This window comes from Rhinoderma darwinii, chromosome 7, assembly GCF_050947455.1.
Source record: "Rhinoderma darwinii isolate aRhiDar2 chromosome 7, aRhiDar2.hap1, whole genome shotgun sequence".
Classification (NCBI taxonomy): Eukaryota; Metazoa; Chordata; class Amphibia; order Anura; family Rhinodermatidae; genus Rhinoderma; species Rhinoderma darwinii.
This window is the reverse complement of record NC_134693.1, coordinates 124,370,978-124,443,066: the sequence shown is the minus strand read 5'-3', so window position 1 is coordinate 124,443,066 and position 72,089 is coordinate 124,370,978. Positions and strand designations below refer to the sequence as shown.

The following is a 72,089-nucleotide window of genomic DNA, read 5'->3' as shown; positions in this document are numbered from 1 at the left end:
AAGCTCCACCCCATTAGCTAACTGCAACAAATTAGCATATAGGGAGCCAACATAAAGGTGAGCCATATTAATGGAATGGAGGGGTCAAGAAAAAAAAGAGAAAAACAGCGCTGGAATCAGGGAGACAGCGCTATTCAGGTCAGTTAACCAGTTCATCTTATATGACCTAGTGACAGGTTCTCTTTAAATGGATTGTCCCTCACATTTAAACTCTCATCTTCGGCTGTTTCTGGGGCTTTTTATTTTTAGTAAATAAGAACATTGGAAATAACTGAATTTAAGTGTTCATCTGTTACCAACTGTCCCATCTATTTCTCTGGAGAGTAACTGCACAAGTACACCCAACTTTCTGGTTGTTATGTGGACCTGGGGCCCCTTCTTTTTGGTAAGGGTCCTATAAAGTAAATTTATCAGTTTTAATCCTTCACGCAGTATATTTACATGCCGTCCATGGTGTCTTCCCCTTCATATAGTATACATCACCCATGTAAATCCTTTATAAAGCATATTTATCCCTAAGTCACTTCCCTCATACCTTACTATTTCAGCATGAGCTCTATGCTTGGATCTTCCCCTTCCTGTCCAGCTTGAATATCGGGAAGTCAATGCTTCCAATTGTTGCTTCCAACCATAACAAAGGAGTTGAATCAAACATTTCTGCTATTTCAATTAAAAAGTAACTAATGATTATGATTAAGCTGATGGTTTGTGAACCAGTGTGTGTTAAAATGAGCTCTGAGAAGAGATGAGCAAATTGATTCTATACGAATCAAATTCGGTCCGAATTTTTCAAATGTTTTGGTTTCTGCAAAATCTCAAACTTTCGGGCTTCGCAGTGCACGAATCGCGTCAAAATGGCGGCTGCTATTTTACAGATTAAAAAAAGTCACATAACCTTCTGTGTGCTTCCCAATAATGCCTTGCAGGCAGCCTTCCCAAAGTGCACTGCGGTTATTCCTCCCTCTGGAACAGCCAATCATGAGGCGTATAGGTGAATGGCATTACTAATGCTGGCCTAGTGTTAAAGAGTTTGGAAGTGGCAGGATACAGTCCTAGAAGACATCAGAGAGTCAGACATGAGTTTTCAGGGCAATTGGGGCACTTGCGATTTGGACCGAATTGAATCAAACTGTGAATTTAATCGAATGAGACCTGACATTAATTTTGTGGAATTCACTAATCTAGTTCTGAGTAGAGATCTAAAATTTTCTTACATTTCCATGTCAAGACTGTGAAATGAATGTCTCATATCTCACATCCCGACGTGACTGAGCTTATTGAATTATACAAATACTGTACTTCCATGGCAAAACTCATCAAGAAGAAAGTAGTCCTTGATACAGTCGATAATGTGCTAATAACTCAGGCTAGTACAAAGCTATGTGTGTACGGTCATCTAGTTATATAATATTCAGTCTACTCTGCGAACAGGATGAAAATGAACTCGGTGTTAAGAAAAATATAAATCTGTAGAAGCATGTACAGCAAATAGAAAAGCCTAACCTACTTTACAGCTTATATATGTTTCTGAGCTATTACAGCTTATACAATTTCTCATAGTCAACTGGATATTTCATCAAACAACTTCACTTTATTCAAACGTCTCGCTTGAAAGAGAGAAAACGATTATCATCGGTGGAACGGAAGTACAAGATTTCCTGCCATCTCTGTCATCTCTTGTAACTAGTTCCTAAATGGCTTTTGAGATGCACGAAAACAGTTGGAAAACAGTATGATTGCTAAAATGTCTAATCTCTTAAGCTTCATTGGAACAATGTATGGCAGAGAACAAAAGCCTAGTTTTGTAAAGAATGTATAAACCCTATCACAGGCAGGAATACATTATAAGCATTACAATACACAGAGTAACGATACCCATAAAAATGTAACAGTAAAGATATTATAGAATATATACAGGATGGATTTGGTCAAATGAGTTGGGGTGAATCACTTTAAGAAACATACTATTCGTTTTATTAGTCTTTATTCTTTCTAAATCATTCTTATCCTAAAAAGAATCTCAATTTAAAGGATCAGACTGTTACAATAATGGGCCCCATAGGTCCAGCAGAAGATAGCCCCATTTGGAGGTGACTTTGGAGCCAATGATTTTCCAATAGGGTTCATTTCTTATAGAATATTTCACAAATGACCTATTAGAGATTATTCATGATATGTCCTGTGTGTGCAATGATAACAACAAAGATTGCAAAACTTTTTTTTAAAAGGGGATATGCACATGTTCTGGCCCAAGGAACCCCAGTGTGACGCTAACAACATCAAACAATAAAAATAGAGGGTCTCATTGCCATAGAAATGTAGAAAACCTACAAATATTTAATTCAATAATTTTTTTGTCATCTCGTAGATAGAGCAACTCAAAACAACTTGAAACAAAAAATACAAATACAAACTCTTATAAGAATGGATAGAGTACTTGTTTTAATGTTAATTCTGTTTGATCCTCACGTGAGGTCGGGAAGGGATTTTTTTCCCTTTTAGAGCAAATTGACTTGTTCCATATGCTGTTTGTTTTCCCTTACTCTGGAATAATAGGGGACACCCATGGCCCCCTCCTTTCATCCATGTCGTCTCCCCTTCCTGAACTAGTTGGATATATGTATTTTTTCAACCAAACTATGTAGCTATGTATAATTACATTTTTTTTAATTGTTTTCAATAAAGTTAAAAAGCCCTAAACTCTTTGATGAAGAAGATGTATTTGGCAGTGGTGTGACCAGAAGCGATCGGGGCAAGATGAGGTTTCTCAGAGCTCAGCTCAGTTACGGAACATTTTTGCTTTAAACTTATATTTGTCACCCAAGAGGGCCATGGAGAATTGTGATACATCTATTATTATTATTTAAGGATTCCACCAAAAATTTCACCCAGAATCCATCTGGTAATAGTTGCTTTTCTTGAGTGGTTAGTTATGGAACGTAATTGATTCAATTCTGGGACCACGTGAGACAATGGGTTGTTAAAAACAAGGTCCACAAGGAAAAATTGGGTGATAATCCAACCTCAGCTTCAGTGTTGGTCGTCTGTAGACTGGTTAATATTATTTTTCCACTGTGAGAAAACTAATATCTTTTGCTGAATATAACATTTTCATCCAACATAAAATCCTATCATCTCTAATAAGTAAGGGTCAGGGTTAAAGTATCAGAAAGCGGCAATAGTCTTTTACAAAATGTTTTAGCGGATTCCTGAACTATTATAAATGTGAATGTAGCAAATAGGTTCATGACTAAAAACGTATCATGCAAGTTACATAAAAATATTAATCTAGTCTTGACTTCTTTATGTAGAATTTCATTATTTTTACAGAAATTCTTCCGTCTTCCTCTTCTTTGTACAACTTTTCCAAACATAATTCTGTTGCCCAATGAAATGGTTCTTTTCATAATTTTTTCAAAATGGTCAGTTTCGCTTTATCCCCAATATTAGTTTATTATTATTTTTATTATATTGTTTATTTTATTATTGAACATCACATTTTACCACTTTATTGAGCTTGAATCTGCCTTATGAAACAAAACACAATTTAGAGGGTTATGATTCACTGCTTTTACCACTGTGTTACCAGTATTGCTATTAAAGGGATATATTGTTTTATAATAAGTGTTTCCCTAAGGGGTGCCGCAGCACCCTGGGATGCCGTTACACTCCTCTAATCCACTGACCCACAAAGAAAAAAAAACGTCCTCCCTCTTGCAGCTACTTCCTATGCTTGTAACAGACGTGACGCACAGCCTGACGGAGAGAAGTGCGGGAGAGATTAATGCTGCGTTCCTGGGCAGCGTAAGTATGTGCCATTTCAATCACATCTCTATGATGTGATTGCAGCAGTGTTATAATGTGCTTACTGCGGGGGAAGGAATTCACTTCTGTCCGTGGACCGGGTGAAGCTCCAGGTGAAGCTCACAGGTGAGAAAAGCTTTTTACACCATGTGCTCTGAGGTGGCCATTTTACTGTGGGGGGCTTATGGTCATTTTACTGTAGGGAGGCTGATGGTCATTTTACTATAGGGAGGCTGATGGTCATTTTACTATAGGGAGGCTGATGGTCATTTTACTATAGGGAGGCTGATGGTCATTTTACTATAGGGAGGCTGATGGACATTTTACTGTGGGGAGTCTTATGGTCATTTTACTGTAGGGAGGCTTATGGTCATTTTACTGTGGGGATGCTGATGGTCATTTTACTGTGGGGGGCTGATGGTCATTTTACTGTGGGGGATTTGATGGCCATTTTACTGTGACGGGCTAATGATAATTTTACTGTGAAGGGAGGAATGATTTCCTTATTTCTGAAAGTTTTTTGTTTGGGGTGTTGGAACTCGCCCTAAGAGTGTACTGCTTGTTTTTAGCAGTTTTCTTTCTTTTTGCAAACAGTTTCTGGTAGCGGTGCCATAAGGAAATTTATTTATCCCAGGGGTTTCCTGAGCCTGAAAAGGTTGGAAAACTCTGATCTAAATCCTCAATGCCAGCTAGGTTTTTCCAGTAGTTTTACCATAATAAAACATCCTGTATGCTTTGTACTATTGTTAGTAAATACTTATTTTGCCATTACTTAGATGTACATGTATACCAGTTAAAACATATTAATCGTTCTCGTTATTCACTTTGTTTTTTCCTATTGTCACTCCTACTCCTACTCTGCACTTTTAAATATATGGCGCTGTCAAGCAGTTCAGAGTTGCAGTAAATATATGGCAAAATATATGGCAGGTTTTGTTTTTTCCTAAGATTTACTAGCCCAAAATCCTTGCACGCAGGAATACATTTTATCTCTAGATGATATATGTCTCTGCACCACAACAACTCAGCCCATCAAGGCTCCTCCGATCAAAGTATTGGACCATAACTGGTGTCTTTGGAAATATTTATGAGCCAGCTAGGAACTCAACCATGCAGCCATAGATTCATTAGTAATGTTACACATGCTATTTAGCACGGAGGACCACGCTTCTAAAACCACATCACAGATTGGACCGGAGAAGTTAGTAAAAGTAAAACTTTAACTTGAAAGCATCTACACTATCTTCTATTCTCCCAACACTAATGTTGAGATCTGAGCAGTAACTCGAAGCTCCTGGACATCAAAGTGAAATATGTAACAGGGCCCTATGACAACTATGATGCATCATTTATAGTAATGGCCTCATTTGAAATAAACTGACCATTTGAGCACCTTCAGCCTCCAAGGTCTGGTTACAACCTCTGCACTCCCTATAGCTATAAAACCGGTTGGGTTCCTTGTCAAAAAGTGATAATGCAGCTCATTGGGTATGGTACGTTATTTTCACAATTTTTGTTTAAGAAGATGTATCCACTGGACCCCTGGAAGCATTTAAATTACATCTTCTAAATTTTTAGATCTGCGATCAAAAGGTCAGTATTGGTAGGCTGTGCATCAACCTTTAAAAAGCAGCATCATTACATTTAACACCATCTTGGTTTTAGGTCCAAAATTCTGAGCTTATTAATGTTATCATTGGTCTTTATATTGGTCTGAATACTGCTTTTTTAATAGAATCAAAGTGTGATTTAAATTCCGATCCACCCCCTAGTGGTGGCTGCAGGTAGATATATTTTTCGCCTATTGTGGGTATGTGAGAGGGGCTCAGGGATATCTAGTTTTCTTTGGATATTTCAGTATTTTCATGTAAAACGTTGTTTAAATGCTGCCATGACCACAGAGAGTGATTGACAGCTGTCTCTGTATAGGAACTCATTCAGGAAGAGCTGTCAATCAGAATTTATGGGCAGGTGAAGCAGGACTCACAGGCTTTCTCCATGAGTCCTGACAACATTTAAACAGCTTTAACTTGAAAACTTTTAATAAAATCTGAGCCATTGGCTCTCTGCGCTGCCATTCTCAGGGGGACACGGCGCTAAGAATAAATTGGAGGGGCAGGGTGCCGTAAACTCCCTGCTTCACCATTTACCCTGTGAAACCTGCCGTGAGAAGCTTGGCACAGACAGGAGCAATGCAGTGACTTCATCTTGCTCGTCTGCCCTGCACCACACACAGCACAGACCGGAGGAGCCCTGAAGAGGGATCTCCACCATTCATTGTGGGATCGGAGATAGGTAGGTATTTATATTATTATTTTTAGGGGGCACTATTATGACATTATATACTGCGAGTGGGAGGTAACATAGCAGCATTATATACTGTATGTGGAAGGCACTATGCGGCCATTTTACTGCGTGGGGGCATTATATACTGTGTGTGGGGGCACTATAGGGCATTAAACTGTGTGGAAGCACTTTGGGTGCATAATACTGCGTGGGGAGGCACTATAGGGGTTTTATACTGTGTGGGGAGGCACTATGGGGGCATGATACTATGTGGGGAGACACTTTGGGAGCATTAAACTGTGTGGATGCATTATGGGGCATAATACTGTGTGTAGGGAGGCACTATGGGGGCATGATACTGTGTGAAGAGGCACCATGTGGGCAAATACACTGTGTGACAATGCACTATGGGGGCATAATACTGTGTGTGGGGAGGCTTTATGGGGCATTATACTGTGCGGGGAGGCACTATAGGGGCATGATAATGTGTGGGGTGGCACTATGTGGGCATTAAACTATGTGGAAGCACTATGTTTGCATAATACTCTGTGGAGAGGCACTATGTGGGCATTACACTATATGAGGATTCACTATGGGGGCATTATACTATATGGGGGCACTATGGCGGCATGATACTATGTGGGAAATATATGTGGGCATGATATTGTGTGGGAAGGCACTATGGGGGCATCAAACTGTGATAGGGCTGAATATTAGACCTGACCTGATGTGCTTTAATTTTATGGATCTGTTAAGTCAAGCATGGATTTTGGAGCTTTGCAAACAGAAAAATACATCTCTGATGACCCTAAAAAAATTATACTGTGAAATTCATTGGCACAGGGCTTTGGATACCAATTCTGGTGTCTCATTAACATATGTAGGGCAATAAAATAAGAAAAGTATAACATGCAGGTTAAGGCTCTGTTCACATCACATTATGTGAACATGCTTGATGTATGCACCAGGAAAGCTCCCGATGCATATGCTGAACGTAGCCATGGGCCCCTATTCACCCAACAGATGCCAAAAGAGTGTACTTTTGGCCTTTCATCGAGTTGGTATGAATCACAATACTATTTTTGTAGTGTATTGGAAAGTGCAGCTGACAGTGGGCAATCGCAAAAAAAAAAGTATACCGCATGTTTTGTTTTTTAAAATGGTGGTCAACGGATGACTCTTGCCACTGTATGGCCATAAAGTGACATACGTCTGAGCCTTACATCGGAGGTATATGTTGTGGTATACTCCAGATGTAAACCTACAACTTATTGCTCTGACGTGATGTGAACAGAGCCTTAATAGGATGATTCATGAATCCTAGTTTTACTTTGGGAATGTTTTGCAAAATGGCCTTTTCTTTTACAAATCAAGATTTATGTTACACATATTTTTAAAAAAATTTGGTAGCAATATATTTTTATTATTCCATGTTACTATATAGTTACATAGTTACATAGTTAGTACGGCTGAAAAAAGACACATGTCCATCAAGTTCAACCAAGGGACGGGAAAAGGGAAGGAAACATTTCTATACATAGGAGTTAATACTTTTTTGTTCTAGGAAATTATCTAAGCCTTTTTTAAAGCCATCTTCTGTCCCTGCTGTGACGGCTCCTGCGGTAGACTATTCCATAGATTCACAGTTCTCACTGTAAAGAAGCCTTGTCGCCTCTGCAGGTTGAACCTTTTTTTCTCCAGACGGTGGGAGTGCCCCCTTGTTTTTTGAGGGGGTTTTACATGGAACAGGATTTCACCATATTTTTTGTATGTTCCATTAATATATTTATATAAGTTAATCATGTCCCCCCTTAGTCGTCTTTTTTCAAGACTAAATAGGTTTAATTATTTTAATCTTTCCTCATAACTTAAATTCTCCATGCCCCTAATTAGCTTCGTTGCTCTTCTTTGTATTTTTTCCAACTCCAGGACTATCTATGATAACAATCCTGAAATATTGCAGTTTTAACATAGGCATTCCATTATCATCACAGGCAGGATTACAATGTAAGGTAACCCCTCTATTATAAAGCTGGATTCAGATAACACAGGATCCACCATTTACAAGAGTTGATGAGGACATCTCCCTTCCTTGCACAATAACCTCTGCACAGGTCACAGAGTATGCCCACAGCACTCTACCATAGATGTAAATGAATTTTTCTGACTCGGATTTCCTATGTTTATGTAGTTGCTGTAAAACAAATCTCTAGAACATGTAAAGAAAATAGAACAAAAAAGTAAATAAAATCAGAAAATAAAAACATAATAAAAGAAGAATATGTTTCAGTATGTTGTTTTAATTAGTTAAAGATGCAGTCCCAAAATTGTTTTTTTATTCTGTGGCCCATTGGAAAGATACATTATGTAAATTGTGGTGAAGGTTCTTACCGGTGACTGTATTTGTGAGTTATCCCCTCCCGTCTGGTCCTCAGCTGTGTCATGTGACCAGCAATAGGACTCTCCAAATGACACAGCATCTCATGTGTGGACAGGAAGTCAGTTTCTCCATTCATTCCTATAAGACTCACATCGAGCCTGTGATAGTAATGAATGGAGAAACTGACTTCCTGTCCACACATGAGACGCGGTGTCAGTTGGAGAGTCCTATTACTGGTCACATGACACAGCTGAGGACCAGAAGGGAGGGGATAACTCACAAATACAGTCACCGGTAAGAACCTCGACCACAATTTACATAATGTGCCTCTCTAATGGGCCAGAGAATAAAACATTTTGTGGGAGTGCTTCTTTAACCCCTAATACCGATGGTATTCTAAACCTTAATGACCGAGTAATAACTTCCTTATTTTTCCGTCGACAAAGCAGTATAAGGACTTTTTTTTTGCAGGACAATTTGTATTTTTTAATAGCACCAGTTTGGGGTACATATAATTTATTGATTAACTTTTTATTAACTTTTTTAGTGGGGTATTGGAAAAAACCCAGAAATTTGCCATTCTTTTTTGCGTCGTCATTTTATTCCATTTACCGTGTGGTATTAATAGCATAATAACTTTATTCTGCGGGTCGTTACGATTGCGGCGATGCCACATTTATATAGGTTTTTTGCGTTTTCCTACTTCTACACAGTAAAAACACCTTTTTTCAAAATTAATTGTTTTTGTGTCGCCATATTTTATAAGCCATAACTTTTTTATTTTTCGACCAATGCAGATGTATAAGGGCTTTTTTTTGCGGGATGACTTGTAGTTTTTATTGGTACCATTTTGGAATTTATGCGATTTTTGAAAACAGCAATTCAGGCATTATTTTCTACGGCGTTCATTGTGCGGGTTAAATAATGTTTATAGCTGGTTTGTTACGGACGTGGCGATACCAAATATGAGTAACTTTTTACTTTTTATAATAAAAAGTGGGTTTTTCATTTTTTTTTATTTGGAACTTTCATTTTATATTTTTAAACTTTATTTAACTTTTTAAAACTTTTTTTTTTAGTCCCACTAGGGGACTTTACTGTGCGATCTTTTGATCGCTATTATAATACACTGCAATCCTTCTGTACTTCTGTATTGCAGTGTATTACTACCTGTCAGTGTAAAACTGACAGGCATCCGTTAGGCCATGCCTCTGGCATGTCCTAACAGGCAATCACTAAAGGCAGACCTGGGGGACTTTGTTAGACTTTGTTAGCTCCCTCCCTCTAAAACTACTCAGATGCGGCGCTCGGGCATCAGGAGCACCCCGCACGGTGAGAGAAAATTTCTTCTGAAGTGCCAACGTGAAAAGGCGGCGCTTCAGAAGAACTACCCCAAAGGGCCGATGTAAAAAGGCTATACGATGGTCGTTAAGGGATTAATAAAAATATAGGTGATAATTTCCCTTTCAACAAGCCAGTGACCTGACATAAATGAATTTAATATGCACATGTTTTATTGAATTGTTCCTACTGTAATATTTGTATTCAGCATTTAGGAGGTGAACATTTTGGGTTATAGTAAAATATAAAAAAAATTGTAATTTTGTTTGCAATAGGAAATGGATTGACTTTAGTAATGAGAACAAAGTTAGGCCTTTGAGGACCTAGACATGGCCCTCTACAATTACCATTCATGAGCTGTTCTGGGATCATTAACCTCAAAAAATACAGAATGACATTTGGCTCCAATTAATGGAAAGCACTGATAAAAGAACGGACGGTCTGGAGGAAAAGAAAAGATGTTAAACTCACAAGCTGCATTATGCAGAGTTAATATATCTGTGAGTATGTGTGTGTGTCTGAGTGTGTCTTTTTTTGTGTGTTTACATAAATGGTTGAGTGTGTGTGTGTGTGTGTGTGTGTGTGTGTATGTGTGTGTGTGTGTGTGTGTGTGTGTGTGTGTGTATGGGTGTATGTATACAGTATTTGAGAATGACTGTATGTGTGTGAATGTTTGTGTATATATATGTATGTATGTATGTATGTATGTATGTACTGTATGTATGTATGTATGTATGTATGTATGTATGTGTGTGTACAATATATGTACGGGTGTGTATGTATGTGTGAGCATGTGTGTTTGTGTTTGTGTGAGTATTTGTGTGCAGAAGCATAATTTGAAGCTGCTGGGCCCCAATTCAAAATCAATAACAGGGCCCCCATCTACCATGTGCCATTTATAATACTGGTATCTTCTTATGTGACAGATGGGGCTTTGGGCCCCATCAGGCACCAGGGCCCAGGTGCAACTGCTACCTCTGCACCCCCTATAGCTACACGTGTGTGTGTGTGTGTGTGTGTGTGTGTGTGTATAGTATGTGTGTTTAGATGTGTGTGTATGTATGTGTATGTGTATATATATATGTGTGTGTGTATATATGTGAGAATGTGTGTATATTTGTATGTATGCAGGGGCGTAACTAGGAAAGACTGGGCCCCATAGCAAATTTTTGACTGGAGCCCACCAGGTGTGACAGGCAGCCCCTCTTAAAGACATTGCCCCCTGTAGATTGTGCCAAACAGCCCCTCTGTATACAGCCCCCCTGCAGACAGTGTCACATCCACTTGTATATAGAGCCCCCCACCTCCCCCTTGTAGATAGTGCCATACAGCCCCCTGTAGATAACGCCATAAAGCCCCCTGTATATAGCGCCACACAACCCCCCTCCCTTGTATATAGTGCCATGCAGCCCCCCTTAGTAGATAGGGCCACACAGCCCCCCCTTAATAGATAGTGCCACACACAGACCCCTGTGGATTGCACCACACACAGCCTCCTGTAGATAGCGCCACAGCCCTCCCCCTTGTAAATAGTGCCATACAGCCCCCCTAATAGGTAGTGCCACACAGCGCCCCCTTAGTAGTTCCACACAGGTCCTTGTATATAGTGCCACACAGCTCCCCCTTGTGTATAGTGCCACACAGCTTCACCTTGTGTATAGTGCCACACAGCCCCCCTAGTATATAGTGCAACCCTGCTTCCCCCCTTGTATGTAGTGCCACCCTGCTCCCCTTGTGTATAGTGCCACCCTGCCCCCCCCTTCTATATAGTATCAAAAAATCATATCAAAATCAAACCACCCATCAACTCATTGCAGGTCATACAGTGACTACATTACTGATTAGAGGCAGAATAAACACTTACATTACCGATGACATCTCAGATGCTAGTTCTTTTTCTTTTCTTCTATATCCGGTCCAGACCTCTATGATAACTTCTTCTGGCCACGACCCATTTCTGCAGTTCTCCACTCAGATATCTTCAGCTTCTCACTTTTAAATCAATTCTGCACCTATAAACGAAGATAAAATTCTCAACACCTCTAAACATAATAGCACCATACACTGCACCTCTAACTGTAGTAGCGCCATACACTGTGTCCATGATTATAATAGTTCCATACACTGTGTCCCACACACAAACATAGCCCCCCTGTAGATAGTGACCCCATAGAGCCTCTGTAGATAGTGCCCTACATAGAAGCCCCTGTAGATAGTGCCCCACAAACAGCCCTCTGTAGATAGTGCCCACATATGGACTCCAGAGCTGCAAGGTAATAGTGCTAACCACAGAGCCACCATGCTGCCCTACGTATAGCTTCCCCTATAGATAATGCTCCACATATAGCCCACCTCTGTATATAGTGTCCCACATATAGCCCACCCCTTTAGACAGTGCCCTACATATAGCTCCCCTGTAGATAGTGCCCCGCAGGTAATCCACTCCTGTATATAGTGTCCCACATATAGCCCAGCCCTATAGATAGTGCCATACAAATAGCTCCACTCCTGTATATAGTGTCCCTGATATAGCTGTCCCTGTATATAGTGCTCCACATCCCCACATTTAGACCCCCCTGTAGATAATGCCACTCACAGATTTATTATAAAATTAAAAAAAAACTTTACATACTCACATGATCCCGTTTCCGCGCCATCCGGTGACAATGCGGACCTGCTCTCTTCTGAGCAGGTCTGCTGGGGTTGAACGACGTAAGCGGTGCGATGACCTCATCGCGCCGCTTGCGTCCTTGAAAGGCGCTGATTGGCAGGGCAGAATGACTTGCCCCGTCAATCAGCGACTTTCAACTACAGAAGAGGCACGATGCCCCGTCAATCAGCGTAATTGTAAGGCGCGAACAAATGGAATCATCATCATCAACTGCCCATGATTCCCTGGACTATAAGAAGGGCCCTGCCCCTTTGCTCATTGCCTGAGCGTTGTTAGTTTTCCATGTCAGTCTTGCAATTGGTCCCTTAGTGTTATCCCGTTCCTGTTGTTACCCGTGCCCTGTTACCTGTATTCTGTATCCCATGCTGTGTTCTTGTTCCTGAGCCTCTTAGTGTTGGAGTCGAGTCCCACTGCATTTGCTGTCATCTGCCACTTCCAGTGTCATCTTCCACGTCCAGTGTGATCCACCACGTCTGGCACAAACTGCTGCACATGCTGTCATCCGCCATGTCTGGCGTAACCTGCTGCACCCACCTTCATCCATGCCAAAAACTCGGCCACTGTCTGGACTACTCAGGAATCCTAATGAGGGACTTTATATTGTTGGTGTGCTCTGTTGTTTGGCCAGCTGCCTCCCCGCTACGGCGGTGCGGCCTAGTGGGTCCTCATACCCACAGACTGTAACAGTATGTATCTGTATATTTAATGTACGTATGTGTGTGTGGGGGTGTATATGTATGTATGTATGTATGTATGTATGTATGTATGTATGTATGTATGTATGTGTGAGTATGTGCATCGGCGTAGCTAGATGCTCCTAAGCCCCAATGAAAAACTTGTGGCATAGCCGTTTCTACTATGTGCTATTTATAATACTGGTGTCTTCTTATGTGGCAGAGGGGCCTTTGGACCTCCCTAAGGCACCAAGGCCCAGGTGGGACTGCTATCTCTGCACCCCCCTATAGCTACATCCCCGAGTATGTGTATATATATGCGTATAAATGTGTGTAAATATGTGTGTGTATGTGTGAATGTGTGAATGTGTGAATGTGTGTGAGCATGTTTGTGTATTTGTAATGAAATACAGCTGCTTAGAGATGTACACAAGCACCATATAAGAAAATATATAGATGGAGATTTATTATGCCATTTGCGCCAGTATTCTGGTGGGAAAAAAAGTTGCACATTTTGGTGCACCCCTGTTTTATGAAAACATTTGACACTTTATTTTACTTTTACCTGCTCTTGCAACTTTTAAAAAAACAAGCGAAGCTTAGTGGGAAGAAGCAGTGTCTAATGGTTTAGAATTGACGGCAGAAGCATAGTTGCCAACATTTGATATTTTTTTTTCAGGGACACTTAGAGTGCGGAGTGGTTGGTTGGTGCGTCTTATGGGGGCATAGTTTATCTGGTTGGTGTGACTAATGGGCGTGGCTTTCTTTCCAGAATTTCTACATACAAATAAAAAAAACAAAATGTCTGTACTAGTTTGGCTAACAACTACTATAGTGGCCAGTATCTCTCTCTCTCTCTGGTTATCCGGTTGTTTACAGCCAGGTAATGTCTCATTTTATCACTACTGGCAGCGTAAAAACAAGCATCGACAGTGCCACACTGCCCCAGTAGATAGTGCCACACACTGCTCCCTGTAAATATTGCCACACACTGCTTCATGTACATATTGCCACACTGCCCCCTTAAGAAAGTGCCACACACTGCCCCAGTAGATATTGTCACACATGCTTCCTGTAGATAATGCCATGGTGCCCCCTGTAGATAGAGACACACAGCCCCCTGTAGATAGAGACACACAGCCCCCTGTAGATGATGCCACACAGCCTCCCTGTAGATTATGCCACACAGCCCCTGTAGATAGAGCCACACAGCTACAAGTAGATAGAGCAACACGGCCCCCCTGTAGATAGTGCCACACAGCCACCATGTAGATAAAGCCATACAGCCCCCCTGTAAATAGAGCCACACAGCCCCCCTGTAGATGATGCCACACAGCCCCCTGTAGATAGTGCCACATAGCCCCCCCCCAGTAGATGCCACACAGCCCCCTGTAGATAGTGCCACACAATCCCCTGTAGATAATGCCACACCACCCCCTGTAGATGATGCCACACAGCCCCCATGTAAAAAGCCACGAAGCCCCCTACAAGTATAGCCACCCAGCCTCCTGCAGATAATGCCAAGCAGCCCCACCTGTAGATGATGCCACACAGCCTTCCTGTAGATGATGCCAGACAGCCCCCGCATAGATGATGCCACACACACCTCCCTGTAGATGATGCCACACACACGTCCCTGTAGATAGTTCCACCCCCCCTACCCTGTAGATTGAGCCAATGTGGCTATCCCTAGGAGGGGAATCCCCAGCCAGACAATTGCAATCGCTCTGGTCGGGGATTCCACTGCAAGAGGTGCACCTGATGTCACTGCCCTTATATGGACAGTGAAGTTAGGGGCCCCCTCTTTGAGCAAAATCCTAGGCAAGAGCATCGGCAATGCTCTGGCCGGGAATTCCACTGCAGAAGGTACCCCTGACGTCACTGCCCTTATATGAGCAGTGAAGTCGAGGGCTCTGTTTATGAGTGCAATACCAGACCAGAGCGACGGCAACATTTGGCCGGGGATTCCGGCGCTCCAGGAGGAGTAAATGGCAGAGCAGGAAGCGGATAGTTTCCTGCTCTGCCATAGTATTCAATTGTATCTGCGTCCTGAGGATGCAGATACAATTGAATGTAGTAGTTGCCGGGATAAGTCTCGGGACAGTAATTTGCCGGGACTGTCTCTGTAAATTTGGGACAGTCCCGGCAAATTCGATACTCTTGGCAAGTATGCAGAAGTAGTCTCAGAAGGACTTTAAGGTCCTGTCGTAATTGCAATCTCTGAACTCCCTATAGCTACTCCCCTGGCACCAAGAACCAATCAATTCCCCTCTGCATGTCCATATACAGTATGCTGCCCTAGTTCTGAAGAGAGCCTAATATTTAAAACGTCAACACTATATGTCTCTTCAGTTTCCTCTCCTCTATACTACAAGTCTGAGAACGTGGGAGTTCATTTAGTTTTCTGAAAATTGCCTGAAGAGCCAATTCTTGAAACAGCAGTATCCTTTTACTGAACTTTTACTAATGCATTTTTAAGATGTGTGTATTTCTTTGAAGAAACGTTATTGCCCGTTTTCAGGTATTGCCAATCTAATTTGTTTCAACCCGAAAAATGTGTGGAGTGCAAGACCTCAATAAACACAGCTAACCTTGTGAAAAAGAATCAATTTCTAAAGACAAAAACATAAAAGTGAGTGGTCAAGCAGTAACATTCTGATTTCTGAAGGAAAAAAAAAAGCAAAATAAGTGAACCATGATAGTTAATACATGTAGCATGAAGAGATATAACATACATATCTAGAAAATTACATTTGGGGTAAATGTATACTGTTGCTATATATATATATATATATATATATATATATATATATATATATATATACATATACATATATATATATATATATATATATATATATATATATATATATATATTTATTTTAAATTTTTATTTTTTATATATATAGATTTATTTATTTATTTTGCAATCATATGTCTTCTTTGCGCAAATCCATCTGTGTAGCTCTCATTCATGTTCACCAGATTATCATCATAGCTGCTGCTCCATGCAGACTGTAAACATACCTTTTGCAGTCTACAGTTGACTGCGCTATTGAATCCATCAAAAATAACGGAACCCTGTCACAACGGTGACACATGGAATCCTTTAGCAACGTTTCTGTCACCATTGAGATCAATGGTGATGAAAACGGAAGCTAAGATTTCCATTTGCCTTTCTATTCAGGGGTTAACCCAATGGAACCCCTCAATGGAAGGTCAATGCTGATGTGAACACAGCCTTAAGAAGGTTTTACACAAGACAAGCGTACATATAACGCTCGTTGACGATAATCTGCTGGCATTTGCTGGCTGTATCGTTTTAAGAAAGTAAAATATTATCGTTGCCGGCAGCACATCTCATGTGTAAACAGGGAGACACGCTGCCTACATCATAATAATGTATGGGGACGAGCGATCCGAGTAACGACCGCTCGTCTCCATTCATTATTATCATGTCGGCAGCGCATCTCCATCCATAGCTCCATGTGACAGGAGCAAACGAGCGCCGATTAGCGATGCCTCGTTGATCGCCGCTCGCTGCTCCGGTTGCTAATCGTTCGGTGTACAAAGGCCCTTTAGAAAGCTGTTGGCTGAATTCTCGCTCAGCCGACAGCTGTTCCTTCCGATTCCACTATACATATGCAAGCTCATCTCGTTCATGTGTTCTAACAGAGTAAGGCACTGTTAGGCTCATCTTGCAGCGGCTTATCTAGTTACGAACAAAGAGATGTTCAAATTCAACATGCCCGACCCTTCATTTTCCCCAAAACCCCACTATTATCTATCTGTAATCTACGTTTAATTATCGGACCAGAACGGGCTCCCGGTTGAGGGGAAGTTGGCAGCAGCCTAAATTTTCGGTATCACATTACACTAAACTACTAATACTGGAGTTGTACCCTCAAGCACAACTCAGCAAGGTGAGCACAACTATCATCACCTTACCCCTTCTTCTATCCAAACATTTTTAAAAAGACAATATTGCCCAATGAAGCGCAGTCTCTCTCTTTTTGTCTCTATTTCCATGAAGAGACTTCTATACTTATAGAATAACACCTTGCTATGTGCCGTATGATGGGGCATGCAAATATAATACATGTGGTCCCCAGGGGAACTCCCCTGTATAACGTAAAACTGGATGACAGACAGGAGTTGGACCCAAAGTTATCAGAATTACTTCAGGGTACACACAAACTGAGTTAGGGTTGTCCAAGACAGACAACCCCTTTTAATCTTATTTGTCTGCATTTCTGCAATGGCCCTGTCAAATTTAATCCAGTCCCTTTTGCAATCCTAAGGCTCCGTTCACATCTGCATTGTGGCTTCCGTTCACAATAAAAGCTGTGACGCTATGCCAGATCCACTGAATGATATATTTGATTGACTTAGAATGGGTTCTGTTTGGGTTCGGTCGTGGTTTCCATCCTTTTCTTGGCAAGTAAATGCTGCATGCTTTTTCAAAACGGAGTCTTGAACGGAAGTGTGAGCATAACCTTAGTTGATATCTACTGTAACGCAATGACTGTTGCTTTGTAGCTCTCATAGCTTCAGGTCAGGGACCTTTTCATTTCTGCTCTGTGGACATGTCGGTTGGGAAGAAGTTAAAGGTTGTACGACGCTTTAGTCAAAAAACCTTGAAAATATGTAAAGCACAATGAGATCAAAGCATCTCCTAGATTAGCCTAGACTTCTCAGAGTTCTTATTAAAATGAAAGAAAAAAATAAACAAATATTTCAAAAGTTGAGGGAATATGCTAGAAAGTCCTTGACTTGAATTTGTTCTCTTTTTTTAATTTTTCAGCTTGAAAGCCAAAACTGCTACGAGACGATACAAATTATGCATGAATAAGACCTTAATTTAGAACTAAGCTGAACAAAACATGCATTTGGAGTTTAGCTTATTCATTCATAATGCACCTGTGTTTATACAACCAGTCGCCTGCAAATAACAAACTGGCATGACCTCCCACATGTGATACACTGCGCTAAGCTAAACTTTCTCGAATTAGACACAATTGATGTAGACAAAGGCCTAATAATTGATGTTCTAAATAAACTGATAATATCACAGTTCTATGGACTTGGAATTCAATAAATATATAAAAACATCCATTTCATGCAACGGCCTAAATTGAATGGAAGAGAACTATTATTTGTTTGATGTAGAAGCCTGATGAATATTGTCATTCAAAGATGGTTCAATAGCATATTCTTGTGTTCTTGCTGTTCGTGTTTATGGGTTCCTAGTGTGCCGGTTCTCTGTAAATTTCAAAAACCACTTTTGTCAGACACAGAGGAGAGGTTAGAGAGTCTAGGAAGGCATGAGTGGGAATACAATTTTTAACAGGTTCTGTACTGGGATGACAAAGATATACTGTACGTGCAGGGTGCCGAAAATTGTTCCTACTTTAAAAAGCAAATAATATAGTTACGATATTCCAAATATACTGTATATTAATTTTTATGTAACAGTAATGTCCTATACATTTTCCAAGATCTTTAGTACCAGAACCAAGCTCAGTATATAACTACAACACCAGAATAAAGATCAGTACATATTAAAAAAAAAAAAAAGGAGAGTGGATCAGCACTGTGGCAACAATACCAAAAAAGGTTCGTGCTAGGATTCAAAAAAGGAGTGACCCCATCTCATGTGATGCAAGATCAAAAAAGAACAGCAAAGCGGCACTTAAAGTGAAGTGGGTTTATTCACCAGACATCCTCTTCAACGTTTCACCTTCTCTATGAAGGCATTATCAAGCTTGATAATGCCTTAATTGAGAATGTGAAACATTGCAGACGATGTCTGGTGAATAAACCCACTTCACTTTAAGTGCTGCTTCGCTGTTCTTTTTTTAATCTAAGCTCAGTACATACTGTAGATACAGCACCAGAACCAAGCTCACTAGATAAATACAACACCAGAACCTCGCTCAGTACATATATACAGCACCAGAACTAAACTCAGTACATAAATACAACACCAGAACCAAACTCATAACATATTTACAGTGCTAGAGCCAAGCTCAGTACATAAATACAACACCAGAACAAAGCTCAGTACATACATACAGCACCAGAGCAGAGCTCAGTAAAAATATACAATATACATTACCAGAATCAAGCTCAGTACACATATACAGCACCAGAACCAGTGTATCTCTCTCTCTTTCTCTCTCTCTCTCTATATATATATATATATATATATATATACAGCACCCAAACTAAGTTAAGTAGATGAATACAACACCAGAACCTAGCTCAGTGCATAAGTGCAGCACCAGAACAGAGCTCAGTTCATATATACAGCACCAGAACAAAGCTCAGTACATAAATACAGCACTAGAACAAAGCTCAGTACCTAAATACAGCACCAGAACCAGGCTCAGTACACAATACGATACCAGAACAAAGCTCAATACATATATACAGCACCAGAACAAATATCAACACATATATACAGCATCAGAACAAAGCTCAGTACATATATACCGCTGCAGAACCAAGCTCAGTATAAGTATATATATATATATATATATATATATATATATATATATATATAGCACCACGTTAAGTAAATAAATACAACACCAGAACTAAGCTTAGAACACAAATACATCACTAGAACCAAGATCAGTGCATATACACAGCACCAGATCAAGCTCAACACACATATATACAGCACCAGAACCAAGCTCAGTAAATATATTTGCTGAACAATGGTAAGGGTATGAAGGGAGTTGTTGTTTCAAAAACCAGAATGTATTAGCGATCATCTCACTGCAGACCAAGTGAGTGGTTGCATTACATTACATAATGGCACTCAGTGACTCACATAGTGTCTTCTGTGATTAGAGTCATCAATTTTGTTTTTTTTCTAAGATCGGCATAAAGTACCTATACTGTATGTGTCTGAATGGTCACCAGATGATGTCACCATAGCTCAAAAGTAGTTATTTTTCATTTTTATTATGTTGTCTAGTTCTGTGCAGAGCTATTGTTTTCATTTTGCTGGGGCTAACTAACTGTGGGCAGGATGTAAAAGGACTGCAGTTCCCATGATTTATCTTCCCTCTCATAGACAAGATGTCTGCATGCCCCCTATTACAATGTTTAAGGTAGCACTGTAATTACTTACTTTCTGTTACTTTCTTCTGTATTGCTTATATACTGTGTACTCTGCTGCCCAGCATGTGAAACATGATCCCTCCAGAGACAGGGAGGCAAGAGAAGAGCAAGCAGCAGTGAAGATGAGACATGTGATGTGTGAGGTTCCGTACTACAGGGAGGGGTAGAGGGGGGATAACCACATGTTCAGTGTAAGGCTACATTCAGACGAACCTAGCCAACCTCGGACATGAAAAACTGCTGTTTTTCATGTTAGAGGTGCACCCGTGCAGGATGCGTTATGACGCATCCCCCATAGACTAGAGTGTATGGAGGGATGCGTGAAAAGCAAAAAAATAGGACATGTCCAATTTTTCATGGACCCTTCACATGCTCCGTTGAAACATTGGTCGTGTGAATGGCCCCATTGCAGTACATGAGTCCAGAGGATGGCCGTTGTTTTAACGACCATCATACGAACTACATATACGCTCATCTGAATGACCCCTAAGGAATGTGACACAGGCAGCAGATAAACACCGGGAGCATGGTCGTGTGACTGCATGTGAGGCATTTCAGCTGCAAACAGTACATTAATAAGTGACTAATCTTTTGGTAGTTAAACTATTTTCACAGAATCTTTAAAGATTGTAAAAGCGCATTTAAAATACAAATTCAGCTCTGCTACATCAGTGCATGTAGAATTTGGCACAACTCATCTTGATATTACAACAGGGCTGCAGGTAACCCTGCAAAGTTATTTTAAAGAGTACCTATCATTTAAAAAAAAAAAAACAGCTGACGATTTGAGTATTTTAGATTGGTGGGGGTCTGGATCCTGAGAACTTCACCAATCACTGAAACAAAGCTGCAGAAGCCTTCATATGAGTTTTATGCCCCTTCGGGCTGTGATTGGCTTTGCTTGCCATTCCTCAGAGATGTGAGCAGAGCAGTGTTCAGACTTGTAGTAAGTATAAGGGTATGCACACACGCTTAGCAAAAAACGTTTCAGAAGTTTTTGTAACAACTCACGATTTTCGCAGCATATTTTACGGCCGTTATTGGAGCTGTTTTTCAATAAAGTCAATAAAAAACGCCTCCAAAAACGTTCCAAGAAGTTCCTGCACTTCTTTTTGGCGGGCGTATTTTTACGCGCCGTATTTTGACAGTGACTCCTAAAATTAAGCCTCATGTGAACAGAACATCGTAAATCCCATTGCAAACAATGGGCAAATGTTTGGAGGCGTAATGGTGCCGTTTTTTCAGGCGTAATTTGAGGCGTAAACGGCCCGAATTACGTCTGAAACCACTGGGCATGAACATACCCTATCCAAGGAGAGCGGAGCAAAGCCAATCACAGTGGATGGAGCACAGACCTCGGATGTACACTTTTGCCCCTTCATTTCAGCTATCGGTGGGGGTCTCAGGATCCGCACCCCCACTGATCTAAACCTCTGACATGTCACTATGGCATGGTCAGATGTTGTATTTAGACTGTTTTGTTACTGTATCGTGATAACCTCAAGAACGAAAATTACTCTATGACAATATTTTATTACAGGTGGGATAATTATCGTCTCAATATGTTTTTCACTTGGAGCAGATTATACTGAAAATATGGCAAACTGGCGACAGCAGATGTGATCTTAGAAATCCCTAGTCTTGTAGCCAGATATGCACCTGTATATTCCACTGACCTCACTAAGGCAGTGACAGATATTCTGGATACACAGCGAGCATACATACAGCTTGTTTAGAGCAATGTTGTTTCTCATCTTGACACACTAAACGCTGCGGTTACAATAAGTAAGATGCAGTCAAGTCATTTAAATGTCTTGCCAGATGCGGCATATTGGAGAAGCTGATGTTTTACATGGGAAATAAATCCTGAAATATATTCAAGATGAGACACTTTTATTCCTCTGATCTCTTCATAAAAATAAAATGAGAGTTTACCAACCGGCTTATGGCACGCTCAGCAAGTATAAATGTAAATACAGATGACAGTCCTTATTATTAAGTGGATTAATATGAACAAACAGAAAAGATAACTCTGCCTTCTTCTGTATTTGTTGTTGGGGATAATGGGGCTGAATTTGTCATTGAATACAACTCAGTGATATCAACAAGTGGTTTTGCATAGGACTGCAGGTAAACCTACTGCGTTATCTTAAAGGGCATTCCAGCAAGAAGGTAAAGTATTCCATATGGAAGTCATTTTTCTTATGACCAGGGTGTGGGGCCCCTTGGTCCCCTGATACATAACCGTATAAAATGACAAATGGAAATGCAATGATAAATCTTACCTATTGTGCATGTATGTATTAATTATAGATATCACACTATTTAAATATTTCATTATCTTAATGTATAATATATAGATTCTATACGGTGTGATATCCTATATGGTGTTAGATATGTTATCACATACACAGAGTGATATTATATATGATAATAGGCAAAAAACTCCAGAATCTTTAAGTTATTGTACTTGTCATTGATTATTGTTAGGGACTGGCCAATAGAAGAAAGTGCATGTCGACCTTTTAACATCATGCCCTACTTAGGTTAATCATTTTGCTCTGATAAGTTAAGATATCTTTATAGCTGTCAAAGCACCTTTTTTTTCTTGAACAGAGCTCCCAATCCTCTACAGAAACATAAAATGAAATGACAGAACTCTGGCTACCTGCAGTCACCACTAGATGGTGCTTATGAGCTTAATGTATACAGTGTTGTTATTATTGAATACAATATATAAACAGTATGCAATAAGCTCATTATCTCCCCCTAGTGGTGACTACAGAGTTTTGTCATTTACCTTGTGTCTATACAAGGGATTTGGAACTCTGTATCAGAAAATGAAACATCACCCACTATAACGATATATTAAAAACTTAGTCAGCTCCAAATTTTTGACCTGCCTAGAACAGAGTAATAATAAAGGGGTTTTCCACTACAGGACAACTGATGACCTATCTATTGGATAGGTCTTCAGTATATGATCGGTGGCGGTCTGACACCAGGACTCTGCACCGATCAGCTGCTCTGCCTGCCTCCAGGCACCGGATGTCCATGTTGGAAGCAGTTGGCTCCGGCCACAGAATAGCGGCCGAGCTGTAGTACTGCAGCTCTGCAGCACGGCCGCTCTGCACTGTACAGAGCGAACTGCTTCCGGCTCCGTACGTTGCATACTGTGCAATGAAATCTGGTGCCCGCAGGCAGCCGGAGTAGCTGATCAGTGCGAGTCCGGGTGTCAGACACACACCGATCATATACTGATGACCTATTCGGAGGATAGGTCATCAGTTTTCCGCTAGTGGAAAATCCCTTTAACACTATATAATGTCTTATAAACCCCAATTTGGCAAAAATATTATAGCAGCATTAAATAAATAGACTGGTTAAATAAATTTAGTGCCTCAACCTACTTCACAACTATTTCTTATAATTTTGTGAAGGAATAAGATGACTTCCGTATCTTTATGGTCTGTTTTTATAATATCATAATGAATTCAGCAGCACATGTGATCATACCCTTGATCTCCAGGGAGGTGGACTCAGACACAGGTTCCAGCTAATAGATAGCGGCGTCTCATCAGTGCACCGTTCTAGCGCCGCTAATGTCGGCTAATTATTTAAGAGAATTAATAAATAATTAGTGTTGTGTCTATAATCAGTAAAGGTCTGGGATTTAAATTTGGTGTGAAGAGAACAAGTTCAGAAACAGCCACCCAACTCATCACCATGTGCCCCTATTTTAATGTCTATGCAATTTCATATCACCCAACTCAAATTTTAATTAGTAATTTCCTAAATTACTTTGGTAAAGTCGATGAATAGAGATTATTCAAGGTACAGATGTAGCAGCGCTGAGTTTTCAGATTAAGCAGACGGTATTTCTGATTTGGCAAAACTATTTATGACAGGTCGTATCTAGTAACATGGGACCCTTAGCAAAAGAATGCAATGGGGCTCCACTTCTTGATAACCAATATCAGCAAATGTGCTTAAAGAGTCTCTGTCACCACATTATAAGTGCCTATCTCCTGAATTAATCTGATTGGCGCTGTAATGTAGATAACAGCAGTGTTTTTTATTTTGAAAAACAATCATTTTTTTAGCAAGTTATGAGCAATTTTAGATTCATGCTAATTCGTTTCTTAATGTCCAACAGGGCGTTTTTTTTACTTTTGACCAAGTAGGTGTTGTAAACAGTAGTGTATGACGCTGCTAATCAGTGACCAATCAGCGTCATACACTTCCTTCCGTTCATGTCCATTTGTACTCAGCACAGCGTGATCTTGCGAGATCATTGTCACATACACCCACATTAACTTTACTGAAGTGTCTTGAGAGTAAATGGACGTTGCCTCCAGCCAGGACGCGATGTCTATTCAGACTCCCGACACTTCAGTAAAGTTTGTGTGGGACTTAATCACTGCACAGCGTTATCTCGCGAGATCACCCTGTGCTGTGTGAGTAAGTCCCACACAAACTTTACTGAAGTGTCAGGAGTGTGAATAGACATTGCATTATGGCTGGAGGTGATGTCTATACACTCTCAAGACACTTCAGTAAAGTTAATGTGGGTGTATGGGACAGCACAGCGTGATCTCGCGAGATCACGCTGTGCTGAGTACAAGTGGGCAAGAATGGAGAGAAGTGTATGATGCTGATTGGGTAGCGTCATACACTTCTCTTTACAACGCCCACTTGGTCAAAAGTTAAAAAACGCCCAGTTGGACATTAAGAAACTAATTAGCATAAATCTAAAATTGCTCATAACTTGCTCAAAAATGATAGTATTTCAAAATAAAAACCACTGTTATCTACATTATAGCACCAATCAGAGTATGTAGGAGATAGGCACTTATAATGTGGGGACAGAGCCTCTTTAAAGGGGTTTTCCTTGACCAAATAAACTGATCACCTATCCACAGGATAGTTCATCAGTATATAATCGGTGCGGGTCCGAAGGTTATGCTTATTATGGTCTTTACTCCCTATTCTGCCTTTTTATCGCCTCACTTGCTTTTCCTACACATTCAATTTCTTTTTTCCCCTTCATCATCCACAGTGGTCACTAAATGTCCCTCAGCAATGAAGACCCTTTTACATTGGAGGTGACGTTCACAACTTATGGACCCCATAAAAGCTGCTATGCCTGTCACCCTGGGAGTTATGGCCATAACATATGAGCTACTATGTTGTAATGATTAGCGGATCGTCCAATAAATACATAGATGCTGGTGGTGGAATCGAAAGCTGGGGATTTGTGAAGCCTCATGCAAGTGCTATTAAAATAATTATAGCAACACTAAGAAAAGTCACATGGACATAATAGACTGTGCACGTAATAAAACTGGCTCAAAGGCTAATAAGAATAATAGTAGGCAGAAACAAACTGTTCCAAATAATTATGTTATCTAGGCAGCTTTGGGTCTTCAAGGCTGGTGTCAGACCCGTGCCTCCTAAAATTGTATGTGTTCAATGATATTCAACTGGTATAAGGCCTCGTGCACACTCCCATCACCGTTTTTCACGGGTCCGTGTGTCCGTGATTGGATCAGTGTGCTTCCCGTGTGTACTCCGTGTATACTTCCAAGTTCCGTGTTTCAGTTTCCGAGAGGAAACTGTTCCCATTCACACTATGTACACGATATTGTGAGTGCCGCACATGGTATTCACTGTCCAGCGGTAGTCACTGTCCAGGGTGCTGAAAGAGTTACTGATGATCAGTGCAGCCCGAGGACAGAGACTACCGCTGGACAGTGAGTACCATGCGTGGCGCTCACAATATAGATTATTAACGTTTCATTAAAAAAAAAAAATGCAACATAAAAAAGTAACTACTTACCCGGAACTCCCTGTGGGAAGCAACTTTCCTTATTTGTGGCTCCTATCTATAGGAGGAACGATACAGAGGTCTCCACTGACAGGGATCCCTTACCTGGCTGCTGTACATATAACCCTCTGGATAAATATATTCTATTACACTCTTACCTAATGGGTCGACTTTTTTTATTGTCATACTTTGCAACCTCTGTTTGTGCAGTTTTTATGTATTTACATAATCTATTATATCTGTGCAATAGTTGTTTATGATTATTATACCATTCAAGCCAGTACTCCATCTCCAGTCCATGATATTGTTCTTAGCCCTTTGTCAGTGGTATTATGTTATTCATTATGCTACCGCTCTATTGTATAGAACTATATTGCTCACTATGATGTATACGCAGACGCATTAGGCGAACAATTTTTTCTGCATATGGTCCTCTTAGTAAGATTGTTCTTCATACTTGGTGAATCATATTACTATTTACCCGGCCGGGCTTGTGATGTCTGTTTGTTTTTTTGTTTGTTTGTCATTTATTCAAGATCGTAAATTTTAGTCGTACCATTTAATACATTTTGTATTGTCATAGCTAATTGAGTGCCTCTCTATACCAGGATTTGTCCCTTCCCCCCATTATTTTCCTTTCTTATACAATAATTGGCGGTACTATTTATTTATGCAAAGTTGGTTGAAATGACAACGTCCATTTAAATAACACATTCAGCATAAGGGTATGTTCACACGCAAACGCAAAATACGTCTGAAACTACGGAGCTGTTTTCAGGTGAGAACAGCTCCTGAATTTCAAACGTTTTTGCAAGTACTCGCGTTTTTCGCAGTATTTTTTACGGACGTAATTGGAGCTGGTTTTCATTGGAGTCAATGAAAAACGGCTCCAATAACGTCCCAAGAAGTGTCCTGCACTTCTTTGACGCGGGCGTATTTTTACGCGCCGTCTTTTGACAGCGACGCGTAAAATGACACCTCGTCTGAACAGAACATCGTAAAACCCATTGCAGGCAATGGGCAGATGTTTGCAGACGTAATGGAGCCGTCTTTTCATGCGTAATTCGAGGCGTTAAACGTCTCAATTATGTCTGCAAATAGGTCGTGTGCACATACCCTAAGAGTAATATGTGTATTTTGTTTTTTTACTGATATTTATTAAAGAATTTAAAAATAAAAAAATATACTGAAAGTAAAAAAATTAAGAAAAAACACTAATAAAGTAAAAAAAAACAAAAAACATTCAGTTCTCCCACATTTGTAGCATACTAGCCTTATAAGTCATTTCCATGTAAGACCTATAAAATACATGGTAATAAACACACCTAATGAAAATGAAATGTGTGCAGGTTTTGTTCATCCCTTTTCTCTGAGAATATTAGGAAAATTAATATTACATCAACTTGGTAGTAATGACTGTGCTAGAGAAGAAATCGCCTGGGAAGTGGAGTGTATAGGCTGCAGGACTTTTACTTTCCCCAATTAATCAGTCATTGCATTGATGAGGAAATCTAATTCACATATCATTACTTTTTAATTTATTCCATAATCATATTCCAAGCGAACAAGACTGGCTGAAAATGAAATTCAAGTTAAATATTTTCCGTATAAAAAATGCAGAAATCCATATGTATCAAGGCTAATAAAGATTTTTGGTTAATTAAGTGCAATGAAAAATTATATAAATATTTTTTCTTTAAATAAATGAAATCTGTACTCAGTCTTCTAATAGGTAAATACATCATGGTTATTTTATTAATACTATATTATTATTCCTTTTTAATTGTGCATACATTTTTTATTCTCACAGGACTAAAGTCTGGGTAAACGATATAAAAGGAACATTTTGAAGCCTATAAATTCTAATATTCATGGGATTTTGCTCATGAATCTGGTGATATTTAGTTTTTGTGCTTTTCCAGGTTTAAAGCTGTTGTATTTTTGAACTTGAAGCTCCTGTTGGAGATATAGATATACAGTGCTGTGGAAAAGTATTCGCTTCTCACCCATTTTTTTTTCAAATTTTTGCCAAATGGTCATTTAACATGGAAATGTTTCAGATTGTCAACACGAGTAAACACAAACAAGCATCTTATAAATGATCATTCAATTTATCGAGGATAAAAATGTATTCTAAACTTATATCACCCATGTGAAAAAGTAATTGCCCTCTTAAACCCAATAACTGGTTGTGCACCCTTGGCAGTAACAACTGCTTCTAAACGTTTAGGATAACTTCCGATGAGTGTTTTACATTGCAGTAGAGGAATTTTGGACTACCCTTCTTTGCAGAATTATTTTGATTCGGTCACTCTAAAACCTTAATTCGTTTATTTTGAGCCATTCAGAGGTTGACTTGCTTGTGTGTTTTCGGATCATTCTCCTGATGCATAACCCAACTGTATTTGAGCTTTTGTCACAAACTTATGGGCGGATAATCTCCTTCAGGATTTTCTGATAAAGAGCAGAATTCATGGCTCCATCAATTAAGACAAGTCGTTCAGGTCCTGCAGAAGTAAAGTAGCCCCAGACCATTACACTACCATCACCATGTTTGACTGTTGGTATGATGCTCTTAAGGCGTTATCTTCACCCCAAACTTCTTCCAAAAAGTTCCAGCTTTAACTCATCAGTCCACAAAATATTATCCCAAAAGTCTTGATGGTCATCTAGATGTTTTTTGTTAAATGCGAGACGAGCCTTTGGTTTTTTTTTGGTCAGCTGTTGTTTGTGCCTTGCAACTGTTCCATGAATGCCATGGTTGCACAGTGTTTGTTATTGTGGAATTGTGAACATAGACCTTAACTGAACCACATAAAGCCTGTAGTTCTTTAGAGGTATATCTGTTTTTTTTTGTGATCTCCTGGATGAGTCGTCGTTGCTCTTGGTGAAATTTTTGGTAGGCCGACCACTCGTGGGAAGGTTTATCACTGTTCTCCATTTGGGGATAATGGCCCTCACTGTCGTTCGCTGTAGTCGCAGAGCCTGAGCAATGGCTTTATAACCTTTCCCAGACTGGTAGATTTCAATGACTTTTTATGGCATCTGTATTTGAATCTCTTCAGAACGTTGCATCACGTGCTGCTTTTTGAGACCTTCTAAACATTGTCAGACAGGTTCTATATATATATATATATATATATATATATATATGATGTTTAGATTCAACAGGACTGGCAGTAATCATGCCCCCCTCAATTTTTTTCTATAAAAGTTTATTAACTATATGTACCCCAAAATGGTGCCTATAAAAACTACAACTTAGTTACAGTATGACTCTTTGAATGCGGCAATAAAAAAAATGGAAACATAAAAATAACTTGGTCCTTAAAGAGTAAGCTTTCCTGGTATGACTTTTAGTAAATAAAAAATAATTCCCATTAAATAACAATTCAGGAGTAATTCTGTCCAATCAGTGCTGACAGAGTAAGACTGTAGAAACATGCCTCTTTGACAAGGTGATGGTAACACCCAGATGTCAATTTATTCATTAATTTCTAAGTGGAATAAGAGAGGAATGGCGCAACACAGAGTTCTAAGAAAAAATTTACCATATGTAATGTCGGGGTAGGGAGACAGACAGGTGAGCCCTAATCTACCCGCCACTCAGTCCCTGCCTACTTGCACGGCCCGTCCTAGGCGACGGCGTACAACTGGGCGATGGTCCCTCCGCTCAATAAGTGCACGACAGACAAGCAGACAAGGGTACACAGAAGCTAAGGGAAATGGGGCAGTTGCCCATGGCAACACCGTGAGCAACAAGAGTAGTGAACGAGCCAAGTCAAACCAGGAGTGTACGAGGTACCAAACGCAGAGCAGGAGAGTAGTCAGTAAAGCCAGGGTCAATTTGAAGCAGATGTCAATAGTACTAGCAGGACCAGCAGAGCCAGGAAACCAGACAGAATCACAGGCAAAGGAAGAGCAGGAAATGAAGGTATAAATAGACAGAGGGCGGGAGCTAGCTCCGTCTGGCCAGGGTGTGATAGGTTCTCCCACTCCTCAGCCTACCAGCCTGAGTGGTAGCAGATCGAGTCACTCTATCAGACCTAGGAGCAGATGTAGACTGATTAACCACGGGCGTCGACACAGAAGCTGTGTCTGGCAGATCCTTTACACCAGAATTGTTATTTCACGGGGAATACAAGTGTTTACTAAAACAGACATGTCAGGAGAGGTGACAGATTATTTTTAAGGCCTAAAATAGGCCAGACCTAAAGGGGTTAATACGAGTCTCCAGAATAACAGAATGTTGATATTTGAAAATGTTTTACTTTTTGTGAAGACTTTATTTCCAGAATGTAGAAATTCTCTTGAGCCGATTGTTAGGGATCTGCCAGGTACTACGTCTAGGTATACTCCTGGGATTAATCAATCCACACCTGAGGCCAGACCTGTTCGACTGACACCATCTCCCACCAACCAGGGTGGCAGGCTCAGGAGTGGGAGAGCCTATCGCGGCCTGGTCAGTCGGAGTTAGCTCCGCCCCCTGTCCTTTATTACCTGCCGTGTTCTCTTCCTCAGTGCTTGTAATTCTTCTGGATTCCTGGCCTCACTGCTGCTTGCTCCAGCCTGCTTCTGCCGTGCTTCTGCCTTGCTGCAGTTCCGCTTAACCTGCTTTGCTTTGCCCCTGGCTTGCTTCCTTCTCCGTGCTCACTTTGGTATACTCCACTTCATCCTGGTCCTGACTACTCATTCACCGCTTTGTTTCCTCGCGGCGTTCCGTGGCTACTGCCCCTTCCCTTGCGTGTTCCCTGTTTGTTCTCCCGTGCACTTAGACAGCGTAGGGACCGCCGCCCAGTTGTACCCCGTCGCCTAGGGCGGGTCGTTGCAAGTAGGCAGGGACAGGGCGGTGGGTAGATTAGGGCTCACTTTCCCTTCACCTCCTTCCTGCCATTACACCGATAGTCATTTGGGACAATGGGACACATTTTTTTTTTATAAATAAGGTGCACTGTTGGGTGGTATTCAGTATGTAACTTGAATGCAACATGGACAATATTATACAACTTATCGCAGCTTACTGCCTCTTTTCCATGCAGAAAATTGAAAAGATTATTTGGATAAATAACTCAAAGTCCATACGACTTGGAAGCCACATTCCCTTTTGGTGGGGAGTCTGATAAATAATGGTGCAACTGAATTAATTAATATGCCACAATGTGTGTATTATTACTTGTGGCTTTCCATTGGTGATTGTACATAGGTAAACTTTAGGTAAACCTTCCGAATTATTATAATTCTTTGAGTTGTCACAGGGCACAAAAGCAAAGCAACAGAATCATAAAATTTAGGTATGCTACATACTAGTCCTTCCAAATTAATTAGAAAATCATCAAAACGTTAATTTATTTCAGTAATTCAATTAAAAAAGTGAAACTCATATATTATATAGATTCAATACACACAGTGTGATCTTTTTCCAGCATTTTTTTCTTTTATTGTTGATGATTATGGCTAACAGTCAATGAAAACCCCAAAAATGAAATAAAAAGTGATAAAAAAATCATATGTACCAAAAAATGGTGCCAATGTACAGCTCGTCCCGCAAAAAATAAGCCCTTACACCGCTCAATCGAAGTTATGGCTCTCAGGAGATGGTGAAACAGAACAAAATATTTTTAATCCCTTAATGACCAGGCCATTTTGCGCCTTAATGACCAAGGATTATTTTTTGTTTTTTCACGGTCGCATTCCAAGAGTCGTAACTTTTCTTTTATTCCCTCGACATAGCCGTATAAGGGCTTGTTTTTTGCGGGACGAGTTGTATTTTTCAATTGCACCATTTTTGGATGCATATAATATATCGATTAACTTTTATTAACTTTATTTTAGGAGAGAATTGAAAATAAGCAGCTATTCCAGCATTGATTTTCACATTCTAAATTTACGCTGTTTACTATGCAGCATAAATAACATGTTACCTTTATTCTATTGCCGCGATTACGAGGATACCAATTATATAAAGGTTTTATGTGTTTTCCTATGTTTGCACAATAAAATCCCTTTTAGAAAAAATGTATACGTATTTGCATTGCAAGAGCCGTAACTTTTTATTTTTCCGTCAATGTGGCCATATGTGGGCTTGATTTTTGTGGGACAATGTGTAGTTTTCATTAGTACTATTTTGGGGTACATAGGACTTATTGATTAACTTTTATTTTATTTTTTATGGGGGAATGGGAGAAAAAAAATAATTTTGTCGTTGTTTTTTGCTTTTTTTTTGGACGCCGTTCATCCGGCATTTTAATTAATGTGTTAATTTTATAGTTTGAGTCGTTACGATCGCGAGGATACCATATTTGTGTATGTGTTATTTGTTTTGACACTTTTACTAAATCAAACCACTTTTTGGTGTAAAAATTTTTACTGTAATCTTTTTTTTTTTTTTCATAAACTTTATTAAACTATTTTCATTTATTTTTTTGTCCCACTAGGGGACTTTACTTTTCGATCTTCTGATCGCTTATATAATGCTTTGATATACTTGGTATACCAAAATATTATTGCCTGTCAGTGTTAAAGGCAGTTGCTGAATGCAGACCTGGGGGCCTTTGTTGGGCCCCCGGTTGACATGGAAACATAACTGTGCCCCGTGATTTATTTGCGGGGGTGCTGATGGGGTGACAGAGGGAGCTAATGGGTTAAACTGCCGGAATGGGAGCTTTGTATAACAGCTGTACGCCTGCTGATGATCACGTGGGTGCACTGGCAGTACCCGCGCGATCAGAGGGCAGATATATCCATCCTTATGCAGGAACTAGCTCCTGCATAGGGCGGATATATCCGTCCTTCGTCGTGAAGGCGTTAACAAAAAGTTTTTTCTTTGTAAAAGTAGTAAAACTTGAAGTTTTTTTCCTATTTTCTGTTGTCTAAGACCTGGGTGCGTCTTATAGTCCGAAAAAAATGGTAGTATTTTTAAAAGTCAAATAATTCTACTAAATAACTTATAACCGATCCAAAAAAGCAACAGGAATCTACAAAACCAAATAGGGTATATCACACATGAAGTATATGTGTAGCTCTATAGGTTGATTCCAGGGTGTTACACCCAAACAGCATCACAATTAGATATGAGACCAAAAGAGAAAATAAATGCTGAGAAACAAGGAAGTAATGAAAATACAAAAATACTTTATTAACCCCTTAGTGACCACTAATACGCCTTTTTACGTGATTCACTACTGGGCTTTAGGCTAGGCTGACGCCTTTTCACGTCAGCCTAGTCTAAGTCCTGCACGGGTCTCCCGTGCAGGCAGGAGCCGGGGCTCTGCTGTCTGATGTCTGATGTCTGCTGTCTGATGTCAGCTGAGCTCCTGCTCCATGACTCCATTAATAAAGTTAATATGTAATTTAAACCGCAAAGTGAACACCGCAATTTTTTTCCATTGCCCCCCAAAAAAGTCATAATAAAAATGAATCAATAAGTCCCATGTACCCCAAAACAGTACCATTCAAAACTACGTCTTGTCCCGCAGAAAACAAGCCTAAAAAATCACTACATTGATGGAAAAATAAAAAAATTACGGCTCTTGGAATGCGACGATGCAAAAACAAATAATTTTAGTTCAAAAGTGTTTTTATTGTGCAAAAGTCGTAAAACATAAAAAAACCTCCACATATGTGGTATCGCCGTAATCGTACCGACCCATAGAATAAAGGTCACATGTTAATTACGTTGCACAGTGAACGGCGTCAATTTAAAAACGCATAGAACAATGGCGGAATTTCAGGGTTTTTTTATAATCCCCCGCAAAAAGGTTAATAAAAGTTAATATAAAAATTATATGTACCCAAAAATGGTGCCATTAAAAAGCACAACTAATCCCGCAAAAAACAAGTCCTCATACAGCTATGTAGACGAAAAAATAAAAACGTTATAGCTCTTTGAATGCGACTATAGAAAAACAAATAAAATAGCTTGGTCATTAAGGCCTAAAATGGGCTGGTCACTAAGGGGTTAACATATAATAAGACATGTAAAAAGAATCCATAAAGCCACAGTAAAAACACGGATCCTTGACTGGAGCTTTATCCAGACCATGTATCTATATATGGACAGTTAGTGAGACACATGTGCATCCCTTGATTGAAAGTAATATGACAAAAGTGTGTGAACGTCTTTGAAAGTATAATCTATTGAAGTAAATAGATCAACTATGTACATATGCGAATGCAAAGTACTGCAGACCGAATAAAATCACACCCTTTAGTCAACAAATAATTTAGCAATACTATGGTGCAATAAACGTAACAACACACATGTCGTTATAGATGCAATGGGATCGAACATGCAGAAATTCCATAATAAGGTAAGTAAAGTACATAGAGTAGATGAGGTCTCACATACCCATGATGAAGTGAACAGGAAGAATGCAGCCAAGGTCCACTTAGTTGACAAGAAACTTCTATTGTTTGAAAATACATATTTTATAAGTGAAGAATACTAGCTTTCATTTGTTACTTTCCAGCTAATATATTTTGATGAATATTTAGATGCACATTAGTATTTAACATCCAAACAACTAAAAAAGGCATTTGTAAAACTTCAGGTTTTTTTTTTTGCCTGTGACATTAACATTTGCAGACATTTTCAGTGTATTTGACCTTTACGTGAAATGCCAAGTGCGATCGTAGCCTTACTTCCGATGTTACAAGATAACAGAGTAGAGAGGAAAATTATTCCTCTCAGATTTTGGCATAAAGAATTTTTTTTCTGAATTAGCACTTAAAAAACAGCATATAAATAGAAAGGGGAGAAAAACACAATTTAAGCACCACATGGAAATCAGCCTTCATTCATTGGACTCCTCGGATCACTTTTGATTTTTAGAGAAAGAGAATGGAACGTAGTCACAATTTCAATGCCTCGACAAAGGAGAATGTTCTATATTTAGAGCTGACTTGCTTGTCCCATGGGGTTTAGCTGAATTGCTCTGTTCTGATGTACAATGGTTTCTTCACTACTACATATACTCAGCTCTTTAAACTCTTTCCTATTGTAGAGAACATTCTCACAGATGTGCTCTTTGTACGAACCATCACTGGAAGGCAGACAAAAATCTACTTTCAACCATTCGTATATGAAGTATCCAATCGTTAAGATGTTTGTTATTTGAAGAGCCCTGCTTAAAATTTCTCCTTTAAATGTCAAGATAAATTATAACAAAATATGGTTCCATTACAATTGAATAACAGGAAAGTATTGTAATTTATCGCTCCTTTACGGTTGCGGCTCAGTTGTTAGCACTTTTGCTTTGCAGTACTGGAGTCCTTGGATCAAATCCAACCAATCTTCCCGTGATTATGTGGGTTTCCTGCTGGTAATCCGGTTTCCTCCCACACCATTGTAAGCCCCTCTGGAGACAGCAAAAAAGAACAACTACTCTACAACGCTGATAAATATGTTGGTGCTATATGAGCAACATAAATAAATAAGTGCAATGACTGCAGGGCTGGATTTAGGTTTTTGTGGGCCCTTGGGCAACAGAGTCACAAAGCGCCCAATCTAATCTGGTATGTTTCAAAAATGTATATCTGATAAGTGTGCATATCTATGTTTCTACATTTTTATAGACTGCAATATACTGTGTATATAATTATTCTCCTTAACATTGAAATTTCAACACCAAAAAGGAAAAGTTTTGGAATTGTGGAAATCACACGTTCGATAGACATGTTAATTATATGCAAATGATCAAATAAATATATATATATATATATATATATATATATACACACTACCGTTCAAAAGCTTGGTGTCACCCAGACAGTTTTGTGTTTTCCATGAGAACTCACACTTATATTTATCAAATGAGTTGCAAAATGACTAGAAAATATAGTCAAGACATTGACAAGGTTAGAAATAATGATTTTTATTTGAAATAATAATTTTCTCCTTCAAACTTTGCTTTCGTCAAAGAATGCTCCATTTGCAGCAATTACAGCATTGCAGACCTTTGGCATTCTAGCTGTTAATTTGCTGATATAATCGGGAGAAATTTCACCCCATGCTTCCAGAAGGCCCTCCCACAAGTTGGATTGGCTTGATGGGCACTTCTTGCGTACCATACGGTCAAGCTGCTCCCACAACAGCTCTATGGGGTTGAGATCTGGTGACTGCGCTGGCCACTCCATTACTGATAGAATACCAGCTGCCTGCTTCTCCCCTAAATAGTTCTTGCATAATTTGGAGGTGTGCTTTGGGTCATTGTCCTGTTGTAGGATGAAATTGGCTCCAATCAAGCGCTGTCCACAGAGTATGGCATGGCGTTGCAAAATGGAGTGATAGCCTTCCTTATTCAAAATCCCTTTTACCTTGTACAAATCTCCCACTTTACCAGCACCAAAGCAACCCCAGACCATCACATTACCTCCACCATGCTTGACAGATGGCGTCAGGCACTCTTCCAGCATCTTTTTTGTTCTTCTGTGTGATCCAAACACCTCAAACTTCGATTCGTCTGTCCATAACACTTTTTTCCAATCTTCCTCTGTCCAATGTCTGTGTGCTTTTGCCCATATTAATCTTTTCCTTTTATTAGCCAGTCTCAGATATGGCTTTTTCTTTGCCACTCTGCCCTGAAGGCCAGCATCCCGGAGTCGCCTCTTCACTGTAGACGTTGACACTGGCGTTTTGCAGGTACTATTTAATGAAGCTGCCAGATGAGGACCTCTGAGGCGTCTATTTCTCAAACTAGAGACTCTAATGTACTTGTCTTGTTGCTCAGTTGTGCAGCGGGGACCCCCACTTCTCTTTCAACTCTGGTTAGAGCCTGTGTGTCCTGTCCTCTGAAGGGAGTAGTACACACCGTTGTAGGAAATCTTCAGCTTCTTGGCAATTTCTCGCATGGAATAGCCTTCATTTCTAAGAACAAGAATAGACTGTCGAGTTTTACATGAAAGCTCTCTTTTTCTAGTCATTTTGAGAGTTTAATCGAACCCACAAATGTAATGCTCCAGATTCTCAACTAGCTCAAAGGAAGGTCAGTTTTATAGCTCCTCTAAACAGCAAAACTGTTTACAGCGGTGCTAACATAATTGCACAAGGGTTTCAAGGGTTTTCTAATCATCCATTAGCCTTCTAACACAGTTAGCAAATGCAATGTACCATTAGAACACTGGAGTGATGGTTGCTGGAAATGGGCCTCTAAACACCTATGTAGATATTGCATTAAAAACCAGACATTTGCAGCTAGAATAGTCATTTAGCACATTAACAATGTATAGAGTGTATTTCTGATTAATTTAATGTTATCTTCATTGAAAAAAACTGTGCTTTTCTTTCAAAAATAAGGAAATTTCTAAGTGACCCTAAACTTTTGAACGGTAGTGTATATATATATATATATATATATATATATATATATATATATATACCTTCATATAGTGTACATATAAATTAAACCTTCATAACGAGTGTCCTGGTTGGTAAAATCAGACACCATAATGGGGTCTTGTTTGACTTTTAGTCTGGGGACCTCTCTCTTGAATATATGCCAATGGGCACTGATGCATATTCAATTGCTGTATATTGATTGATATTGTTGTACTCCAGGAGACGCCACTATATATTGTGTGAGCAATACAGTGGCCTAAACTATTTTAAGAGTGATATTGTTTACAAGGTGCCACCACAGTATAGGCAGTATGTGGCACTAGTGCAGGAAGGCTATATGTGCCCGACATTTTTACTGACTTAAATCTCGTTGTTTGGGTTTCTAAAATTAAACATTGCCAGGTATATCTAAGATGTAATGAATTATGTAAAATTTAATATGCTATTTGAATATCTAAGATGGTCAATGAGGTATTCAGTGCCCTAAAAGCTCATCTAATGCCTATGCAAATTAGATTTGTATGAGTCCCTGGCTAAAGGTAGTCCCAAATCTACTTGACATGTGCTGCTTGTGTAACAACAATAAACTAACAGCAAGAGGTACACTTTTTAATGTTTTTATGGCACACCAAATAATCTCAAGAACGGGGGTGGTTCATTCCCAATTCATACGATTTGGCGTGAGCATGGTCAATCTCTTTTATAGTCACTGGAAGAAAACGGAATAGCATGGGCAGCATGACTACATCCTCTAATAGTTTTATTTGCTATAGTGGTCTTGTAATGAAGTCATGTGTCCATGTAGGGAACACATTATATTTCTAGTACTTCTGACAATGTAGGGTATGGTCTGCCCAGGCTGATCCATGACTGCGATACTTATAGCCATGGACATGTAGGAGGGATAGCACTGATGATGCTGAATTTTAAATGGCAGAATTTTGTTATTTTGACAACCCCTGAGAATGTGATAACTTCTCTACACCCCTGCTTTCCCATTGGCGAGACTTCCAGCAGTCAGACACTCACCAATCCGACTTTTCTAGCAATTTTTAGTAGATATTTCATAAGAGCCTATCATAAAAAAAACTTTAAAAGAATTGTAGTCCTTGGACAATCGCTCTGTTTTTTTTGTTGTTTTTTTTTAGAAGGGTCAGATGATGATAAGCTGATCATGAAGTGCCCTACTACAGGGACCCAACAGCTCACCCACAAGGGAGTGAACTGATTCAGCATGAATGAAATTTGTTTCTAACTTCCCAAAAGTCTCAGGTTTGCCAAAATCAAAAGCTTTTGGGGTTCATTGTACACATATCGGCAAAATGGCGGACGCAGGTGAGCAACGAACGCATTTTGTATATTATAAAAAAATAGGGAAAAGCATAAATTAAAAATAAATAAACAAATAAAAAGAAGAAACATACTGACCACCTCCCTTCTACTGCAGCCAATCACAGGCGTCGCTACAGAATATCAAGAAACTGTGCCTTTGGTATTTTTTTAATTTATTTTTTCATTTTAGGGGTGGAATTGCAAGTGCGTCAAATGCCCTGTTTGACTCTCTGATGTCTTCTAGGACTGTATCCAACTTCAGAGAGTAAGACGAGGCGATCCGGGTACCTACGATTCGTGTTGAATTTATTTGGACCAATTTGAATTTCGAGGCCGATTTGATATTATCGCCCCCTGAAAAGAATTTCCGGAAATTTGCTCATCTTTAGGCATTACATTGAAATCAATGAGCTGTTCATGTAATGCATAGACATGATGGGTCCTCTCTCCAGAGAGAGCTTGAGACACTCTTTGTAGCCAAACTTCTTCTGCTAATAGGCTAATAGACGAGGGTCTTGAAGAGGGAACCCCCTGTATTAAAACAGAATTCCCTGAAAATGTATTTGAACAGGGTTTTCTGAACCAGACCATTTAAGTATATTCTTTTTCTAAGATCTTTCCTTATTTTAGTTTTATCAACTTGCTAATGTTTTAGAAACTTTACAGTACAGAGGAATTTAACTAGTATAAAAAGTTAGAAATTAAAGTATTTTTTATCTGTCAAATTCTTCCTACTTGCCTGCTCAAAAGATTTGCTGAATATTTTACTGAAAGCAAATGGTAGAGTCACCAGAGCGTTTTACTGCGTTATAATTTCACTGAATACCCATTTGTTGAATATTTTAGCGAGTTTTTGCCAACCGTCAAAAGTGTCTTTTGTGATCAATCGGCTTAACTTACATGTAATAAGAAAGTGTCTTTTCTTAAAGAATTGTAGCTACTGAAACACGGGATAATAAGATGAGATGGAAAATCAAGCCGTGTGATAGCATTCCACTTTAATACTTCAATTAAATAGCCCGAGGTTATCCAGGCTATTTACAAAATAACTCAGAAAACATCCACCTGACAGATCCCGAACTCTAAAGAATTTATCTTGTCTGCATAAACTGTATTTAAATGTAAATGTACATTCTGTAAGTGCTTGTGCCGTGGCTTAGTTATTGAGAGGAGTTCAGCACTTTACGTCTTAAATGTCCAGTTAATAAATGGTTAAAGGCTGAAATTAGACTAATTGAAAAAACAGGATTGTGCACTTACAGGGAATGTCCAGCCTTAAACACAACTTTATTTTTTTCATCTAAATAGGCCCAAAATCCTGTGATGATTTTTTTCCCCAAAATGTCTGTATTGCGGTAGCAGATCCGTTTTTCTTTTACAGAGATCCAAATAACCTGCATGGACATAGATGACATGATGGATGCCTGCAGCCGCCACTACAGTGAGAATAGCAGCTTACTGGTTACTGTTATAGATTAAATGCAAAAATAAACTAGTATGCAATAAGCTCGCGAGCGCCCCCTAGCGGTGTCTGCTGGCAGCCATAATGTTATCTTTAAATCTATGTATTTATTGGGGATTTTGAGCTCTGTCTGAAAAACAGAGCTCCAACCACTATGTTATGTGTATATATATATAATTTCAAATCTAAAAACCGCTTGACGATAAAAGGTGGTGAAGTGATTTACTTTAAGGCATTGCTTACACTTAAGATGGGTTACATTATGATTTGTTTTTTCTTATATGAAGAATAGTACAGGTTGTCTGTAGCGCTATTCTTTCCATCAAAAATATAACCCTGATTGACCCTTTTATTTCAATGAGATCTGTCAGGATTTGTGGGGATCTGTTGGAAACAGTTCTCTCATACACGTCATGGCTTTATTAAGAAAAGTAGCAGAAACGTAAACATCCCGATAATAGAACTTGCCCAACTGTACCCGGCCCATCTGTTTATTGACAAAATTACAAGCTTCATTTTACCTTTTCGTAAAAACTGTTAATGTGCTGGTGGATTAAGACAATATTTTGTTTGCATGCACCTGATTGGCTACTATAGGTTAACTGCTGATTGGTGTTTAAGATGGACAGGCAAGGCGCTTCATAGACGCGGCTATAATTCTCTTTAAGGGGTCAGCAAGCAAGGGGCTTAAAGTTGTTAATGGGCAATACTTACTCAAAAGGGCAGGTACACACACCACCTCCCAACAGGACGTATACAAAACACAATGCTACATAGAGGGAGATTACACAGGTGCAATATACTGATGAACAGACACTCTCACGACTAAGTGGATGTGAGTGGGTATTCATCAGTATATTTCACCTGTGTAATCTCCCTCTAAGTAGCATTGTGTTTTGTCTGCGTCCTTTTGGGAGGTGGTGTGTGTACCTGCCCTTATGAGCAAGTAAGGCCTGTTCAGTGATTTTAAATTAATATAGTTCTTTTCCAGTGATTTAAAGCTGTTAATGTCCACTATAAGGTGAAAGAACGTTTCATGTTTCCAATGATGATGATGTCATTAGATGATGTAATAGGTAATTGCATCATGATGGGTGCTAGATTTTGAGAATAAGTTTAATGGACAGTGTCAGCACGGCACGAGAATCTACATCTGCAAGTAAGGCTTAATGATGTAGATAGATAGATAGATAGATAGATAGATAGATAGATAGATAGATAGATAGATAGATAGATAGATAGATAGATAGATAGATAGATAGATAGATAGATAGATAGATAGATAGATAGATAGATAGATAGATAGACAGACAGATGATAGATAGATAGATAGATAGATAGATAGATAGATAGATAGATAGATAGATAGATAGATAGATAGATAGACAGACAGACAGATGATAGATAGATAGATAGATAGATAGATAGATAGATAGATAGATAGATAGATAGATAGATAGATAGATAGATAGATAGATAGATAGATAATAGATAGATAGTGAAAGTGGATTTTCAAACTTTGAAAATCATCTTGGTCCTAGTAATATCTATTACATAAAAGTAGGATATTGTTTCATATTTCATTTTTCTCATGTGTGTTCACAAGTTGACCTAAGCCATGAAACTCAAAGACTTTCTACTTAAAGACTTTGTAATAGTTTTTAAGTCTAAAAAAAAACCCTTTGTCATTGGTCTTTGCAGCATTTTATAATAAAAGGAAGCTTCAAATAATTAAGTTCTTTTATGATATAGGTACCAAAGGAAGTTTCAGCCTATAACTGCAATAATTTCTTCAGATCTGATCTCTACATAGTTTTATTTCAATTTGTTAGAAATTAATTGTAGTGATACTTATTAAGCTTCAGGGCCAGTCTTAGGGGGTGGCAAACTGGGCAATTGCCTAGGTCCCCTATTTCCTAGGAGGCTTCCCCAGGGACATTGCAGAATAATAGCTCTCCTGCTCCGCTTACCTCACATCCTAGCCCTGATGTCACAAGATATAAGCATCCAATCATGGGTCCCCTCAATCATGTCCCATTCGTGGTGCTATAACTGCAGCTGCCACAGTCTTGTGATGTGTCAGCCCTCTGAACTACACGTCATTATCAACGAGGCAAGTTGGAGGACCAGTTATTTATTTAAGCCAGGAAAGCCCCTTTAATTTATAATACGTAAACTACTAAAGACTCAGTTTTCAAAAATTTCTATATTCCAGGGAAGATTGAGGGATTATCTTTACTCTTCTCAGACTCATTGTGTCACTTGCTATAGTGCAGAACATGTGGTGGCCCATAATTATATCTAACATTGACCCTTCTGCCCCTGTATTTCCCAGGATGCTGATGATCATCATTTCCATGCCCTGCAGTGTAGACTATTAAGGTATTAGTTTATATATTTTTAAAATCACGGCTTTGGTAGAAGGGTGGGCTGGCAGGAGAGATATTATTAGAAACAAGGTAAAAAAAATAATTCAAAAATTCATGCACATATTTGCTCTTTCTTGAAAAGTTCTGCATTGAGTTAACTTTCAATGAAACAACCAAGGACACAATAAAATCATTATTTCCAATTTGTACCTTTACAGCCCTTGACCTATTTAAAGATACATTCCAGATTTGTAATGCAATAAAATCCATCCAGTAATGTAGATTATATTGTCAATTTTGTTTAACAATAAGTTCACATTTCAGATACATGTAATGGCTTTTCAAACTTAGGCCCAAAGGTTTTGCTGGGAAAAATATAATGAGAATACCCAGAAATACACAGCACATATTATTTTCATTATTTGTTGAGCTACTTAGAGATTCATGATTTGTTAAAGGACGGATTTGGCTGCTATTGTGCAGAAAGTGAACAATCAGCTTTGAGAAACTCATAATGACAGCAATTTAATATTCATTCTATTGCAGATTTGACTGTGTTCTGTTTCCTCCTTTTTATTGTCTGTCTAATGTCCATTATTTGCATATACTTTCTAATGATCCTAATGGCATCCGGAACTTTTGCAGATATTTGCTCTGTTGGAATAAAATGGGGGATCAGTAAACTTTAAAAAAAATGTAAAAAAAATTCACATATGTATATGTATTCACAATGTATATCATATTTTTCTTGCACATGGAATATACTATGTGTGATAAACATTGACATATTATGGCTTCAGAATTGATTCCTTATTCCTTATAGAGTATTTGGTTCTAGTCTGACCAGGGCAGCGTTTTTATGTTCTGGCAATACTTACAAGCTTCTTTACACTTTCTTCCTACCCCCTGAAAACATATATCACATCTTCCAAATAAAAAGAAAATCTAATTTATCTGCTCTGCACAAACAGAATTCAAAGCTTTATCATCTGTGACACAGACAGAGCCCATTCTTCTTAAAAAAAAAAAATGTTGATTACCCGGCTCTGAACATGCAGCATTCCAGTTTTTCCCATCTATGACATGGGCATAGCTTGTCTGTCAAATACAAGAAATTGTGCAATTTTGATGCTCTGTATACACAACATTGCTAACTTTTTCATCTGTGACATTGGTTGAACATACTGCCAAATGCATTTTTTAGTAGGCACCATGCTCTCCGCAGAGATCTGGTCTCACATGTATGTTATTGAGTTAGCTTATCAACCCCAGGGCATCCAATGTTGGTTAAGAGTATTTCTATTAAATGTATACATCCTTGGTGGTAAGCACTAAAGATATTTTTGCATTTTACCATCCATATACAATAATGTTCTGGCTGCTTCTGTACTTCACTGTTTAACCTTTGTGACAAACATAAGTTAATAGGCTACCAAAAAGAATTGGGATGATAAACCATGGAGCTCAAACCTACCCCAAACTAGATGTCCCTTAACCCCCATCTTATTGACACACTATATAAGGAGTTGATAGTTAAAAAAAACTTCCTTAAGACACTGTAGACAAACCAATAGGGCAAAAAGGCTATATACGTAGAAATTTGCATTACTGCTGCGTTTACTTTATTAACATTCTAATTAATATGATAATTTTTCAAATCAAATCAAACTGCCCAAACAGTCGGTGTTGTGAAACTTCAAAGGTTTGCTCTTCGTTACCCACAATCAATTTTAATTTTCTTCACTTAAATATATGTGATCATTTAATTCTGCAAATCAATAACCCATGTATAAGTAATAAAGTTATAAATAATAATGCAAATGACTAGGGATATTATTTTTGTGACACAGTGGTTTACTTTTATGCCTATTAAGAGGACAAAACAATTGCATGGAAAAAAAAAATTCCACCATACTGTATGTTTTCCTGTTTTGGGCACCTGTATCATGTCCTATGAAAGCCAAAATAGTCGGCACAGCTACACCCATTAAATGCTCCCCAAAATAACCAATCAAGAAGCCCTTCCAAGAAATAAGGCTCTTTCTTTTCCTTAGTAGTGGAGGCTACAGGAAAATAAGCCATGAATGGGTAGATGTGACAAGCTATATTCCCCTGGCACAGGGCGGCACCATTGGTCCTACTAGTAAGATTACTAACTTTAAAAAGGACCTGTCACCTCTACTGACATGTCTGCTTCAGTAAATAATTGTATTCCCATGAAAAAATAAAACAATTCTGGAGCATCTTTTCTTAGAACTCTACGTGGTGCTGTTCCTCTATTATTCCTCCTAGATATTTATATATAACAACAATTGACAGTTGGGTGCTACCAGTTGGGGGTATGTCCCTACACAATTCCCTATCCAATCCCCAGATCACCCTGCACTATAAAAAGGGAACTGCCCTTTCATTCCTTGCCTGAATGTTGTTGTTGTCTACCCATGTTCATATTTAGTTGTATCCTGCTCCCAGTGTTCCCATATCCTGTATCCTGTTGCTGTATTGTCTCCTGTACCTAAGCCTTTAGTTGGAGTTGTGTTTATCATCTGCCACGTCTGCTGTCATCGGCCACGTCTGCAGTCATCGGCCACGTCTGCAGTCATCGGCCACGTCTGCAGTCATCGGCCACATCTGCTGTTATCGGCCACGTCTGCTGTCAGCGGCCACGTCTGCAGTCATCGGCCACGTCTGCTGTTATCGGCCACGTCTGCTGTCAGCGGCCACGTCTGCAGTCATCGGCCACGTCTGCTGTCAGCGGCCACGTCTGCAGTCATCGGCCACGTCTGCTGTCAGCGGCCACGTCTGCTGTCAGAGGCCATGTCTGCTGTCATCTGCCATGTCAAGTTCTACCCGTGCCTAACCCTCTGCTACTGTCTGGACTCATACAGTTACTCTCGTGCTAAAGGACTTTTGCATAGACTGTGTAGGCTGTTATTTGGCCAGCTGCCACTCCGCTATGACGGAGCGGCCTAATGGGTCCACATACCCCTAGATCGTGACAGTACCAAGCATTAAATACATAATAAATTGGACGTACCATGTGCTCCAATTTTTTTTATTCAATTTCCAACAGAATTCTGGTTTAATAAATTTCCCCCATTCTGATGAAGCATGATTCAATGTTCATCTCATGAATAATTGTTGCCAACTTCTTAATATCAAAGGTTAAAACAAACCATAAAATGTGAAATGTATCAGGTAAGGGAAATAAGGAGCCTGGGAGTTCATGAATAACATAGTTGAGAACTACTATGTATGAATGAGCAGAGATGTAGATACGCTTTTCTTCACCCTGGGAAAAAATTCAGATCACTGCCCGAGTCTTGTATCTACATACCCTGGCCATGGAAGAGTTACATGATGGTGCCCTCCTCTGACAACCAGCACCAGGGACACATGCCCCACCATCTCTTTCCTAACTACGACCCTGGGAGTAAGGTGTGAGTTATTTGTGCCTACTGTAGGTGTTATGGTGCTGGGGCGAGGTGTATCTTTTTGGGTACTGGTTGAGGTACAGTCGTGTCTTCACTTCTGTTTCTGCTATGTTTCTTGGAGAAAGGACTTTTTTTTTCTAAGTTGCAGCTCTATATTCTTTTTACCAGTCTCAAATCAGCAGCTTGTCTCTCTGGTCGGTTACATCCTGACAATACTCTGTGCATTAACCTAACATTTTCCAATTACAATCCTTGCAATTTAATAGCACTATAACCTTGTTTGAGACGCTGAACCATGGTAATAATTCTTGCTCCGGGCTAACTGACCTCACAACTTGTACTATTATATTTTGTCAATGACACAGCAGCTCTAAAGGTGAAGGCAATGTTATACTCTCTTACTGTACACCACGATGATGGACATTTATGACACAGCCGCTCTTCACAATCTCATTGCACCCTGCCAGACACAGTTTTAACCCTACATATACTGGGAAAATTCACTTAGCCGATGTTTTAGACGGTAGACGATAGACTGTTTTCAAATACAGTACCATACCGTAGTTCAGGCATATTAGACAAGCGAGCCTGAAATGTTTAATACCGAGCCTTATATTTGCCTCTATTGTTTTATATAGGAGTAAAACATCTGCAAAGCAAACTTTTACAGATTCTCTCAACTCTAGTCATGGGATTGCATGTTCATGTAGTTATTGCGTAATAAAAATATACCAATAAAAATTAACATGGATTGAAGCATGTTGCTCTTGAATCTATATGTAGCCTGAGCCTAAAGTAATCATAGACTTTTCTGCTAGCTTGTGGATGAATTACCAACAGCTACCAGTCTTGATTCCTCCTAATAACACGCCAGTAGCGCTATTTATCATGTACACGAACATGGGTGTAACTACTAGAAAGAATTGTATTCGGCACACTCATGGAAAAGTAAAGTGAATTTATTTTGTCTTTTTTTCGTGAGAACAGTGCGGGTTAAATAATGGTATAGTGTAATTTTACAAACAGTTTTTTAGTTTTACTTTGTCGGGCACTGAGCCATACTGGGGACTGGTTTAGGTGGTGCAAGCCGCCATTCTTGATACAGCACTAGCCATATCGTTAAACCAGTCCTCAGTACGGCTCAGTGCCCGACAAAGGTCTGACGAGCGAAACGTTGCACATGTAGCCACTGGCATTACGAAAAAAAGTCAAACTAAATTCACTTTACTTTTCCAAGAGTGTGCCGAATACAATTCTTTCTATTTCTTCAACTGGGTTGGGACCCTACTTCGAGCACCTGAGAAAAACTAGTGCTATCTGAACAACACCACATGGCTGTAACTACAGCCACAGAAGCCATGGCATTTACTATGTTGTCGAAGGACTGGGGGGGACCCACTAAGGTGCAGGTACATTGTAGACAGATACTGTTTAGCTCTGCCGTCTTGGTTCTCCTTAGTGCAGTGATCTGATATGTTACGCTATTATCTTTGGTGGCTATTTAACCCCTTTCCGACATCCGCGGAGCAAGCCGGGAGAGAAAGTAAAGGTCGGGCTCACGGACTGAGCACACTCCATAAGATGCGGTTGTCAGCTGTTTGTTACAGCCTACACTACAGGGCAATGGGTGGTATCGTAGAATACTACGATCCAGCTCGTTTAACCCCTTAAATGCCACGATCAATAGCAACCGTGGCATCCAAGCCATTAGAAAGAGAGGGCGACCGTAGTCAACAGCCCATTGGCCCACCTGCAACACGATAGCGGGCTGCTAATTGTTGTCATGGCATTTTTAATGGCTAATGAAAGATCCCATGTCTGCCTTCTCTGTACTCCTTGTAAGCCCTGCCGGTAAAACACAATATACTGCAATAAATCAGTATTCTAAAATATTGTGAAAGCGATCCAACAATCACCAGTTCAAGTCCCCTAAGGGTACTAATAAAAAAGTAAAAAAGTAAAAAACAGTTTGTAATAATACACTATACCATTATTTAACCTGCACTGTTAACGCAGTAAAAAAAAACACAGTTTTTTGGTCCCCTCATCTCCCACAAAAATGTAATAAAAAGTGATCAAAAAGTCGTATGTACAAGAAACTGATACCAATAAAAACTACAGCTTGCCCAGCAAAAACCTTGCTTTTGCAATGCTGAATCGATGGAAAAAAATATAAGAATAAAAATGGCGACATAATTTTATTTTTATTTTTAACAATTAGTTTTTTCCTTGTAAAAGTAGTCAAATATAAAAAAAACAATATCAATTTGGTATCACCATAATACCATTAACGCGCAGAATGCAGTTAACATGTCGTTTATACCGAACGATAAATGGCGTAAAAATGAAACCCAATAAACAATGTAGGAATCAATGTTTTTTCCCATTCTACTACACAAATAAATGGTGAGGTGAAAAAGTACAACTCGTCCCACAAAAACAAGCCATCATACGCCTATATCAGCTGAAAACTTATTGCTTTTGGATGGTGGGGAAAAAAAAACTGAAATGAAAAATGGCTGGAAGGGGTTAAGTAAAAGTAGTTATGCTGCTGTTTGCATTTCTGCAGCTCAGTCAGAAACGTTTCTAAAGGTGGTGCAGAGGTAGCAATTGCACTTGGGCCCTGGTGTCTGATGGGACTCAGTGGCCTCTTAGCCACATAAGAGTATACCAGTGCTAAAAATGGGACATGATAGCTGGGGTCCATTTACATATTGACCCAGAAGCTTTAAAGGGTTTTTCCCACAAACACATGTATCCCCTATCTACAGTGTAGGGGATACATATGTGATCGCTGGGTGTCTGACTGCTTGGATCCCCAGCGATGAGAAGAACAGGGGGTCTGAAAGTCTTCCAAAGTGCTCCATGAGAATGTAGCGCTGGTGTGCATGCTCGACCAGCGCTCCATTCATTTCTATGAATGGAGCACTGGTCCTGGAAGTCCCATAGCCGTCCCAGAAGTCCCATAGAAATTAATCGACCGATGGTCGAGCATGTGCACCACCTCTTCATTCTCATGGAGCACTTCGGAGGACTTTCGAGCCCTTTTCATCATCCCTGGGGGTCTCAGCAGTCTGACCCCCAGCGATCACACATGTATATCCCCTCACCTGTAAATAGGGGATACATGTATTTTGTGAGGAAAACCCTTTAAGATATTCCTCTGAGTTCAGTAGTGGAGACCCATTCATGAGTTTTCTGTAGGGCATAATGAATTCTAGTTACATCCCTGTATACAAAGTAGTGCAGACAAAAAGTAAAACCATAACCAACGTGTTACTATGAGCAACTGCTCCATTTTTCTCTAAACTAGTTTTTATACGAGGCTTAATGTGCTTCCCTTGGATGTCAAGACGTTGTCTATTACATTATATGTCTACTTCGACAGTATATCATTTTACATTTACAATTCCAAAATGGAATAATATACTCTGCTGTGTTGTATTGATATCAGTTCACAATACATGGGTTGTTTTGCTATGAACAAAATTATAGGTCTCTGGAGAAGGCATATATTCTGAAGGATAAATCAACAGTTGCTCTTGGGAATTACTGACTTAAGGATTCAGTGTTTAAACATATTGCAGCTATGAATATTCATAAAATGATGTGTTACTATTTTGTAAATTTAAATAGGTAAACTGTGATATAATAGGAAAAATTTGGTTAATCTAGTTGTGTTGACAGTCAATAGTTACTCATAAAGTGAAAGGCTATGTACACCTTTGAAAATGTATTTTATATATATATATATATATATATATATATATAAAAATGTCTTTGGTGCAACTATCAAAATACTTTTTATTAAAAATTGTTTTTACTTTTTGAGATATAGCTTTGTATACTTTATACAGAGCAGCTGTACCTAGCACTGAAACCTGTGTCTGGCAGGTCAATGGCACTAAGGCTGGGTTCACACGACCTATTTTCAGGTGTAAACGAGGCGTATTATGCCTCTATTTACGCCTGAAAATAGGGCTACAATACGTCGGCAAACATCTGCCCATTCATTTGAATGGGTTTGCCGACGTATTGTGCAGACATCCTGTAATTTAAGCGTCGTCATTTGACAGCTGTCAAACGACGACGCGTAAATTGACTGCCTTGGCAAAGAAGTGCAGGGCACTTCTTTGCAACGTAATTTGAGCCATTCTTCATTGAAGTCAATGAAGAGCAGCTCAAGATTTTACGAGCGTCACAGACGCCTCGCATAATGCGAGGAGGAGCTTTTACGTCTGAAACGAGGCAGCTGTTTTCTCCTGAAAAGTCTGTCTTTTCAGACGTAAAAGACAGTTAACGTGTGCACATACCCAAAAGGGTTCAGTGACAGCGGGATTGACGGGTTCAGTGACAGCGGGATTGAGCTGCTATCGATCACATCTAACTTCATAACTCAGATATGATCGATTACAGGTGGATCCTGAGTGTCAGAGACACGCAGGACCAGCTTTCACTGAACCCGTCAGTCCCACGAACCTGAGAAATTCAGGTCTTAGGGCACGAAACAGCTGCTCAGTATACAGAATACAGAGCAGATGTATCTCTAAAAGTACAAATAATTTTTAATAAAAAGTATTTTGAAAGTTGCACAAATCACACAGATAGACGTTTTTATTATTAAAAATATAAAAATATTTCAAAGGTGCACATTTTTTTATTTGACATTGAGGGTAGTTCACTTGTCTGTTGTTTTACGACATTTTGCAGGTACCTGTGTTCAGACATATCTGATAGAGACCGGTTAGTTTCCCCTGAACTATTTTGACGTTACACTTATGATAGGTATTTTGAATGTTTCTTGAAGGGGTTGTCCCACCATTGAATATCATATTCATTGTATACATATTATCAAATAAACAATGTTTTCTATTTGCATGCAGGTAAAAAAAATGTGATGACATTTACTTACATAGTATGGTGCCATCTGGTGCTCAAAGTGTATAGCACTGTGGACGTCCACCTAATAAGCTGAGTGCTGGTGGACACGCATGCTAAGTCACTATCCCCACAGCCAGGTCTCTGCATAGCAATCCTCTGTTCACTGCAGAGCAGCCAATAGGAATAGCTTTCTGTCCTGCTTGTCAGGGAAGGGACAGAGACTGCAATAGCATGGTAGTATAGGTGAGAAGACTTCTTATGCAGGGTGGGTAAGAAGGGACTATATCAGCTGTCAGAGTGGAAAGGATACTAATTTTGCTCAAAACCCCTCCCCCAGCAGCACAGATTAGCAGCAGCACAAAGGGGGAAGCATGGCAGCAAAAAAGAATATAAAAAGGTATTTTGCTATGCTATAAATACTGGAACTTACTTAAAAGAACTGTTAAAAGCATTTCAGGCCTTTTGGTATGAAAAGGATTCATGGCATAACCCCTCTAAAACAAACAACCCCTTTTCATATATCCTAATAGTTTATATGCATGCAATACAGGGGGTCCCCCGCTCAGAACCCCATCTATTAGTCAGAAAAGATGAACTTGTCCATGCTATACATGTTGCTGTACATGAAATAAACATGTCATATTGTTTAAAGAGGACCTCTCCTGACATGTCTATTTGAGTAAATTGTTGTAATTCTGGAGCATTCTTTGAATTCAATGGGAAGGTAAAATCTGCAACAAATTGCAGTTGTTGCATTTTTGTTGAGGCGGATTAAAAAAAATCTTATACTTACACAGAAGTCTCTGTTCCTTCCTTTAGGTCGGCCTCCTGGGATGATGTTTCATCTCACGTTACCGCTGTAACCAATCACAGGCTGTAACGGCGGTCACATGGGATGAAACATACCAGGAGTCTGGTCTGGAGGACATCAGAGGGTTGGCCTCCTGGGATGACGTTTCATCCCATGCAACCGCCGCTGTAGCCAATCACAGGCTGCAGTGGTCTGCTGGGATCAGGAGCGTCGCTAGCACCTGGCCTTCAGGGCCCAAGCCCCAGATCTTTGGCCCGGTGCCCCCACATTCAGGTGTCACCTGGCCGCGGCCGCCTGCACCACATCTGTAAGGTTATTACAGTAACTGTGGCCTATGTAATAAATACACGGGCCCCTGTTACTATAGTAATGAGACATACTTACCCATCTTCCTTCCCGAGCGCAGCGGAAGTTCTGACATCTTCTTGCGTCACGACATCACGACGCTGTGTGCTGTATTTATACACACACACATACATATACACATACATATACACATACACACACACACACACACACACATACACACACATACATACATGCAAACACATACATATGCACATACACACACACACACACACACACACATATACATAAATACATACACACACACATACATACACACACACATACATACATACATACAATCACACAATTTTTTGGGTGGATAAACTTAAAGTTAGTACAAGGATACTTACTGCTGGGGTCCTGTATCTAAGTCTATCATGTGTTATACTGACTGCTGGGCGATGTATCTAAGCCTATAATGTGTGACACTGTCTGCTGGGGTCATGTATCTAAGCCAATCATGTGTGATACTGCCTGCTGGGGCCATGTATCTGAGCCTATCATGTGTGATACTGTCTGCTAAGACAATGCATCCAATTCTATCCAGCAGTGTAGATATAGGAGCCTTAGCCTTATAGATATGCTATTTCCGAGATATATGTAAAAAATATATATATTTTTCGGGTGCGGGGGCTAAATATATGTCTCGGGGCTTGTGCCCCATATCTTTTAAGACCCTAGCAACGCCCCTGCCAGGGATGAAACATCATGCTGCAGTTTTCCGCAGCTACATTCCGGGCAAAAACTGCACCACAGTTTGGTGCGTTTTTTTGCCCGGAATTCCCTGCGGCCACCAGGGCAGATAAGCAGTGTAACTTGTAACTTTATGCAGCGTAACTGCCCCATGTGAAGTCAAGGCATATCTATATTATACAGCTTACAGTACATAGACGGCACAGTATATTATGTTCTCACAATGTACAGGTTTGTAAATACACTTTAGTTTGGCACATCTGTTGTCGCTATTGGTGTTTTTTTTTTTTTTTAACATCTACAGCAGATGTCTGTCACCAAAGTTGTTAGACTTCTTCTCTAAATGCGCAAAATCAACTATCCATGCATTTGTCTTAAACCACAGATTTCTATGAAAGGGATTTAGCCTAAATGTAAATGACTGGATTTAGGGATTTGCGCATTAATCTTTTGTGTGTATTTGATGAAAAATATTGTTGTTTATATATCAAACAGATACAATGATCAATTCTGAATTAATTTTTGTGTATAAGATTTAAATGTGGAATGGCATCTTAAGTTAATCTTTCTTTTTCCTTGTCCTGATTGGTTCTTACCACCTTGTGTCTGTAATTTATCCTTGCAGTATTCTGTACAGCAACAATCTAATATAGCTGTTGTCTAATAAAACATGAATGCTAAAGATTCTAAACGCAACGCATCTAAGACTTTAGAGGTCCAAATTTGTAAGATTGTGCATACATGCATTTTCCCCCTGTTTTTATGGCACAAATACTCACAAAAACTCTTTAAATATATTTAACCAATATGGAAGACAACCTAAATACCCCTCTATAAAGAAGCTAAATAGATATCAGTAGGTCATATATAATATATTATATGGGGGGAGGGCATATATTAGAAAACGCCCATGACTACGGGTGACGTCAGCGGTGACTCATAACATAATCAGAATAAAAACCTAAAAATAGAGTCAAAACCATGCTTATACTGATAAAATATATAATTTTATTGGTACAAAATATAAAAAACACACACATTATGATCAAAGATGATTACCACAGTGTGAAGCAATTCAGGCCAAACAGTTGTCAATAGTTGGATAATAAATAAACATATATATGTGTTTTGGAAGTATCATGAGTAAGGCTTGGAGTAACTGCAACCATGAAAGCGCATTCAGTGCTCTACATAGTGTATGAAATATATAAACCCAGGAGACATGTAATGTGTTCAGTCCCAGGTCTGAGTAATCATTTGAAGGCAAAGATGCAGTAAGCACCAGACCCAAACAAATGGTTACATAAAAAGTATATGTGGATATATAGTATAAGCAACTTACCCATAGATTTGTGCTGTCTGGCGTCACACCCGACGTACGTTTCGTCTGAGAGCCTTCGTCTGGGGGTGGTGCCAGAGAGTCTGAGGGAGGTATTTATGTGACCAGCCACCAATCACAAGTGTGATCAGCTAACCAATTTCATCAGTCACATCTGATGAAAGGGATGTAACACATCCGGCAGGGGCGTAACTAGGAAAGACTGGGCCCCATAGCAAACTTTTGACTGGGGCCCCCCCTCCCCTGGGTGTCACACAACCCCCCCCCCCTTGTAGATAGTGCCTTTTTTACAGCCCCCCTGTAGATAACGCCATACAGCCCCCCCCTGTAGATAACGCCATACAGCGCCCCCTGTAGATAACGCCATACAGCCCCCCCTGTAGATAACGCCATACAGCCCCCCTGTAGACTGTGTGGCGTTATCTACAGGGGGGACTGTATGGTGTTATCTACAGAGGGGGACTGTATGGCGTTATCTACAGGAGGGACTGTGTGGCATTATCTACAGAGGGGGACTGTATTGCGTTATCTACAGGGGGGACTGTGGCGTTATCTACAGGGGGACTGTGTGGCGTTATCTACAGGGGGGACTGTGTGGCGTTATCTACAGGGGGGACTGTGTGGCGTTATCTACAGGGGGGACTGTGTGGCGTTATCTACAGGGGGGACTGTGTGGCGTTATCTACATTCGGGGGCTGTGTGCCGTTATCTACAGGGGGGACTGTGTGGCGTTATCTACAGAGGGGGACTGTAAGGCGTTATCTACAGGGGGGACTGTATGGCGTTATCTACAGAGGGGGCTGTATGGCACTAATACAGCCCCCACTGTAGAGAACGCCATACAGCCCCCACTGTAGAGAACGCCATACAGCCCCCCCTGTAGGGAACGCCATACACCCCCCCTGTAGGGAACGCCATACAGCGCCCCCCTGCAGGGAACGCCATACAGCGCTCCCCCCTGCAGGGAAAGCCATACAGCGCCCCCCCTTGCAGGGAAAGCCATACAGCGCCCCCCCCCACCCCTGCAGGGAACGCCATACAGCGCCCCCCCCCCAAAAAAAAATGCGACCTATAGTGTGTCCTACAAATAACATGCATCCCCTATCCACAGGATAGGGGATACATGCGTGATCGCTGGCAGCGATAGGGAGAACGGGGGACTGAAAGTCCCCTGAAGTTCTCCATGACTAACCTCTGACTTCCGGCGTCTGTGTCGGCAGCTCAATAAAAATGAAAGGAGCGCCGGTCACGCATGCGCACAAGCGCCCACCGGCGCTCCATTCATTTCTACGGAGCTACCGGCACAGACCCCGGAAGTCCGAGGTTCGTGATGAAGAACTTCAGGGGACTTTCAGTCCCCCGTTCTCCCTATCAATGCCAGCGATCACACATGTATCCCCTATCCTGTGGATAGGGGATACATGTCTTTTGTTTAATGGCAGAGCGGGGAGATAGCTCCCTGCTCTGCCATAGTCTTCAGTGGCGTCCCGCTGTAGCAGCCATAGCGGCTGCTAGCGGAGCCTCCGGCCATGGTGGGGGCCCGTGCCGGCGGGCGACACGGGCCCCCTCATGCCGCGGGCCCCGTAGCAGTCGCTACTGCTGCTACGGCGGTAGTTACGCCACTGACATCCGGAGCAAAACAAAAAGTAAGAGGCCGACAAAGAAACGCCCCAAGCATCATGCATATAACACACCACATTGCTCAAAAGCGTTCCTGTGGTGTTGCACATGTGCGAACACCACTCCAATACATGTGACCAGCATATATGTATATAGTTGATTCGTGGGAGTATTATAATATATTATATCACACCAAAAGTTGATTCAAAAATATACAGAGACAAGTATCGTAACACATCATGGAATATATATGCATCAGTACAATAATATCAAATGATAAGAGTAATCTTTCCCTATCCTTTCCTTATTCAATTACAATATATCGTTACATAATTTGCATAGAACATGTATTAGTCATACAATATGGGAAAAAATGTATATAAAATTTTACATGAAAAATGCACATAAAAAACACACATAACTAATAAAACTTTTTTGAATAAAAAAAATATAAAAATTATGATAATACATAATAGAAATAAATAATAAATAATGAAGGTTAGTATAAATATATATATGATATATATATATATATATATATGGCAAACATAGAATGGTGACAGCACCCTGCGACACTAATGCCACCTAAACCACTAAATATAAATAAATATGCACTAAAGCTAAATCTACTTACAAATAGGGAGGTTCTTAGTGCACATTTTGATCAAAAAGTGTTAGCCCACCTGCCACGACAAGGCGACCTCTGTAAGGTGGGAACCTACGCTGCACATACACCCAGAACTGGGACTAAGCCTACATATATACCTGGGGATGGTAGGATCCAGCATTGAACTGATTAAAATCACCCAGGGCAGAATGGGAGGAGTGCAAGAACAACAAGTGGAGGCAGTCACTAACCCCACATATATGGATCACATAAACACAACAAAAAGTTGAACAGCACATTCCAACTAAATGATACAAAATGTATGCAGGTGCAAGAACACCCATGACTGCAGATATACAGCAAACATAGAATGGTGACAGCACCCTGCGACACTAATGCCACCTAAACCACTAAATATAAATAAATATGCACTAAAGCTAAATCTACTTACAAATAGGGAGGTTCTTAGTGCACATTTTGATCAAAAAGTGTTAGCCCACCTGCCACGACAAGGCGACCTCTGTAAGGTGGGAACCTACGCTGCACATACACCCAGAACTGGGACTAAGCCTACATATATACCTGGGGATGGTAGGATCCAGCATTGAACTGATTAAAATCACCCAGGGCAGAATGGGAGGAGTGCAAGAACAACAAGTGGAGGCAGTCACTAACCCCACATATATGGATCACATAAACACAACAAAAAGTTGAACAGCACATTCCAACTAAATGATACAAAATGTATGCAGGTGCAAGAACACCCATGACTGCAGATATACAGCAAACATAGAATGGTGACAGCACCCTGCGACACTAATGCCACCTAAACCACTAAATATAAATAAATATGCACTAAAGCTAAATCTACTTACAAATAGGGAGGTTCTTAGTGCACATTTTGATCAAAAAGTGTTAGCCCACCTGCCACGACAAGGCGACCTCTGTAAGGTGGGAACCTACGCTGCACATACACCCAGAACTGGGACTAAGCCTACATATATACCTGGGGATGGTAGGATCCAGCATTGAACTGATTAAAATCACCCAGGGCAGAATGGGAGGAGTGCAAGAACAACAAGTGGAGGCAGTCACTAACCCCACATATATGGATCACATAAACACAACAAAAAGTTGAACAGCACATTCCAACTAAATGATACAAAATGTATGCAGGTGCAAGAACACCCATGACTGCAGATATACAGCAAACATAGAATGGTGACAGCACCCTGCGACACTAATGCCACCTAAACCACTAAATATAAATAAATATGCACTAAAGCTAAATCTACTTACAAATAGGGAGGTTCTTAGTGCACATTTTGATCAAAAAGTGTTAGCCCACCTGCCACGACAAGGCGACCTCTGTAAGGTGGGAACCTACGCTGCACATACACCCAGAACTGGGACTAAGCCTACATATATACCTGGGGATGGTAGGATCCAGCATTGAACTGATTAAAATCACCCAGGGCAGAATGGGAGGAGTGCAAGAACAACAAGTGGAGGCAGTCACTAACCCCACATATATGGATCACATAAACACAACAAAAAGTTGAACAGCACATTCCAACTAAATGATACAAAATGTATGCAGGTGCAAGAACACCCATGACTGCAGATATACAGCAAACATAGAATGGTGACAGCACCCTGCGACACTAATGCCACCTAAACCACTAAATATAAATAAATATGCACTAAAGCTAAATCTACTTACAAATAGGGAGGTTCTTCACTTTTTGTTGTGTTTATGTGATCCATATATGTGGGGTTAGTGACTGCCTCCACTTGTTGTTCTTGCACTCCTCCCATTCTGCCCTGGGTGATTTTAATCAGTTCAATGCTGGATCCTACCATCCCCAGGTATATATGTAGGCTTAGTCCCAGTTCTGGGTGTATGTGCAGCGTAGGTTCCCACCTTACAGAGGTCGCCTTGTCGTGGCAGGTGGGCTAACACTTTTTGATCAAAATGTGCACTAAGAACCTCCCTATTTGTAAGTAGATTTAGCTTTAGTGCATATTTATTTATATTTAGTGGTTTAGGTGGCATTAGTGTCGCAGGGTGCTGTCACCATTCTATGTTTGCTGTATATCTGCAGTCATGGGTGTTCTTGCACCTGCATACATTTTGTATCATTTAGTTGGAATGTGCTGTTCAACTTTTTGTTGTGTTTATGTGATCCATATATGTGGGGTTAGTGACTGCCTCCACTTGTTGTTCTTGCACTCCTCCCATTCTGCCCTGGGTGATTTTAATCAGTTCAATGCTGGATCCTACCATCCCCAGGTATATATGTAGGCTTAGTCCCAGTTCTGGGTGTATGTGCAGCGTAGGTTCCCACCTTACAGAGGTCGCCTTGTCGTGGCAGGTGGGCTAACACTTTTTGATCAAAATGTGCACTAAGAACCTCCCTATTTGTAAGTAGATTTAGCTTTAGTGCATATTTATTTATATTTAGTGGTTTAGGTGGCATTAGTGTCGCAGGGTGCTGTCACCATTCTATGTTTGCTGTATATCTGCAGTCATGGGTGTTCTTGCACCTGCATACATTTTGTATCATTTAGTTGGAATGTGCTGTTCAACTTTTTGTTGTGTTTATGTGATCCATATATGTGGGGTTAGTGACTGCCTCCACTTGTTGTTCTTGCACTCCTCCCATTCTGCCCTGGGTGATTTTAATCAGTTCAATGCTGGATCCTACCATCCCCAGGTATATATGTAGGCTTAGTCCCAGTTCTGGGTGTATGTGCAGCGTAGGTTCCCACCTTACAGAGGTCGCCTTGTCGTGGCAGGTGGGCTAACACTTTTTGATCAAAATGTGCACTAAGAACCTCCCTATTTGTAAGTAGATTTAGCTTTAGTGCATATTTATTTATATTTAGTGGTTTAGGTGGCATTAGTGTCGCAGGGTGCTGTCACCATTCTATGTTTGCTGTATATCTGCAGTCATGGGTGTTCTTGCACCTGCATACATTTTGTATCATTTAGTTGGAATGTGCTGTTCAACTTTTTGTTGTGTTTATGTGATCCATATATGTGGGGTTAGTGACTGCCTCCACTTGTTGTTCTTGCACTCCTCCCATTCTGCCCTGGGTGATTTTAATCAGTTCAATGCTGGATCCTACCATCCCCAGGTATATATGTAGGCTTAGTCCCAGTTCTGGGTGTATGTGCAGCGTAGGTTCCCACCTTACAGAGGTCGCCTTGTCGTGGCAGGTGGGCTAACACTTTTTGATCAAAATGTGCACTAAGAACCTCCCTATTTGTAAGTAGATTTAGCTTTAGTGCATATTTATTTATATTTAGTGGTTTAGGTGGCATTAGTGTCGCAGGGTGCTGTCACCATTCTATGTTTGCTGTATATCTGCAGTCATGGGTGTTCTTGCACCTGCATACATTTTGTATCATTTAGTTGGAATGTGCTGTTCAACTTTTTGTTGTGTTTATGTGATCCATATATGTGGGGTTAGTGACTGCCTCCACTTGTTGTTCTTGCACTCCTCCCATTCTGCCCTGGGTGATTTTAATCAGTTCAATGCTGGATCCTACCATCCCCAGGTATATATGTAGGCTTAGTCCCAGTTCTGGGTGTATGTGCAGCGTAGGTTCCCACCTTACAGAGGTCGCCTTGTCGTGGCAGGTGGGCTAACACTTTTTGATCAAAATGTGCACTAAGAACCTCCCTATTTGTAAGTAGATTTAGCTTTAGTGCATATTTATTTATATTTAGTGGTTTAGGTGGCATTAGTGTCGCAGGGTGCTGTCACCATTCTATGTTTGCTGTATATCTGCAGTCATGGGTGTTCTTGCACCTGCATACATTTTGTATCATTTAGTTGGAATGTGCTGTTCAACTTTTTGTTGTGTTTATGTGATCCATATATGTGGGGTTAGTGACTGCCTCCACTTGTTGTTCTTGCACTCCTCCCATTCTGCCCTGGGTGATTTTAATCAGTTCAATGCTGGATCCTACCATCCCCAGGTATATATGTAGGCTTAGTCCCAGTTCTGGGTGTATGTGCAGCGTAGGTTCCCACCTTACAGAGGTCGCCTTGTCGTGGCAGGTGGGCTAACACTTTTTGATCAAAATGTGCACTAAGAACCTCCCTATTTGTAAGTAGATTTAGCTTTAGTGCATATTTATTTATATTTAGTGGTTTAGGTGGCATTAGTGTCGCAGGGTGCTGTCACCATTCTATGTTTGCTGTATATCTGCAGTCATGGGTGTTCTTGCACCTGCATACATTTTGTATCATTTAGTTGGAATGTGCTGTTCAACTTTTTGTTGTGTTTATGTGATCTATATATATATATGTATATATAAATATATATATATATATAATTTTTTTCATTGTGTTAGATAGTGGACACAACACAATGATAAATCAAATATATATGAGAGAACCGTAAGGCTCTATAAAAGAAAGAGAGGAGAACATATAATGTCCTTGCCCTTCTTTCATGACTATGTGTGCATATAATAATAATAATAATAATAATGTGAACCAAATGTGACAAAAATAGTGAAAAAGTGTATGCAAACCAATACAAATATAAATGTGAAAAAATAAATATGAAAAAAATATAAAAAATGTATCCACAGAAATGGTACATAAAATCAATAAAATGATAATGATCTAACGTGACACATAACAATAGAGTGTAAGTGCAATTTACCTCATATAATTAATATGCCATACACATATATACCAATTTAAACACATAAATGATGGAAAATATTGTGTAAATAAAACAATAAATAATGAGTAAATACTACCAGATAATAAATATGAAAAATATACAACAAATATATATGTGTATATATAAATATGTGTGTGAAAAATATATACGTATCTAAACATGTAAATAGACGAAAAAATAAAAATATAGAATAAAAATGTGAAGTACATGAAGTGATAAATAAACAAAAGATATAGAAATGTATGTGAATTTGTAAATATTCACTGAATAAATGAATATAAATATTAAATAAAAAATAAAAAAATGATGAAAAATAAATAAAAAATGATTACAAAGGAGGAAAAGGGTTGTGGTATCCGCCAAGTACGACGTTCATCTACCCATCTGAAATAAAGTACTGGAGCAAATATTCATACTGGACACACGAAAACCTCTAGACAGACTCATGGATCATCAGATGGACCTACAAATACTGTGTATTAAGAAGAAAAAGAATCTATATAATTAAAACCATCATGTCATCATAGCACACCTAAAAACACCACACGGGAGATCCGGACACAAGTTATAGAAATGTCGCAAAACCCATATTCTCATTAAGGCCCATTGGACGTATAGTTTTTAGTTTCCAAATCCAGCGGGCCTCTAACCGTAACAATCTCTTCATCAAAGATCCACCCCTTAGGCCCATTTCTACATGATCAATACCCATAATGTGTAGACCTTTTGAATCACATCCATGGTGTAGGAAAAAGGGTCTGGGTAAAGCTTTAAGTAGCTCTACCATTTCAGGCTTGGTTCCTCTAGTGGCCTCGATACTGTTTACGTGTTCTCTTTTTATCACCTTGAGTTCCCTTGTGGTCAATCCAATGTAAATCCTAGAGCACAGGCACTGTGCATAATAGATCACCCCTTTGGTGTTGCATGTAATCGGCCAGATTCTGTATTTGATCTTCCTTGTTGAGTCCCAGAATTCTTCACTTTCAGTAATATTCGGACAAGCTATACACCGACCACATGGACGACAGCCCCAGCGTGGTTTGCCTGCACCAAAAATAGGTTTAACTTTGGGTGGATTGTGATGGCTGTGAACCAAAGTGTTGCGGAGGTTCCTTGCTCGTCTCGAGGCAACAGCGGGTCTCAAAGGTAACAGTTCTGATAATACAGGGTCCGTTCTCAGTATAGGTGTAAAGGATCTGCCAGGCACAGCTTCTGGGTTAACGCCCATAGATAATCAGTCTGCACCTGCTTCTATGTCTGTGAGACTGACTCCATCTTCCACCACTCAGGGTGGCAGGCTTAGGAGTGGGAGAACCTATCACAGCCTGGCCAGACGGAGCTAGCTCCCGTCCTCTGTCTATTTATACCTGCCTTTCCTGTTCCTCCTTTGCTTGTGATTCTTCTCGTTTGGTTTCCTGGCCCTGCTGCAGCTTCTTGTACCATTGTCCTTGCTTCATATTGACCCCGGCTTGCTGACTACTCTCCTGCTCTGCGTTTGGTACCTCGTACACTCCTGGTTTGACTCGGCTTGTTTACTACTCTTCTGCTCTGCGTTTGGCACCTTGTACTCTCCTGGTTAGACTCGGCTTGTTCACTTCTCTTGTTGCTCACGGTGTTGCCGTGGGCAACTGCCCCTTTCTCCCCCTAGCTCTGTGTACCCTTGTCTGTTTGTCTGTCGTGCACTTATTGAGCATAGGGACCGTCACCCAGTTGTACCCCGTCGCCTAGGGCGGGTCGTTGCAAGTAGGCAGGGACTGAGTGGTGGATAGATTAGGGCTCACTTGTCTGTCTCCCCCCTTCGTCATTACAATAGGTCAATATTTCGATAAACATTGTACCATTTCCCCCCCTCTATCATGGTAGGTCGTTACATACCTAGTTTGTACAGGTAGAGACTTCTTGATCGTATGTTGGAGTAATTTGGATCGGGTAGTCTTACGAGCCCTTTGGTACGCTTTCCATATGTTCTTTCCATTATATCCTCTGTCCAAAAACCGCTGCCTCAAAATAGTTGCCGGATTGTCGCCTTTACTATTTGGTGTCAACTCATGCTGGTGTCCTAGACTTTTTCCACAATCATGACTCTAAATTCTGGGTCCGTTTAGCCCAACAGCTGTGTACTCGTACACTTTCTACTTTGCTTTGGACCCTGTCTGGGAATAGACCGACTTCCGCGTCCTTTGTAGTTTTCCATACCCTCTTGGCACTGCGGTCCTCTGGGAGGTTGGGCTCACTAGTTGACCCATTGGGTCCTTTGACCCCCGTCACTAACAACCTTTCCGGCCGGGGAGGCGCGTCTCTCCTTCCTGGGTACGTCTTCCACCAACCCAATGTATTTCAATCAGGTTCTCTCTGATGTATCTCTGCTCCCACTGGCCACGATCTGCCCAGTTGATACACCGTTGCCACGTCACATATTTGCATACTCCCAGTTAAAGCATTTTTATAGTGTCACTAAGCGTCGGGCTCATCTTCACCATCCGCTTACTGATTTTGAGCGGTTATGTGTTTCCACCCGGTCCCCTGCGCACGCCAGCTCCACACTCTATAAACTACTCCTATCCCCTCATCTCCCATCCTTCTGCAAGGCCTGGGAGACAGAATTGGACGCGACCTTCTCTGACGCTCAATGGAGACGGTGTTTCTACCTTTCCCAGAAGGCCTCAATAGCCGTCCTAGCTACAAAATTATTTCTAGTTGGTATGGAGTTCCTGCTGCCCTGTACAAATGGTACCCGTCTGTACCAAATGAGTGTTGGCGGTGTGGGGCGTCGGGGGCTTCCATGTCTCACATTTGGTGGAGTTGCCCTAATTTGCAGAGTTTTTGGGAGGCGATTCTTAAAATTATAGTGGAAGTGACTGGGGTTTCGGTCCCTAATTTTCCTGAGGTGGTCCTTTTATTGATGTTCCCTATGCCGCTACCCATTTACAAATGTTCTTTAATTACACATCTTCTCCAAGCCATCAAATCGGTTATCCTTCGTAAGTGGAAAACGGCAGTCCCTACGCTGCTGGATGAGTGGTTCCAGGAGGTCGCTTTGATACAGTGAATGGAATACCTTCTGGCTCATTCCCCGGCCACTTCTATACGGTACAAGGATACCTGGTCTCACTGGCTTACGTTCCTCTCTTCTTCCACCTACCGCAATACAGTGACCTGAGAAAATCATCCTTTCCCATGAGACTTCGTCAATGTAGGGACTACAGGCTGGTGTATTAGGGTTTGTTTGTGCTAACCTCATCTCTGACAGGCGCATGGCTGCTTCTCATTTTCTCTAGGATGTTCAGGTGCTGGAGTCCAGGTTCGCCCCGACCTCCCTTTCTTTTCCTTTGCCCGTGTTTGTTTCCCATTCTATCTTTTCCTTCCCTCATTGTGTCTATTGTGAGTGGTCTTTGCTTCCTGTGTTTGCGCATACATTCTCTTACCATTGCATTTTAGGAGGTCTGGGGGCTGGATTGGTGTATTTTCTTTTCTTTTTGTTACTATGCTCATTTCCTTTCAGCTTCCTCAGACTGCTGTGATTGTTTTTTGCGCTTGTTATGGCTTGTGATCTTCACTCTCCTGTTTGGGCTGTGCCCTTCTTGTCATGTTCTTTTTATTATGGGAACACATTTTTCCCGATTGTGTATGTAATTGTTTGTATTAAAATCAATAAAAATTTTGAATATGAAAAAAAATTAATCTTGAAGTGAACAAAAAATTTGAAGACTAATGATGATAGATACCTGAGCAATATACTTCAAAGTCTTGAAGATGTATTTATCATGCAGAATATCATTTATTCGACCACTCCGTTTTTTTTGTTTTGTTTATCCCTCCAATTCTGGGCTGATGCCAGGGTCCCGAGTTCTGCGAGGATCCACTAATGTAAATTATAGTAAAAAGTCAAATGTTTCATCACAGTGATCAGTAAGTGGTTTTTGAAGTAACATATGTGTTGTATCTAGAAACCTGTTTCATGACATAATATGCAATCATTGTGAGTCTTGTTGTTGCAGTTCCCACATGAAAAAAATTACAGTAATGTCACGTATTATCTTAGCACCACTGCTCCCTCCTGACTATAGGCTGGTTTACACGGGCAGATTTCTAACCATAACGAACGCCCATCAACGATAGAACAAGTCAATAGGCGCTCGTTAACAGGTCCTTTTACATAGGCCGAGGCTGTACTAAGGGGACGAACAAGCATTAATATGATCGTTCGGTACCCATCAGTTTCCATCATTGTTGGCAGCATATCCCTTGTTTACGTGAGATGTGCTGCCGACAATGATAATTTTTTTAGGTTGCACAAATGCTGTGATCAACCAACAAATTATCTTACTGTTGCCCTGTGTACACATGTCAATAATAGGGCACGACTGTTCGTAAAAACGCTCATTCAGCTGATTATGGGCCCGTGTAAATTGGCCTTAAGTGATGAGTAAAGCGCAGAGTAAACTGCTGTTGTCCAATATCAAATAAGCTTTAATTGAATACTATTTTTTGATCCTGACAACTTGGGATCCCATACTTATATTATTGACAGATGGAGCTCTGGGAAAGGTGGACTAAACTTGGTGTAAAATCCATTTATTTTAACAATAGAGCTTCGCACTTCTTTAAATTCCAGAAGACATGGACTAACGGCACAAGTTACTGTATGGATGATCTTAGTGAGTGACCCATACCTGTTGTTTTTGGATTCTGAATCCTAAAGCAAAATAAAAAATCCCCGATGCTGAGGTGGTCCCTGCCGTGCTTTATTTAATTTCTTGCAGTCATGACATGCCGTACATTAACGTGGCCACTGCAGCCAATCACCTATCATGTGTCTTTTATAATGCTGGTGTCTCCTTATGGGGCAGAGGGACCTTCGGGTACTTTCAGTCAGCAGGTCCAAGGTGCGACTGCTAACACTGCACCCCATATAACTACCCCTATGCTCAACAGCTAATTTGTCAAGAGCGAGGTGCTCATATAAAAAATCCTCTCTTTTGGCTCTCTATCAAATACTTCATCATGTGTCAATATCTCTGGTGGATCCCAGTCAATCCGTATTTATGAGCAATAGGACACATTAACAAAATCTCTTTCGTGTACTCTAGAGAAAAGTACAAGGCCATGTTATTTTCTTTTTAAAGTGGTAGCGGGTCCCTTTGCCCACAGGGAGCCTATGCAGTGGCACAGGTTCCAAATCTAGCATGTCTGCCTCAGGATCATGGCACATGACCAACCATATTCTTGATCACTAGGTCAGTTGGCACTTTCTTTTGGTTACGCTTTTTGTTAAAAGTTTTGTCTTAGCCCTGACTGTAGGCATTACATGATCCTGCAAAATAGAAAGAACAGAACCGGTTCTGTTTTACTTAAATGGGGGACCATGACTAAATTTTAAAAACAGTGCTTGCCCCTATTGGACGCCCCAGGTTTGCCCAGTACTTGTCTGGATCATGTACTGCAAGTATAAATGAGACATCTATTTTGACTAAATTATTAGAATGGCACTGGGTGAGACCAACTCTGTATCTGGTGCCGCTTCTTTATGAATTTCAGGTACTATTTACTATAATACATAATGGTTATTACTTTTCTGCTTTCTCTGATTAACATACTGTAAAATTAACTTTTCTTCCCTGCTCAAGTGTATTTAAGTCTCTTTAAATGGCGACTATGCTCTTGAGATTTTCATCTATTAACTCTTTCATAGAGTTAGGAGGGGTGGGAAGAGTTGTTCAGGGATTTTTGTAGTATGTTTGGTGTAAAAAGCTTAGTAAAAAATTATCTGAATCAAAAAAAAAAAAAAAAAAAATGGAACCTGTTCTAGTTACTGGAGTCACAGAATATCCCCTTTTTGCTTGGTTCCTAATAAGAAAATATAATTTAATAACTTGCCTCTTCCCCTTTCATGCCTATTTAGTCTATCGGCAATTAGAATTTTACAAAAAGTGTTACTATTTTGCTATTTTGTTTTACTATGAAAATAACTCCATGTGCAAAGAAAGTGATGAACGGTTTCTAAAGTGTCTTTATCTTCATATAATACATACATTTAAATGAATTACATCTGAACATAGTGGAAGAGTACAGCAAATAGGCATGATTATCTTCGAAAATTGCACTTAGAGAGAATGAACTGAGAACATTGTAGCTCTGTAAGACCCGCAATGTCTTCTTTTATAAACTTTTCCATATCTTCCGGCAGCGTCTTCTGGTGAGTTTCTGTTTGACCTCTGTTGTCAAGGAGATGAATTCATATTTAATGCTTTAGCTTTTCTCTTCTCTTTAATAACACAAGAAAATGGTAGAGTATGGAAGAATCTAAGTAAATGGAGTGAAAACGCTATTAGAAACTCACCTTTTTCATAGTGTGGCAAATATGAACCATTAAAGTGGAATGTAAGTTTAAAATGTAAGTTACACAATAGCCATTTTTCCTTGTATCGTGGTCATACAGACCTAACGGAGAGTCAGTAACCAGGCAACAGTTGTAATGACATGTCTAGATGTTCCAAGCTACTGTGTGTCGACATGTCGTTCTCTTATTATGATAAAAAAATACAGCTCGGACCGTGCTGCTGCCATTCATATATTAGCTATAAAAATTGCAATAGGATTTAATCCAATATATAATATACATTATATCAATTTGGCCAGCTTTACTGTCTTTATAACATGATGTTTGTAGAATGGACGCCATTATAAGGGGATAAGTTTGCTTTATTCTTCTATTGATAATTAATCTGTATAAAAAGATGAGTAACTTTGGAAATACATTAGGACATATGTATCAATGCAATTGTGCTCGTTTTCTGAGACAATTGCATTGAAAAAAATTGGCATTTAGCCCGAATGCCATATTTGTCGAGGCCACCACAGCACGATACATTTGCTATGATTTAGCGCAAACCTACTCTAGCTCATAGCTGGAGCAGATTTGATTTTTGTGGCGCATGGACAGCCAGACATGCACCTAATTAATTAAGAGGCGTGTACCTCTTAATTAATTAGGCGAATCTTACACCAAATTTCTTTAGATTAAGACTGGCGTAGAAAACGCCAGTCTTAATAAATTGCCCCTATGTCCACAAAAGGGGGATTGACTTCAAAGTTGCTTGAAAAAAAAAGGCACTTTTCCACGAAGGGCAGTGACTGGTAAGACCTGTGGTACCAGTGACTGGTACCGGTGACTGGTAAGACCTGCAGTAACTCCAGAGCTGCACAGTATTTTGTATACATGCTACTGCTTGATGCACAGATATCAGTAATCATACCACAATTGTACTGAGCTACACTCTGTATCATAGTTGAGAAACCCAATTGAAGTTCTGCTGATTGTCATTGAACTGGATCTTAGTTAACATATACACTTTACATGCACAGGCAGTAATGTTTTGGAATCTACAGAAACTCTAATACACAAAAGTCAAAAATCAAAAGTTAAAGTCAAAATACATTTATTTTAAACAAAATTAAATCAATGAAAGTAAAATAAATATATATTCACATATAAATAATTAGTTCAGTTATTTCTGTCCCCCTTTGCATAATATTCAGAGATTCTCTAGTGACTGGTATAGTGCCAAGGGAGTGGCGCTGGGCAAATGTGGTGCCTATTTTCAAAAAGGGCTCTAGGTCATCCCCGGTAATTATAGACCAGTAAGCTTAACATCTATCGTGGGGAAAATGTTTGAGGGGCTATTGAGGGACTATATACAGGATTATGTGACAAAAAATATTATTATAAGTGACAGCCAGCACGGTTTTACTAAGGACAGAAGTTGTCAAACTAACCTGATCTGTTTTTATGAAGAGGTGAGCAGAAGCCTAGACAGAGGGGCCGCTGTGGATATAGTGTTTTTGGACTTTGCAAAGGCATGTGACACTGTTCCTCATAGACGTCTAATGGGTAAATTAAGGACTATAGGTTTAGAAAGTATAGTTTGTAATTGGATTGAGAATTGGCACAAGGACCGTATCCAGAGAGTTGTGGTCAATGATTCCTACTCTGAATGGTCCCCGGTTATAAGTGGTGACCCCAGGGTCCAGTGCTGGGACCACTATTGTTCAACTTACTTATCAATGATATAGAGGATGGAATTAATAGCACTATTTCTATTTTTGCAGGTGACACCAAGCTATGTAGCATTGTTCAGTCTATGGAAGAAGTTCATAAATTACAAGCTGATTTGGACACATTAAGTGTTTGGGCATCCACTTGGCAAATGAAGTTTAATGTAGATAAATGTAAAGTTTTGCACCTGGGTACCAACAATCTGCATGCATTGTATGTCCTAGGGGGAGCTACACTGGGGGCGTCACTTGTTGAGAAGGATCTGGGTGTACTTGTAAATCATAAACTAAATAACAGCACGCAATGTCAATCAGCTGCTTCTAAGACCATCAAGAAATTATCGTGTATTAAAAGAGACATGGACTCGCGGGACAGGGATGTAATATTACCACTTTACAAAGCATTAGTGAGGCCTCATCTAGAATATGCAGTTCAGTTCTGGGCTCCAGTTCATAGAATGGATGTCCTGGAGTTGGACAAAATACAAAGAGAGTCGAAGCTAATAAGGGGCATGGAGAATCTAAGTTATGAGGAAAGATTAAAAGAATTAAACCTATTTAGCCTTGGGTAAAGAGACGACTAAGGGGAGACATGATTAACTTATATAAATATATGAATAGTACATGAAAGAAATATAGTGAAAATCTGTTCCATGTAAAACACCCTCAAAAGACAATCGGCACTCCCTCCGTCTGGAGAAAAAAAGGTTCAGTCTCCAAAGGCGACAAGCCTTCTTTACTGTGAGAACTGTGAATCTATGGAATAGTCACAGCAGGGACAGTACATATAAAAAGGGCTTAGATAATTTCCTAGAACCAAAAAATATCAGCTCCTATGTGTATGTGTAGAATATTTGTTTTATCCCTTCACTTTTTCCCATCTCTTGTTTGAACTTGATGGACATGTGCATTTTTTTCAACCGTACTATGTAACTATGTAACATAAAAAAAATAGAATGAACACTTTTTTTTGTTATAAACAAGTTTTATTAAAAATATATCACAAAAAACATGTATCATGGATTGATGTTAGCCTGGAATGGTGTAAAAAAAAAATAAAAATGGTGAAATTGTACCTTAAAATTATGTCTTAAAAATGTATAATGCATAAAAATAAGACCTTGTGCAGCTACAAAAAGGGAAAAATAAAACAAATTATGACTGATGGAATGCAGGTGACTATGTCATGTAAGATCATGCGTTTAAATAGTTCTTATAATTCCTCTATTTATTTATTTTTTCTTTATTCAAAGGGATCTTGCTGTCTCCATCCAAGTGTAACAAAAAAACAAACAAAAAAAAAACATCATTCGGATGTGGTCTGCCGCAAGCGCTCTTCAAATGGGGAAGGGACCCCAATCTATTCGCCAACCCTTACAGCCGGAAGAGCTTGCAAGGGTCAGGCAGAAATGGCCTACCCTCACAGAAGTTTAAGGAGAACACATTCATTCCAGCATTTGCATAAGCTGCCACTTATACATCCTCCGGAGCTCAAAAATCTAGGTTTGGCTCCACCAGAATAGGTATCCCGATGGTGGGCAGGGCCAAACCTGAACGCCACATCCCCCTAGGCTCCCAGGTTGGGATACCTATAAGGGCACCGCACCTTGAGAAATCTTTGTGGCTTACAAATGTGCAAAGTGAACACACATTGATAAATAAAAAAAATATGTGCCATGCATCGCTGGCCCAGCCTAATGACTGGCAGTATAAAAATTCCTCATATTGAAGCCCAACCAAAAGGTCAGGATAAGATTGAATTGAGTGCACTCAAAAGAGTGAAAAATCATCTTCATGTGCAAGGACACCCTTTTATTCGCTATACACCATTCAGCCATAACATTAAAATCACTGACATGTGAAGTGGATAATATTGATTATTTCCTGGCGCCTGTCAAGGGATGGGATTTATTAGGCAGAAATTGTACAGTCAGTTTTTGAAGTTGATGTGTTGAAAGCAGGAAAAATGGGCAAGTGTAAAGATCTGAGCAACTTTGCCAAGGACCAAATTGTGATGGCTAGACTGGGTCAGAGAATCTCCAAAGGTCTTGAGAGGTATTCCTGGTATGCAATGGTTAGTACCTACCAAAAGTCCAAGGAAAGACAACCGGTAAACCAGTTAAAGGGTCATAGGCATCCAAAGCTCATTAATGCACGTGGGGAGCGAAGGCTAGTCCACCTGGTCCGATCAGAGGAGCTACTGTAGCACATATTGCTAAAATTTTTTTACTGCTAGCTACACACCGAGCATCACATCTTGCTGAATTTGGTGTGCGTAGCCGCAGACTTATCACCGTGTCCATGCTGAACCCTGTCCACCGCCAAGAGTGCCCATAATGGGCAAGTGGGCTTTAGAACTGGACCATGAAGCAATGGAAGAAAGTGGCCTGGTCTGATGAATCACATTTCCTTTTACATCATGTGGATGGCTGGGTGATTTGAGTTACTTACCTAGGAGGGAGTTGGCACCAGGAAGCATTAGAGGAAGGCAAGCCATAGGAGGCAGTGTGTTGCTTTGGGCAAAGTCTTGCTGGGAATCCTTGGGTCCTGGCATTCATGTGAATGTTACTTTGTCATGTACTACCTACCTAAGCTTTGTTGCTGACCAAGTACACCCCTTCATGGCAAACTCGTTCCCTGTGTCAGTGGTCCTGCCACACTGCAAAAATTGTTCAGGAACATGAGAAGAGATGAAGGTGTTCATTTGACCTCCAAATTCCCCACATGTCACTCCGATCTGTAGAATGTGCTAGAAAAATAAGTCCAATCCATGGAAACCCCACCTCGCAACTTATAGAATGTAAAGGATCTTCTGCTAACGTCTTGGTGCCAGATACCACAGGACACCTACAGATCTTGCAAAGTTCATGCCTTGACAAGTCAGAGGTATTGGGGAGGTACAAGGAGGATCTACACAGTATTAGGCAGGTGGTTTTAATGTATTGGCTGAACGGCGTATACTTACATAGTGCCGTTTTCAT

General features: G+C 40.1%; 1 long non-coding RNA gene across 1 annotated transcript; it reads left to right on the top strand.

The window, feature by feature from the left end:
* The first annotated feature begins 41,364 nt into the window (after nucleotides 1–41,364).
* Nucleotides 41,365–70,841, top strand: LOC142657369 (uncharacterized). Its single transcript, XR_012849911.1, has 3 exons — nucleotides 41,365–41,402; nucleotides 42,579–42,625; nucleotides 70,362–70,841. It is a non-coding gene; the product is annotated as an uncharacterized LOC142657369 (long non-coding RNA).
* The last annotated feature ends 1,248 nt before the right edge of the window (nucleotides 70,842–72,089 follow it).